This window comes from Oncorhynchus kisutch, linkage group LG13 (assembly GCF_002021735.2).
Source record: "Oncorhynchus kisutch isolate 150728-3 linkage group LG13, Okis_V2, whole genome shotgun sequence".
Lineage (NCBI taxonomy): Eukaryota > Metazoa > Chordata > Actinopteri > Salmoniformes > Salmonidae > Oncorhynchus > Oncorhynchus kisutch.
The window spans coordinates 54,227,547-54,299,635 of NC_034186.2; the positions used below are offsets into that span (position 1 = coordinate 54,227,547).

Here is a 72,089-nt window from a genome sequence, read left to right on the forward strand (position 1 = left end):
AACTGCCAGTATCAATTGTCTGCCAGTGTTGATTGTTATGGTTAAAGTTTGACGCAAGACTGAATTTGGATTTGAGGACACAATGATAATGTATCTGTGACACTGTGTGATTATGTAGCAGCTGATGTGACTTCCTACAAGTCACTGGCTGGTGTTTACAGAACATTCAGTGCCGTGTCATTAATATATAAGGACCGTTAGACATGGTATATGCTTCTGTTCTGTGGGTGTTTCCTGTAGTACTGTATTAAACCGGATTGATTTTGATTGGACTTCATCAACGACTGCTCTCCTTTTTGTTCACCTGGACATTCCTGTTACATAATGTTCATTGATAACTCTTCATAAATAGCTACTCCAGTTAAATGGATCATATTTTTCCAGTAATAAATGAATAAAAAGACATGGTCTTGATCAAGTTCACATGAAAAAGTATTCTATCCTATTTTTGACTTTTAATTTGAAATCCATAATTTATTTATTTACCGGAAGTTAGACCCAGCGTCCAATTTCGTTCCACGGCACATCCGCTGAGCAACAGCACAGCAGAAGTACATTTATGTGTTTTTTGTATTTCTGAGCACAGCAGTAAACATTTTAATCAACTGTGAGTATGCCTTCAAAAATATGATTTATGTAACTATTTTGTTTGTAGCTATTCGTTTTCATATGCAATGATAGAATAGTGGCTAAACGTAGCAATAATTGACATGAAGGAATGGTGATGTGGCTGTTGTTAAGGCTTCTTCGGCAGGAATCGTTATTTACTATTTAAAAAATGTAAAAAAGGGAGATATTCAAGGTTTCGAGTAATGACAGTGAACAACGTGTGTGTTAGCTAGTTTCTGTGATTCAGTTATTTATATTCTAACGTTAGCTAACTAAACGATGTGGCAATTGAACTGTCTGTGGGCAAGCCCATCAACGATGACAAACATTTTCCATTCCGTAACCCCAGACTCCCTACAGTCTCTAGGTTTTTCACTGTGCATTATTCATTGGTTACAACAATTGAAAGTGTAGTTTTGCGTTGTGTGAGAGGATTTGTTATCACTTGTGAAGCAGTGCCATTAACCCTTTCTGTCTATTTTCTGTCACTGCCGTATTATATTTTAGCCTACATCTTTCCTACATCGGCATCAGTTACTCTAATGACATCTGGTGTCCCAAAGGGTGAGAACTGCCTTGTAGACATGGACTCCAAGGCAGGGGATCTCTTCAGTGCTGAGCCAGCCGACGCTGCTGGATCCGGAGGTGTCGTGGGAAAGTGTGTGCCGCTGTTTTTCTAGCTCTATCTGTTAGTTCATCTGTCTAGTACATGGCTTGCCAATCCTGTTCCTGGAGAGCTAGATGAGTTGTAGCACTATGTATCCCTCTGGGATCATGGTTGGTGACGAGTTCCGGTCCGAATTCATTTTATTTACTGTCATTCTTCTGTGGCTATTATTGTGTCTGTAGGACAATTGTGATCTGAATTTGTCTCATATTCTTTCTTAATCTAGCCTACCACTAAAGGAACTAGATGGGTCAGTTTGTCCTTTCCTTGTATTATGCCTGGCTATGATGTGTTGTTGTTCATTCTGTCCACCATCAATCAGTCTCTTGAATTGATGCTATAAAATTATTCCATCTCCCCATACCTCCTGTTTAGTTTACCACCCTGGCTTTCTGCCTTGCCTCACAGGCTGTGGCTGCCCAAAGGCCTCTCGGCCAGTGTGGCCAAGGAGTGGTTTGATCGTCGCCGTGCGTCTATCCGTCCCTGGGGTGGTTTCGTGGATCATAGGAAGTTCACCAAGCCCCGCAACTTTGGTGAACTGTGCCAGAGGGTGGTGCGCAATTTTGACACCTACAACAGCAACTACACCTTCATCTTCCTCGGCCTCATCCTCTACTGCATGTAAGAGCTGCGGGACAGGAGTTTAAAGACACTGTTGTATTCAGTGAATATAAAAACACAGTACTTACATATTGCATCTAGACAAAATAGGCTGCTGACAGCAGTCTATTTTCAAATTCAAAATCTCAGTGGTTCGAATAGGCTGAGATCTATGCTGGATTGAGTTTATTTAGAATCTGGGATTATCAAACGATCACTCTTTCCCTCTTCCAATCTCCCCCTCTTTTCCTCTTCCAATCTCCCCCTCTTTTCCTCAGTATCAGCTCTCCCATGCTGTTGATTGCTTTGGCAGTGTTTGTTGGTGCCTTCTACATCATCCACCTCAAGTCCCTGGAGTCTAAACTGGTCGTCTTTGGTGAGTAAAGCAGTCATGATCTGTGAATTTGTATTAGGATATTGAGTTTGAATGTAATATTTTTGAATATGTAATGCACAAATGTAATAATTGTATTCTTGTATTTCATGATTTGATACTGAATTGAATGAATATTGCGTTGTTTTATTTTATTTAACCTTCAAATTCAATATTTATATATTCAGTTTCAATATGGCAGATATTGCATTCATTGTCTATGCATCTAGTTCAAACTATCAAGTTGATCAAAGTTTCATATATTCAACTTCTCAGATGCATTCAGATTCAGTTCAGTAAATTCAGATTCAAAACCAGAGACCAACATCCTGGTACTTTGCCAGCCAGGAAAGGTAGAGGAAAGAATCAAATGCTCTCTGTGGTAAACAGAAACTTCTGCCGGTTTCTGAAGCCAATGTGGCATGTTGAATTTATTTTCTTCCTATGAATTTGGCTCTAGCATCTGAGCTGTAACCTATTATGACCCCATTCCTGATAGGTTAGGCTCTCTGAAACATGGACGTGCCTTCTGTTCCCATCTATGATGTTCCGCGCAGGACACGTTAGAAGGGAGTCTCACAAAAATTTGACCCCCAATAAGAATATAGTTGAATAGCCCTGTTGAATAGCCTGGTTAAAGCCCTTCCAAGGAAAGCTTTTCCACTCCCTATTTAATCTTGCTGTTGTGACTGACTGGGTTCGAACCAGGCCTCCTGCATGTAACAAGACTGTTAGCCCGCTTAGATAAAGCCCATAGGGGTGAGTTTAGGAAGCTATCATGTTTTCAAGTCTCCAGCAAGGTTACTCAAAAGAGCCTGGTTCATCGAACCTCCCAGGTTACATTTAACACCACTTTGACCTCATACTGAGATCACAGCACCAATAAACAGTGCATTCGGAAAGTATTCAGACCCCTTGACCTTTTCCACATTTTGTTACGTTACAGCTTTACAGGTGCATCCTGTTTCCATTTATAATCTTTCATGTTTTTAAAATTGATTGGAGTCCACCTGTGGTGAATTCAATTGATTGGACATGATTTGGAAATGTCTAATCTAAGGTCCCACAGTTGACAGTGCATGTCAGAGGAGAAAAACAAGCCATGAGGTCGAAGGCACAGATCTGGGGAAGGGTACCATATAACTTCTGCAGCATTGACGGTCCCCAAAAACACAGTGGCCTCTATCATTCTTAAATGGAAGAAGTTTGGAACCACCAATACTCTTCCTAGAGCTAGCTGCCCAGCCAAACTGAGCTATCGGGAGAGATGGGCCTTGACCAGGGAGGTGACCAAGAACCCGATTGTCACTCTGACAGAGCTCCAGAGTTCAATGACCCTAAGCACAGCCAAGACAACGCAGGAATGGCTTCGGGACAAGTCCCTGAATGTCCTTGAGTGACCCAGCCAGTGCCCGGACTTGAACCCGATCAGACATCTGTAAATAAGAATGGGAGAAACTCCAAGCTTGTAGCAAGAAGACTCGAGACTGTAATCACTGCCAAAGGTGCTTCAACAAAGTACTGAGTAAAGGGTCTGAATACTTATTTCAGTTTTTATTTTTCATGGAAATTGTTTTTGCTTTGTCATTTCGGGGGTATTGTGTGTATATTGATCAGGAACATATAGCCTTATTCTGAAATAATTGTTTAACATAACAAAATGTGGATAAAGTCAAGGGGTCTGAATATTTTCTGAATGCATTGTAACTGGGTTTGAAATCAGGCCTACTGCACAACAACAACACTTTCAGTGGCAAACAGAAGCAGATAGATCTGTGCAGCCTGTTTAATGAGAGTGCAACAGAGTTGGTTTGGGGATCCATGCATGTGATGCGCAACCTTGTCTGAGACCTGAAGACGTGCTTGTTTGACTGATGGGGTTCTAACCCAGGTCTCCTGTGTGCCAGACCATGCAACTCTCAGACAACTCTCGACTCGTTTTCGTTCATTTGAGTCACACAGGACCCGCACATTAGTTTGTTGAGCTGTGTATGTTTTGGTTATACAAAGCCATGTCCATCATAACATTACATTTGCGCATGTTAGAGTTCCACTATTGGGTAAAATATATGATCAGGACCGTTAATGAACAGAAACACGTTGAGCATCTCCAGGCCTCCATGCATACAAGCCGCTGAGGTGCGCCTTTGGAACATCTACATTTTTAAAGTGAAATAAATACATTTTAATATACACCATCACAATAAATCCATTCTTTATTTCAGTCAGGTCCTAAGAAACATTACAACACGTTTCTTCTGAAGAAGAACAGAATGTGAGTTGGCCTACTCTATGTCATCTGGCCATGCTCCATGCCATAGTCAGAAGAATATAGTTGAACTCAGCTGAATAAAATGGACAGGGTATTTTTCCATTCCAGAACGAGTGCGCGTGAGAAGTGGCTATGTTGAGCATAAAAGTGAACCTTTGAAAAAGGGTTTAGGTCTATGTTTAGAGTTATTTGGCAACTTTAGTTGTGACCGATACAAACCTTGGAATGTCTTAGAAATCAAAACACATATGCGACTATAGGCTATTGATGTTTCGAGAAAGTCGCAAAGAAAGCTTGTGCTCTGTTCCTTGCCTCAGGCTGCCACAGCTGTTCTCTCATCAAGTAATCATATTTTCACCCATCAGACTATTCGCAATTTAATCTTGTCTTTACTAATATTTAACATTTAGATTTAGAGTGGCACATTATCAAATGGGCAGGGGCAGGGGGAAAAAAACATGTCATCTGTATGCACTCGAATAGCGAATGGATGCTGCGCGCTCTCCCGCCGGTCCGTTTTTCAATGATGCCTGGTAGGCTACTTCGGTTTTATAGCGGAGCTGTGCTTAATATGAACTGCTGAGAAATGCATAGAGGAACACCTTTTACGCATCAACCACTGTTTGAGAAGCATGCTCTCGTTGCGCGACAGATGCTATTCCTCCCGAACTCTGTGTCATGGGCTCTCCAACCTTGTTACTGCAACTACCCAGTGCTTAATTTGGGAAACCAAGTGGAATCTGTTTGGGAACATCGATAATAACATGTTTTCGCAATGGAACATATATTTCACAAAACTGTTGACAGCCCCTCTGCACCCTCGAGAAATAAAGGAGAGAGGAGATGGAAACGCATGGTGGTGAGATATTCTGTAGTTTAAGATAATGTGCCGACCCAATTATTTATGAAAATATAAAATAAATCCCTATTACTAGGCTATTCAAAATCCAATACAAATTCACTATAATTGCAGTCTACCTGTATGCCCCCTGTACAGTCAATGAACCAACATAATCTCCTAGGGCTATACAATCTCTCCCAGACTCATGGATAGACATTTTGGAGCGTAGCACTCAAAGGCTTGAACAATTACAGTTGAAGTCGGAAGTTTACATACACCTTAGCCAAATACATTTAAACTCAGTATCTCACCATTCCTGACATTTAATCCTAGTAAAAGTTCCCTGTCTTAAGTCAGTTAGTATCACCACTTTATTTTAAGAATGTGAAATGTCAGAATAATAGTAGAGATATACATTTCAGCTTTTATTTCTTTCATCACATTCCCAGTGGGTCAGACGTTTACATGCACTCAATTAGTATTAGGTAGCATTGCCTTTAAATGGTTTTTAACTTGGGTCAAACATTTCAGGTTGCCTTCCACAAACTTCCCACAATAAGTTGGCTGAATTTTGGCCTCCTGACAGAGCTGGTGTAACTGAGTCAGGTTTGTTGGCCTCCTTGCCCACACATGCTTTTTCAGTTCTACCCACAAACTTTCTATAGGGTCGAGGTTAGGATTTTATGATGGCCACTCCAATACCTTGACTTTGTTGTCCTTTAGCCATTTTGCCACAACTTTGGAAGTATTCTTGGGGTCATTGTCTATTTGGAAGACCCATTTGCGACCAAGCTTTAACTTCCTGACTGATGTCTTGAGATGTTGCTTCATTATGTCCACATAATTTTCCATCCTCATGATGCCATCTATTTTGTGAAGTGCACCAGTCCCTCCTGCAGCAAAGCACCCCCACAACATGCCACCCCTGTGCTTCACGGTTGGGATGGTGTTCTTTGGCTTGCAAGCCTCCCCCTTTTTCCTCCAAACATAACGATGGTCATTATGGCCAAACAGTTCTATTTTTGTTTAATCAGACCAGAGGACATTTCTCAAAAAAGTATGATCTTTGTCCCCATGTGCAGTTGTAAACCGTAGTCTGGCTTTTTTATGGTGGTTTTGGAGCAGTGGCTTCTTCCTTGCTGAGCGGCCTTTCAGGTTATGTCGGTATAGGACTTGTTTTAGTGTGGATATAGATACTTTTGTACCTGTTTCCTCCAGCATCTTCACAAGGTCCTTTGCTGTTCTGGGATTGATTTGTACTTTTCGCACCAAAGTACGTTCATCTCTAGGAGACAGAACGCGTCTCCTTCCTGAGCGGTATGATGGCTGCGTGGTCCCATGGTGTTTATACTTGCCTACTATTGTTTGTACAGATGAGCGTGGTACCTTTAGGCATTTGGAAATTGCTCCCAAGGATGAACCGGACTTGTGGAAGTGTTTTCCTAAGGTCTTGGCTGATTTCTTTTGATTTTCCCATGATGTCAAGCAAAGAGGCACTGAGTTTGAAGGTAAGCCTTGAAATACATCCACATGTACACCTCCAATTGACTCAAATGATGTCTATTAGCCTATCAGAAGTTTCTAAAGCCATGACATCGTTTTCTGGAATTTTCCAAGCTGTTTAAAGGCCCAGTCAACTTACTGTAAGTAAAATACAGTGAGCTACAAGTGAAATAATCTGTTTGTAAACAATTGTTGGTAAAATGACTTGTGTCATGCACAAAGTAGATGTGCTCACTGACTTGCCAAAACTATAGTTTGTTAAAAATACATTTGTGTAGTGGCTGTAAAACGAGTTTTAATGACTCGTATGTAAACTTCCGACATCAACTGTATGTACCAAAGACATCTTAAATCAGTTTTGTTGGATGTTTTTCAGCCATGTGTAATATGCGGTAGGCTATGTATTGTATAAGGCACAATCATAATTTGAATTCATTTTTTTTCTCTTTTTTTTTTTACGGGTTTGGGCTCATAAGCCTATGCATAGGCTCTAATATGCATATGGGTATTTTGAATGAATCATCGCTTTAGAAAGCGCTGTCCATTTTGTTGTGTTAGTCTTTGAAACATCATCCACAATGACCATCTTCTACACTCAGTTTCAACCTGCTGTTAAAGTTTTTATAATAGCTTATAGCCAAAATGGTTCAAACGCTAGTGCCAAATTCATAGGAAGGAAATAAATTCAACATGCCACAATGGCTTCTGTTTACCACAGAGATATACAGACAATGAATGCAATATATACCATATTGAAACTTAATATTTAAATATTGAATTTCAATATTCAATTAAATTGAAATATAATTTTTAAACCGAATGCAATGTTTATTCATTTCAGTTTATTTTAAACAAATTACAAATTGAAAAATTCAAATTCAGTAATCTAATACAAATTCATCATTTATGGAATTTAAATGTAATTTCTGTTGGCACTGAAATCAATCCATCATTTGGGTGTAGGGTGACCAGTATTTGAACTCTGAGTGATTTTATTTTGCCCACAGGAAAAGAGGTGACCGGACCTCACCAATTGGGTCTGGCTGGGGCGGTCTCTTTACCTGTGTTCTGGTTGGCTGGTGCAGGAGCTGCAGTGTTTTGGGTCCTGGGTAAGTTACAACCCCCATCTCACTCTTTACTTTACACATCAGACCTGGGATAAATCTTGGCATAGTTCTAGATATGCATTATGGAATGTATTTCAAATGAATCTTTCTTTGAAGGAGACAAATTATTAGGGATGTAACATTCACGGATTTGCATGGCAGCCCAAACCGATCCAAATGTAGCTTACATCAGTCAAAAAGAGTCACTAACATGTTTTGCTCATATTACATACTTTCTACCTTCCGAAGGTACCTCATATTTTGTGACAAATGACACATCCTCTCCTTCATTGTCGGACTAAGCATGTAACTGTTTTGACAGCAGTGGAGGCTGCTGAGGGGAGGACGGCTCATATAATGGCTGGAACGGAGCAAATGGAATGGCATCAAACGGAATGGCATCAAACTCATTGAAACCATGTGTTTGGTGTATTTGATACCATTCCGCTCCAGCCGTTACCATGAACCCGTCCTCCCCAATTAAGGTGCCACCAACCTCCTGTGGTTGACAGTCATTGATTTTACAAGTAATTTTGTTTGCAAACAACACCAAGAATTCTCAGTTGCCTTGTCAAACTGCGCACTGTGCCCAGCTTTGTTTGCTGACGGCCTGTACCTGATCTTGCTCATCTGCGGGCATCTTCAGTATTCAAATACTAAAACGGCTTGCGTGATATTAGGCTTTATATCAGTTGAGTGACAACCTCTGTAATTTGCTAGAATTATTTATTTTTTACCAGAATAAAAGTAAGCTACCGGAGACGCAACTCCCGTCTGTCTTTACCTGCTGAACGGAGCTTACCATAGATTTGACTTTGATTGTTCACCATCAGCAATAGTTTTGGTAGTTTTGCTTTAAACAGTCCGTGTATATGGTCTTTTTTTCTTTTTTTTTACATGTATAGGGTAAAGTTGATCATTTCATAACGAGGAATCACTTTTGCGAGGCACACTGCGGAGAAAAGAAGAATGAATGCCTTCCAAACGGCAAAACCATTCGACTTTGAGATGGGGGTGATATCCAAAGTTGTGCGTATACACTGAGTATACAAAACATTAAGAACAGCTGCACTTTCCACGAATTAGACTGATCAGGGGAATCCAGGTGAAGGCTATGATCCCTTATTGATGTCATTTGTTAAATCCACTTCAATCAGTGTAGATAGGTTAAAGAAGGATTTTTGAGCCTTGCGACAATTGAGGCATGGATATTACTTTTTACGACACCACTAGAATTTGCGCCCTTAAATTCCCGCCATGGAAAATGGTAAAATGATAGCGATATAGTGCTAAGATTAAGCATTGTGTTTGGTTTCTCATAATGGAGCCCTAAATGTGTGACCTAGGCTTTTACTCTCATTTTCCCTCAGCCTCTCCTATCTCTTCCATTTGATTGACTGTCTCTCATCTCACTCAGGAGCGACGATGTTTGTGATTGGCTCTCACGCTGCCTTCCGAGAGCTGGAGGGAGGATCGGAAATGGAGGAGCTCTTCATGGAGCCTGTGTGAAGGCATAGCGATAGAGGAATCTTTATATCTGTGCCATTATTGCATCTGTGAGCATTGGCAGTGCCATTGAGGCTACAACCCATAGGAATCCCCACACGGGTCATTACTTTAAAATGGTGGAAGCCCTCAATGGTACTGCCCATGCTAAAGCAGCCTTTTGGCCACTAGAGGCCTCTATCTTTCTCTGTGTGAACCCTCAACACTCACCTTTTACCTTTTCATAATATAACACAGAATGCACCTTCTCTTGCCTCTGAAGTGATTTGCTGTTACTGACCCTCTACAACTCTTTTAAAACTACAATAATACTCAATTTAGACATATGGATTGCCTGTCATACACACAGAGTGACTGAGATGTTCATATACCACATACTTCATACTGTATGTCTTTTCCAAATGTAACTGATACCTCTCGATTTGTGTTTAATACACATTTCTTCCCGTGAAGTATCAGTCAGCCCTTTGTTTAATGCCTCTGTACCTTCTGCTTAATGTTACCTTGTGGATATCTAATAATACAAAATGTCAACTCAAGACCTGAAATGTTAAAAAGAGCTTTAACATCGCCACAGTAATAATTCAGATTTAAATTTTAAAAATCCTATATAGCTGATGTTGAATTAGTCCACAGTGAGCACATGAGCAACTGGATGAGGCAAGTGGCATCAAATCGCCAACACTTCTCTGACTAGGGAAGAAGTGCCATTTGCAGCTTTACAATGTATTTATCCAACTAGAAGAAATGGTTCTTTTAGACAAATTGCATTTACTTTAAAGCAATGCTTGGTGGATATCCCAGATACCTAATGGTGATAAAGCATCATGTTTAAATCCTACTGTTAGTTGTATGCAGGCATGTGGTGCAGTGTTGTTGGGTCATTTTTCATAATTTATTAGCTCTGCTTTAAATGTCAATATTATTTTTTTTAAATATATTTCATACTTGTCATGCTATTTTTTTAATTTTTTTTTATGACAATTGGGAAGTGCAATAAACTATCCTACCTGTAAGATATTGTGTTGTGTCCGATTGTGAGTGTGTTTGTGTGAGGACTCAAGTCCAAGCATGAATTCTAAAATATTTGGGTCCCTTTTGCACATATTTATTTGTGGTGATTTAAAACATTACATTAAAGGGTATTAAAGGTTGTGTGTATATTCTCTATATACAGTATACAGTGGGGCATAACAAGTATTTAGTCAGCCACCAATTGTGCAAGTTCTCCCACTTAAAAAGATGAGAGGCCTGTAATTTTCATCATAGGTACACTTCAACTATGACAGACAAAATGAGAAAAAAAAAATCCAGAAATCGTACTATTAGAAGACACCTGTCCACAACCTCAGTCACACTCCAAACTCCACTATGGCCAAGACCAAAGAGCTGTCAAAGGACACCAGAAACAAAATTGTAGACCTGCACTAGGCTGGGAAGACTGAATATGCAATAGGTAAGCAGCTTGATTTGAAGAAATCAACTGTGGGAGCAATTATTAGGAAATGGAAGACATACAAGACCACTGATAATCTCCCTCGATCTGGGGCCCCATGCAAGATCTCACCCCGTGGGGTCAAAATGATCACAAGAACAGTGAGCAAAAATCCCAGAACCACACGGGGGGACCTAGTGAATGACCTGCAGAGAGCTGGGACCAAAGTAACAAAGCCTACCATCAGCAAGGGTATTGAAGGAGTGGCTTCGTAAGAAGCATTTCATGGTCCTGGAGTTGCCTAGCCAGTCTCCAGATCTCAACCCCACAGAAAATCTTTGGAGGGAGTTGAAAGTCCATGTTGCCCAGCAACAGCCCCAAAACACCATTGCTCTAGAGGAGATCTGCATGGAGGAATGGGCCAAAATACCAGCAACAGTGTGTGAAAACCGTGTGAAGACTTACAGAAAACTGTCATTGCCAACAAAGGGTATATAACAAAGTATTGAGATAAAGTTTTGTTATTGACCAAATACTTATTTTCCACCATAATTTGCAAATAAATTCATAAAAATTCTACAATGTGATTTTCAGGATTTTTTTTCTCATTTTGTCTGTCATAGTTGAAGTGTACCTATGATGAAAATTACAGGCCTCTCATCTTTTTAAGTGGGAGAACTTGCACAATTGGTGGCTGACTAAATACTTTTTTGCCCCACTGTATGTGCCAAAATTGCAATACTTTGTAGGCCCTTTTGTGTCCTGGATGTGCCGCCCCACAATAGGGTGTAGTTTTCCCTACTTTTCCCTTTCTCTCCATGTCCTCCCTGTCCTTCCCTCCCTTTGTGTGACACTTCAGATACCGCAGTGCTCACCACCTCCCCTTTTCCCCCCTTTATACATGACCCCTGTCCACTGCTCATCAAGACAACACCATGCACAGGTTGCCATGGAGATTACCTTGGAGGTTCACCCATCCACACACACACTTCCCTCACTGGCATACTGCACACTGCGGCAAAGCCAGGCGATCGATATTCTATTATGCGGAGGGGGAGATGGAGGAGCCACACTGCAGTGAGCTCACTGCATGGACATGTGGGAATTTAGGAGGAGGGCTGTGTGAGAGAGAGCGAGTGTCAGTGATGTAGAGTGTCAACGCAGTTTATACACCTTTTGTAAATAGCATTTACCCACCCATTACGCTTACCTCGTCATCTCGATCAATGCCAAGCGTTTACTCACATTTCTCCCACCCTACTACAATCCCTGTTGTGGAAAGCTGCATCACAAATGGCAACTACTGTATTCCCTGTAGTGCACTATATAGGGAATAGGGTGCCATTACGGACAAACCCTAAATGTGTGAGGAACAGAGGGAGTGTGTTTAAAACCATAGGTGCAGGTACAGGCTCTGTCATACCCCCATGACAGGTTTATTTGACCTGCAGTAATAACTATAGCAGATTTTAGCCACTGAACACATCTATTTAGCCCAGATTAATCTTACTCCAGGATTAAACATGTTTTGGGGAGAACGAAAGTGCTTTTTTAGTCCAGGATTAGGTTTAATCTCAGTCTGGGAAACTGGCCCATACTGTATCTGTACTCCTGTTACCAGTAGGTACTGAACACAAGGCAAGACTAACAAAGCTTCAGAAATGTAAAATGAAGATGACTTGATATTCTTTACTCGCAGAAAATTGTATAAATCTGTTTTACTAATGCGGAATATCAGTTGTCTGGGAAGGACTACTGCCTTTCTTCTGTTTGTAGTTTTCTTTTAGGGTTTAACATCAACGCCAAAATGTATACCTGATTTGGTCGTTTGGTGCATTACCCTGGGCTCTTGCTAACTCACAGTCTTTTATCAGCTGTATATGTTGCAGTGTAACCTGATGTGATTCTCATCATTAGATGGCATCCTAGCGCTCTGCCAATATGTACCTCAACACTATAGATAGATACAACACGGGAACACAGTAAAACACTAGATACAGCAGCAATCACTTATTCTCTTACAGATATTTCATTGTGTATACACAACCCCAGGTGTTGTCCAGGTGAAGACAAAAAGATCATTTACTGATCGTCCTACAACATTTCATCGATTCAGGCCTACATTTAGCATTTAAGCCATGTAGTATCAGACTGACAATGAGAAAAGAGGGGGAAAGGAAGCTGAAAGTCAGTGTAGCGAGTCGAAGGCAGGGAGAGACAAAGACACACAGACAGTGCTAGGTTGTATTAAATGTTCTAGATGTTTTATTGGTGTTGGTTTCATATTCTTTCACACACAGACTGTTTTTTACTTCCTCTGTAGTCTCAACCCCCTACAGCCCTCTGAGTAAGACCCAGCCTGAAATGGCTGTTTCTCTGCTGGTCTCCAATGCAGACATTCACACGGAACTCAATCCCTGGACTGTGTCACCTAGACTGGACCGGACTCCAGGAACATGGACTCATCATCTCACACCAAATAATCACACCACATTGCACCGGCACGTCAGAAGTGGTAGCAGGAATATGGACGTCATAGTTTCTGTCTCGCATGTTTTAATAATAAAACACAACCTTGTCGCTGTTGTTTTTTGTGGGTTTTTTTTTTGTTACATTTTTGCATCGGCTTTCTGAAAACCCGGCGAAAAAATGATTGGAAACCATACAAAACAAGGAAACAGAGTGATCTTTCCTCTTTTCCCATAACACGCTCAACAATGTCGCCGATGTTCTTTTTCATTGAATGTATATCTTGAGATGTTTTATTTTCAACATATCATTTTTATTTCTTTAAATCGGTATAGAATTATATAGTTTTCCTAGAACACACAGAAAGATTGAGTTGTATTTTCCAACTGGGTTGTGTACTGTAGTATTTAACAAGGACAATGGTTCACACAGTGCACACAAACGTAGACAAACAGGGAGTAGAGGGGAGAGGAGGTTGTGAGAGACAGAAAGGGGGACCGGGGACGCCATGACGGGGTGTGCTTTGTTATGCCTAAATGAGGGAAAGCAGCTCTCACACACTCCCCTCCCTTTATATAAATAAATAAAAAACAAGTAAAACCATTGAACCCCCACCCCATATTATAAAAAAAAACAACAACACTGTTGAGGAAAATGGTCGGAGTGAGAAAGACATCCGCTCTTCCTCCTGGAGAAAGGAGAGGGCGAGAGGGGACGGCTCGATTGGTGTCAGCTGTGGGATCTCGCTCGTGATCTGTATGTCTGTGTATGACCGGAGGGCGAGCAAAGGGTCGCAGGAGGAGGAAGAGAGAGAGGAACAGAGGTATAGAGGGGGGGGGAGGGGGAGAAAGGGAAGGGAGGAAGGAGTGGTATGGCCCTTTTTTTGCCGAGCGTCGACACTCCCTTTAAGATCATAGCTCATTCAAATCTACATACACAATATGCAGCTGCCGTTTGGTAGATATATTGGTTTATGTACACAGCAGTGAGAGAACACATGCAAAGAGTATCATAGGAGATGGAGAGGGGGGGTTGATGTCGAAAGTCGTAAAGGTGCTTTGCTGTTTTTAATCTTTGGGGCAGTTGTGATGAAAATTGCTTTGAAGCGGTCGTTGTCTTTTACGGGGTGGGGCATCTGAAGATGTGTCTTGCCAGGGATGGAATGAAGGGGGGGAGAAACAAATGGAAAATGTAGGGGTATGAGTAAAGACGGTTTCCATCGCTCAATAGTATGTCTCCCTTTCCACCCAACCTGTAGGAGGAGAGGGGAGGGGAAGCGAAAGAGAGGCGTCAGAGAGTTTTCCTGTTTTTGTGTCAATTAAAGATTGGCGTGAAGTTACAAATGCAAATCTCATGTTAGGATTTGGGCCTAAATGTTATACGTAGAGAAAGAGACAGCCATTTACCTCCTGGGTTCCTACGGATGAGCAGTTTTCGGATCTCATCATACACAAAAATGAGGACACTGTAGGGGACCGCACAGAACCACCAGCTGGGCCTGGAGGAAGGAAGGAAGGAGAGAGAGAGAGAGAGAGCAGAGGATAAGAAACACACAACATGGCAGACAGGAGATCAATAAAAGGACCCCACAAGTTGTCAGTGGAGGTGTGTGTACAGTATGTGTGTATGTGTATCTGTTTGGTTTGTGTAGGTATACGTCTATGTCTATCTGTTTGTGTAGATGTATGTCTATCTGTTTGTGTAGATGTATGTCTATCTGTTTGTGTAGATGTATGTCTATCGGTTTGTGTAGATGTATGTCTATCTGTTTGTGTAGATGTATGTCTATCTGTTTGTGTAGATGTATGTCTACAGTATGTCTATCTGTTTGTGTAGATGTATGTCTATCTGTTTGTGTAGATGTATGTCTATCTGTTTGTGTAGATGTATGTCTATCGGTTTGTGTAGATGTATGTCTATCTGTTTGTGTAGATGTATGTCTATCTGTTTGTGTAGATGTATGTCTATCTGTTTGTGTAGATGTATGTCTATCGGTTTGTGTAGATGTATGTCTATCTGTTTGTGTAGATGTATGTCTATCTGTTTGTGTAGATGTATGTCTATCTGTTTGTGTAGATGTATGTCTATCTGTTTGTGTAGATGTATGTCTATCTGTTTGTGTAGATGTATGTCTATCTGTTTGTGTAGATGTATGTCTATCGGTTTGTGTAGATGTATGTCTATCTGTTTGTGTAGATGTATGTCTATCTGTTTGTGTAGATGTATGTCTATCTGTTTGTGTAGATGTATGTCTATCTGTTTGTGTAGATGTATGTCTATCGGTTTGTGTAGATGTATGTCTATCTGTTTGTGTAGATGTATGTCTATCTGTTTGTGTAGATGTATGTCTATCTGTTTGTGTAGATGTATGTCTATCTGTTTGTGTAGATGTATGTCTATCGGTTTGTGTAGATGTATGTCTATCTGTTTGTGTAGATGTATGTCTATCTGTTTGTGTAGATGTATGTCTATCTGTTTGTGTAGATGTATGTCTATCTGTTTGTGTAGATGTATGTCTATCTGTTTGTGTAGATGTATGTCTATCTGTTTGTGTAGATGTATGTCTATCTGTTTGTGTAGATGTATGTCTATCTGTTTGTGTAGATGTATGTCTATCTGTTTGTGTAGATGTATGTCTATCTGTTTGTGTAGATGTATGTCTACAGTATGTCTATCTGTTTGTGTAGATGTATGTCTATCGGTTTGTGTAGATGTATGTCTATCTGTTTGTGTAGATGTATGTCTATCTGTTTGTGTAGATGTATGTCTATCTGTTTGTGTAGATGTATGTCTATCTGTTTGTGTAGATGTATGTCTATCGGTTTGTGTAGATGTATGTCTATCTGTTTGTGTAGATGTATGTCTACAGTATGTCTATTTACATGTGTAGATGTATTTCTGTATATTTCTAGGGTTTACTCTACTCACTTTAGGGGGAACATCCTGAGTGCCACGTCCATGCCTGGGGTGTAGGATAGGAAGGCAGCCAGAGCTGTCTCCTCAAACAGGCCAAAGATCAGGATCTTGTTCCTAAGAGGAGAGTAGTGCAGAGAGACATGAGAATGAGAATACATATAACAAACGGACGGACAGACAGACAGAAACAAGACAGACAGGGAAAGAGAGACAGAAACAGACAGGCAGACAGGCAGACAGACTTACTTCATGCCCTGCTGGAAGACAGAGTTACGCCTGGTCTTGCAGACAATGACATCAGCCCACTGTACCACCACGATACTGACGAAGAAGGCTGTGTGACACGTGAACTCCACGATCTTCCTCTGTTCATATGTCTACACACACAGAGAGGAGAAAGGGAGAGACACACAGTATTTGAATCACAGAATGAAATAGAACAATAGAATGGACATTGGCATCCCGGCGATGTGACTAAAAGGACAGCCATCTTGGTCAGGGAATATTTATTTATAGAATCTGATCAAATATGGTGAAATAGTGTAAACAATGAATTTGCAGATATACTTGTAATATACTGTATTGCTATGTTTTGAATACTTATTTTGCCCTGGAATTGTAGCGTGTACCTACCCATTGCTGGCCATAGCTGTCTTCCAGGTCATTGCAAGCGCGGTCGTCCCAGTTGAGCCTGATACCCACAAGAATTGAGGGTAGGAAGCCATTCTCAGCCAAGATCACAAAGTAGGAGAAGAAACCTCCCAGAGCCTGGATCATACCTTCACACACAGACATAGACACAAAGCGTTAACACATGTTCACTCTGGAAATGATGTTACCGGATCCCACAAGGAGAAGCCATTGACTTGTCATATAGACTCGTGAACTATAATCCACTAGCCATAGATTTAGGATCTATAAGCATCGAAGCACTCATCAGTCTGTCAGATTCTACCACAGGGTGGTCGAAGACTAATCAATCATACTGTCCACAGAGTATTACTCAAGGACTTCATGGGGAAGTATTGAGTATCTGGCTGTGGGTTATGATAACATGTCCAGCTACATATGCACTGTCGTTATGGCCCCAACCAGGTAGAGGAGCTAATGGGGACCCACCGATTTGTCCGTATGCGATGCTGATGAGCCTCTCGTTCACCAGCTTGTCTCTGGTGGGGTTCCTGGGCTGACGCTTCATGATGTCACTCTCGGCTGCCTCATAGGCCAGGGAGATGGCGGGCACCTGGGGGAGGGGGGGTCACAGGTCACAGATGTGAGTTTGTATGAGAAACAAATATTTTGAATGATTGCTCCACTGTGAGATAGGGCATATCAAGTTTACGTGTGCCATTTTTGTCAACGATGCACATTTTTGAATTTTCAGAGCTTTCTGCCGTGTGTCTGTGTGCCATGTGTGTGTGTGTGTGTGTGTGGGTGCCGCATGTGTGTGTTATGTGTGTGTGTGTGTGTGCCTTACCATGTCAGTTCCCAGGTCGATACAGAGGATGGTGATGGTTCCCAGTGGTAGGGGGATGTTGACGATGATGAAGAGGAGGAAGGGTGTGATCTCAGGGATGTTACTGGTCAGGGTGTAGGCAATGGACTTCTTCAGGTTATCAAAGATCAGACGACCTGCAGGGAGATAGGAGGACACACACAGAGGTCACACACTGAACTCTGACCTCTAACCTATGTAGAATTGAGCGAAGGTCACTCAAGGTTGGATCAGGGTCTGCCCTTATTCATAAAGTGTCTCAGAGTAGGAGGGCTGATTGAGGATCAGGCCCCTCTTGTCCATGTGATCTTATTCACTCTGATCTAAAAAGTCCAAACTGATTTGCGATCAGCACCTACTCTGAGATGCTTGAAAAATACAGGCTCATATTACCCGTCCCTCCTCTCTTCTCCTTTTCTGGCCTCTTTTACCTTTTGTCCACTTCTCCCTCTCACATGCCCTTCTACTCTTTCCATCATTTCTCCTCTCTCTCCCTATTTCTCACCCTCTTCCACTCCGGTGACGATGGAGGCAAAGTTGTCGTCCAGCAGGATCATGTCAGCGGCCTGCTTGGATACGTCAGAGCCGGAGATTCCCATGGCAACGCCGATGTCAGCCTTCTTCAGGGCAGGAGAGTCATTTACACCGTCACCTGTCACAGCCACGATGGCACCCTGGGAGCGACAGAAGAGTTAGCTTGTGTCCCAAGTAGCACCCAATTCCCTTTATAGTGCACTTTAGTAGTGCTTTTGACCATGGCCCATAGAAAGTCACTATTGTACCAAAACTTGGGGGAAGTGATGGGGTCAATTCCCTGTTCAATTCAATCAATTCATTTTCAAATGCATGAATAGAATGTCAACAATCTCCCTGAACTGAAAATGGAATGAACCCCAACTCTGTTTCCAGACTTATATTAGTGTAGTATTAGTGTAGTTGTGGAAAGCACGTTCACTTTTATTGATCGGGTGATGGATTCAGGTGGTGTGTGTCTTTCTGTTTGTGTGTGTGTGTGTGTGTGTGCGTGTGTGTGTGTGTGTGTGTGTGTGTGTGTGTGTGTGTGTGTGTGTGTGTGTGTGTGTGTGTGTGTGTGTGTGTGTGTGTGTGTGTGTGTGTGTGTGTGCGTGCGTGCGTGTGTGTGTGTCTCACCAGTCGCTGGCAGCCCTCTACGATGATGAGTTTCTGCTGGGGGGAGGTCCTGGCAAACACAATCTCAGTGTGGTTTCTAAGGATGTCGTCCATCTGATCCTGAGACAATTCCTTCAGGTCTGTACCATGGATCACACAAGCCTTGGCGTCCCTGGAGACACACACACATTAGAATAGCTAGCTTGGATCCACAGAGGCAGGGCGAAAGTGACATGAGAGTGAAAATGAACGAGAGCAATGAATTAGCAGAACAGGATCCTGTGTGGCCTCACCGTCATTGTGAAATGATGTACTGTGTGTGTGTGTGTGTGTGTGTGTGTATGTGTGTATGTGTGTATGTGTGTGTGTGTGCGTGTATGGGTGCGTGTGTGGGTGCGTGCGCGTGTGTGTGTCTCATGTTTCTCACCTTGGGTTGACCTGGCTGACAGGGATATTGAGGCGAGAGGCGATGTCCTCCACTGTCTCGTTGCCCTCGGAGATGATGCCCACGCCCTTAGCGATGGCCTTGGCAGTGATTGGATGATCACCTGTCACCATGATGACTTTGATGCCAGCCGAACGGCATTTTCCCACAGCGTCGGGCACGGCGGCACGGGGAGGGTCAATCATGGACATGAGGCCCACGAAGCACAGGCTCTCTGTGGTGAAGTTAACGTCATCACAGTCGAAGGCAAAGCCCTTGGGGTACTGGTCCTCTGGCATTAGCAGGTGGCAGAAACCTGGGGAATGACAAGAGGTGCTAGCTTTATTTACCTGTTCTACTCATTCTCTACTAAATCAGTCAATCCTTCAGCTCTCACTTCTGTTCATCATTAGATACGGTACATTTGACCCATTCTCCATGAACCAACATCCTGACCTTCCCCCCTTCCCTCTTCCTCCTGCCTCTTCCTCTCTCTCTCCCCCTCCCTCTAATAACCCTCCCCACTCCTCTTATGCATTTTGGAAGGCCCATTTCTTTCTCTTCCTTCTTCACATCCTTTCCCTCCACATACACTCTATCTCTCTCACCCCCCCCCCCCCCCCCCACCACCACCACCACCACCTCTTCCTCACTCTCCCTGTCTCACCGAGTACTCTCTCTCCCAGTCCTCCCAGCTCCATGTAGGCGTTCTGGAAGGATTCCTTCATCTCCTCGTCCATGGGCTGCTCCTTGCCCTGGATGATGATGGTGGTGCAGCGGTCCAGGATCCTCTCTGGGGCTCCCTTCATCACCAGCAGGTAGCGGTTGTCATTGGGATCCTCTGTCTCGTGAACTGAGAGCTGTGGGGTTGGTTGAGCATGGTAGGGGAGAGAGAGAGAAATAGGTGGGAAGAAGGGGGAGAGGTGAGATCGGACACGGTCACGGTGTTAGAAACCAATCCATTTGAGTGTTGTTGTGTTTGTGCGTGTGCACACGTGTGTGTTACGTACCTGGTACTTGTTGGTGGAGTTGAATGGGATCTCGGCCACCTTCTTGTTCTTCTCCCTTATTTGTTTGACAGAGCCACAGGACAGCTCGATACACTTGAGCAGGGCAGACTCGGAGGCATCACCAGCGGTGTCCCTCTTCAGGATGGGCAGTTGGTCCTGGCCGGCTTTGAACACGGCGCGGTTGCAGAGAGCTGCGACGCGAGCCAAGGCAGCCCATGAGGCTGAGGTCTTGTCGAAGGAGGCACCTGGAGAGAGAGGTGGCCGATTAGAGATGATAAAACAATATCAATTCCTAGCCTGTAATTAAACTGTACTTGTCTGTGTAACTACCATGTGAATACATAGGTTAATGAACTACTTAAAATCAAGAGGGATTCCTATACTTAAAATTGTCTCTAAATGTGACTGTGACCCAAACTTGAACCCTAACACCAACATCCAGCCCAAACTCCAGCTCTAACACTAACTCCAACCAAAACAATAACTCTAATACTAACTCTAACACTAACTCTAACATTAACTCTAACACTAACTCTAACATTAACTTCAAAACTAACTCCAACCAAAACGCAAACTCTAACACTAACTATAATATTAACTCTAACACAAACTCTAACATTAACTCTAAAACTAACTCTAACATTAACTCTAACATTAACACCAACATTAACTCTAACACTAACTCTAACACTAACTAACATTAACTCTAAAACTAACTCTAACACTAACTCTAACACTAACTCTAACATTAACTCTAACACTAACTCTAACTCTAAATCTAGCATTAACTCTAACACTAACTCTAACTCTAAATCTAGCATAAACTCTAACACTAACTCTAACATTAACTCTAACACTAACTAACATTAACTCTAAAACTAACTCTAACACTAACTCTAACACTAACTCTAACACTAACTCTAACACTAACTCTAACACTAACTCTAACACTAACTCTAACTCTAAATCTAGCATTAACTCTAACACTAACTCTAACTCTAAATCTAGCATTAACTCTAACACTAACTCTAGCATTAACTCTAACACTAACTAACATTAACTCTAAAACTAACTCTAACACTAACTCTAACACTAACTCTTACATTAACTCTTACATTAACTCTTACATGAACTCTATCTCTAAATGCTAGCGCACATCACACTGAATGTGGATCTAACATTCGCCAGCCAATCTTTCAGTGCGCCAACATTTTTCACCCTCGGTTCTACTTGTAAAATTATTTCTCAAATTATGTTCAGAGGTGCTAAGTACTCTTGGCCAGAAAACGCTATTGGTGTGTCTGGGCCCTAACATTATATCTAACACTAACTCCAACCCTAACCCTCCTGATCTCCTCTTACCAGACTGGTCCTCTGTGGTGTCAGCCTCGTGGATCTGGTTGTCGAACCACATGTGGGCCACAGTCATCCTGTTCTGGGTCAGTGTGCCAGTCTTGTCGGAGCAGATGGTGGAGGTGGAGCCTAGGGTCTCCACAGCTTCCAGATTCTTGACCAGGCAGTTCTTCTTAGCCATACGCTTGGCAGTCAGAGTCAGACACACCTAGAGCACAGAGACAGATGAAAGACAGGGGTTATCCAGGAGCCAGAATGAAGGAGCGTACTGGTACGAACAAACTAGAAAGGGTCCTTATTCTGGAGAAAATGAGTGTGCTTCTTCAGCTGTCTAGTTGGTCTGGAGATCTATAATGTATTTCTGTAGAGCTATCATTGGTCTGGATCTAGTCTCAATCAATGTCTTATTATATTAATTGTGTAGTTCGCTGTCTAGTTGGTCTAAATCTACAGTCTAGTTGATCTAGAATGAATCTCATTTACAGTATGCAAATGTGACATTTCAGTCCTTTATTTTGTATATATTTGCAAAAAATTCTAAAAACCTGCTTTTGCTTTGTCATTGTGAGGTATTGTGTGTAGATTGATGAGGGGAAAAAGGTAAAGGTTTCTGAATACTTTCTGAATGCACCGTGTATAATACATGATATTTAGCAGATGCTTTTATCCAAAGCGACTTACAGCCATGAGTGCATAGATGTTACGTATGGCTGTCCCCGGGAGTCAAACCCACTATCTTTGCATTGCAAGCGCCGTGCTCTACCAACTAAACTGAGGAGGACCACTAGAATCTGAAGTCTAGAGGTCAGGTATGAGGTTCAGTCGAGTTTCAGAGAGAAACAGCCATAGAGGGGAAGGGTCAGATGGAGAGGGGACCATGGTCACTCACAGTGACAGTAGCCAGTAAGCCCTCAGGGACATTGGCCACAATGATGCCGATGAGGAAGATGACGGCCTCCAGCCAGGTGTATCCCAGGCAGACGGCCAGGATGAAGAAGGTGATGCCCAGGAACACAGCCACGCCTGTGATCAGGTGGATGAAGTGCTCGATCTCCTTGGCGATGGGGGTCTTGCCCGACTCCAGACCGGAGGTGAGAGTGGCAATACGGCCCATGACGGTACGGTCGCCGGTACACACCACAATGCCACGCGCCGTACCTGAGAGGGAGAGAGAGAGAGAGAGAGAGAGAGAGAGAGAGAGAGAGAGAGAGAGAGAGAGAGAGAGAGAGAGAGAGAGAGAGAGAGGGAGAGAGAAAGAGAGAGAGGGAGAGAGAGAGAGAGAGAGAGAGAGAGAGAGAGAGAGAGAGAGAGAGAGAGAGAGAGAGAGAGAGAGAGAGAGAGAGAGAGAGAGAGAGAGAGAGAGCGAGAGCGAGAGAGAGAGAAAGAGAGAGAGAGAGGGAATATTAATTCAGGAAAATAGAGGTTGAAATGAGAGAAGAGAACTAAGGCGGGAACTCTTGTACGCTTATGTGGGTAACTTCTGTGTCAACAGCAGCTCTATGGTATAATATTACGTTTGAATCAGCTTAGCTGAACCAGTCAAAAGCTTAGCAAGCCTTAGTGCTGCTGGGGTGCAGCATCCAATACTGCAGTAGGACCCTGTTGACTGAATTTGATATGCCGAGTCTGACACGCAGGAATAGAGAAAAGAGGATAGGAGACTTGTCGGGGACAGAACAGCTGATGTGTCTGTCTGTTTGTCTGTGAGTTAGCCGTTTCTACGGTTACCTTCAACGCAATTGGTAGAGAAGAAAGCGACATTGCGGGTCTCCAGGGGGTTGTCATGGGTACAGTCAGGTGACCTGCTCTGGGGTTCTGATTCACCAGTCAGGGAGGAGTTATCCACCTATAGGAGAAGGACAAAACCAAGAAGGACAAAAAATGTTATGTAAAATGTGTAGCTGTGTGAGTGTGTAATATATGAACTATGTATGTGTGTGTGTGTGAGTGTATGGTACCTTGCAGCCGTGAGCAGAGACGACTCTGAGGTCGGCGGGGATCCTGTCTCCTCCCTTCACCTCCACCAGGTCTCCTGCCACCACCTCCTCAGCGTTGATCGTCATCTTCTCGCCCTCACGGATCACCAGCGCTTGCTACAGGGAGAACACAGAAGGAGGGTTAGATAGTCCATACACGCATTCATTTATTCACACACACACATCACTGGGGGAATTAGACTGCCATTGTGTGACTTCGTAGCATAGGGTCTACATTTCACACACACACACACCCACCCACCCACCCACCCACCCACCCACCCACCCACCCACCCACCCACCCACACACACACACACACACACACACACACACACACACACACACACACACACACACACACACACACACACACACACACACACACACACACACACACACACACGTGTTTACCTGGGGCACCATGTTCTTGAAGGACTCCATGATTTTGGAGCTCTTGGCCTCCTGGAAGTAGGAGAAGCATCCGGTGACCACGACGACAACAGAGAGCACGATACCCAGGTACAACTGAGGAGAGAGAGAGAGAGACAGGAAATCCCATTGTCACACTGTGTACACTGCAGGTCAACGCATAACAGGAGTATTTAGCTTCAAACTGAACACAGACCACCGCGGTAATAGTCACTAGACTAGATGATCATGCAAAAATAGAAAAAGGTGCAAGTACATTAGCCATTTGGGTGTATGTTAGAATTAAGGCTTGGGACTGGCGCTGCTGGCAGTGTGTGTGAGGTTTGGTCAACTTAGGTATGTGTGATTCAGCTGTGTGTGGCTCAAACTGTCCCTTATTCTGTGGCTGTGTTTACGTTTAGTGTTTGGGTGCATGCGTGTGTGCGTGGGTGTGCTTGTGTGTGACTCACGTTGTCTCCTGCCGGCTCGTCCTCGGTGGCGGCCTGGATGGCGTAGGCCAGGAAACAAAGGATGGCGCCGGTCCACAGCAGGATGGAGAAGCCACCGAATAGCTGGCGACAGAACTTGATCCACTCGGGGGTGGTCGGGGGAGGGGTGAGGCAATTGGGACCGTCCCTGATCAGAAACTCAGCCGCCTTGGCGTTGGTCAGACCCTGGGTGGGGAGAGAGTGGGGTGGGTTAAACCTAGAACTGAATGTGTTGAAATTAGGGGTGACGACATAAAAATCCATTAAATTTAATATGTAATTATAAGCCTGCAGGTTGAATGCTTTGTGACTACGTATAAGCACGTCTTTACAATATTATAATGAGGATTAAAACGTGTTGTGTATTTTACGTAGAACGTTTTCAACTGACTCAAAAAAGGCTGTAACTTAGTAAGGATCATTATAAGATTAGAATTGAGACTTTATAAGGGGGCTTGAGATGTCTCAGAATGCATTAAAACGTTGCTCAAACTGATCCCCTCAAATACACCGACCGTGTGGCATGAGTGAATGTAAAATACCACCATCTAGTGGCCTAGTAGCAGCTCTGTTAGTGACGCAGCAGGACTCAGTGATGACTCTAGTATCTCTGTGGTATTACATAGATAGACCTCTATGGTACAGTGCAGGAGGAGGACTCACCTGAACAATGTCGGTGTTGAACTTCCTGCAACACTCCTCTATGGACATCTTGTGTTCCGTCTGAAAGGTAGAGAGGGAGGGGGGAGAGAGAGAGAGAGAGAGAGAGCATAGGGAGGAAGAGAGAGAGAGAGAGCATAGGGAGGAAGAGAGAGAGAGAGAGATAAAGAGGGAGAGAGAGAGAGAGAGAGAGAGAGAGAGAGAGAGAGAGAGAAGAGAGAGAGAGAGAGCGAGAGAGAGAGTGTGTGTAGGTGTATTTGTGTGGGAGAGAGACACAGAGAAAAATTGAGAATATGCCACAAATATCACAACAATGAATTTAAAACAAACTAGGAGAATTTGGTTTAAAGTTTTTCTCCAAACTATTTAGAGTTTGTGCGTTCCAGTTACACATTGACTCTTGGGGGGGTACCCTGAAATGGTTAGATATTCATACTCTAACTTATGGAGAGGCATATGTTAGTATTTCAATAATAGTTATGGGGGTGCCCAGCACACCCCTTGAGCAGGGCAGAGTGTGCGCCACTGTGTGCCAGTCACTTACAATCGGTACTTCTTTCTTGAGTTCATCCATGTCCTTCCCCTTCTTGTTCTTCTTGCTGGGAGAAGATTTGCCATCTTTATCCTGCGTGGTAGCAACGCGGTAACTGTCCGACCGCCCATACTGGGCGGGGGGGGGACAGTAAGAGAGGGGGGAAGGGATTAGGGGGGGGGATACTTTCATTATTATTTAAATAGAAACATGGTTAAAGCACCAGACACAACAGACGGGGAGAGGGACTTCATTATTTTTTCTCTGATACCCATTTGATCTTCACAGAGATCACAGACAGAAGGATCAAACAGCCGTCTGGCTTTACTGCAGTGTCTGTCTCCTCTCGGAACCCGCTCTCACAGTTTGTATCCACTGGCCACCTGCTTCATTTGTCATTTATGTGAACTGTCACCAGACTACTGTATGTTCTCCACACACGCGCACGCACACGCGCGCACACACTAGCTGGTGGGGCACAGAGGCCCGGAAAGAGAAACAGAGTGCAGACACAGTGAAATATCTCATTCCTCAAAACCCCTCTAATTATTTATTTGATTTAACTAGGCAAATCAGTTAAGAACAAATTATTATTTACAATGACGGTCTACACCGGCCAAACCCGGGTGATGCTGGGCCAATTGTACGCCTCTCTATGGGACTCCCAATCACAGCCGGTTGTGATACAGCCTGGAATCGAACCAGAGTGTCTGTGGTGACGCCTCTAGCACTGAAATGCAGTGCCTTAGACCGCTGCGCCACTCGGGAGCCCCTAGATTAGATTCATATCAATTCAGTTAGATTGGATACATCAATGTGACTGTGATGTGTTGAATATGAAACAGTTTTGCAGACACACAAGCGCACACACACACACGTCTCTCTTCTAGGGAGCTCAAAGTGTTGCATTAGCTCAATTTCCGATTTACACTAACTGATGCTCAAATCAAATCAATACAGAAGCCCCTGACCAGAGTCCCTCGGTTGACAGAATGAGAGAGAGAGATAGACAAAATGGCTTCCAGGAGGGTTCTATGGGTCCTAGTGGAAAAGCCGCTCATTGACACAGCCAACTCATCAAGGAAACTGACCTTGCTGCAGGATCAATACAATCAGTGATGTAATAAAGGACCAGAAGGGTTAAAGGACCACAGAGTCCAAACGGTTACCGGTCTGTATCTTACCACACCAAGAACATGTAACTCACACTTTATCATCAATTCTGACAATATGGTGACTTTTGTTGGTTGTAGCATCATCATCAAGTGACTGTACAAAGAAACACAGAGGAAGACCCCTGGTGGCTAATGTCAAGATAACATGCTCAGTCTACAGCTCATTTTTTCTTTAACTAGGAAACTAGGAAACTCAGAACAAGTTCTTATTTACAATGACAGCCTATGGACGACACTGGGCCAATTGTGCACTACCCTATGGGACTCCCAATCCCGTCCGGATGTGACGCAGCCTGGATTCGAACCAGGGACCGCAGTGTCACCTATTGCACTGAGGTCAAGTGCCTTAGACCCCTGCGACACTTGCCACTCGCCACACACTGCTTTGGTTTGACTGGGTTTCAACTGTGTTACTGCTTGGTTGGAACAAAAGCCTGCACCTACACTGGCCCCCTTTGGATATGATGGCCCCCACCCTGTTAGTTTATTCTGAATAATAATGGGTGAATACACATTCAAGTCTAGTTTTTATTATTGCCCTGGTCCATCACAAACCAAATAAATGGCCTATTTTCCAAGCTAAACACACATTACCTAGGCTCCCACACCCTGATAAACACACTTGACTGACTAAGTACAACGCCATGAATGGGTGAGGAAACTTGCCACTGAAAGTCCCAGTGCTTAATGCCAGTTGAGTTGAGAAATTTCGGTCTTGAATCTTCCACTTGCAAAAGAGACCAGTCTTAAGCGGTTCATTGTGGTCCGAAAGGTTTGAGGAGGATTTATAGTGAGCACTGCAGCTCTCCACTCTGCCCCTGATTTACAGAAGTAATACTGGAAGACACTAGAGTCTCCCTTGAACACAAACTAACCCTGAAAAGATTGGTTCAAACATTCGACCAAACACAACAACACACAATATGACTACAAAATGTACAAAATCAGCCTTCCCACATGCGCATGTGGATGTCATTATCCGAGAATGTGAGTGAACTCTTGCTGCAACAAGACCAGACAGGCCTAGCGAGCCGAATGCAGAACAAAGGAGAGACCGATAGAATACTGCTACTCAAACCCTTTGAGATTGGCCTGCCCGTGTGTGTGTGTGTGTGTGTGTGAGTGTGTGTGCGTGTGTGTGTGTGTACTTCAATACAACATGCAAATGAAATACTCTGGTTGGCATCGATATAAGCATCGTCTGAGAAACAGTGTAGGGGTAGATGTTATAGATAAGCTAACAGGTCTGCGTTAGGCACACACAGGTGTGGAGTTTCTAGCTAGGCAGGCTTTTTCGATGGCTAACACTGAGTGGGCCATAGAAACGCATTTACAGTACACTGTTAGGTCCGACAGCACACCTGCTCATCACACACACACACTTACACAATTTAGTGCTAATACAAACACTGGAAGAGCGCAGACGGGTGAAACAGGCATTACAGGAGAGGGATGGACAGAGAGAGATTAATGAAAAAAGAGAAAGGCCGTGATGGGGGCAGATGGAAAGAGAGACAGCAATGGGAGGTGAGAGAGAGAAGAGCTCTTCTCTCACACCACTAATTAGATATTGACCACTATTCTTTGTCTGTTGACTCAGGCTGTGTATATCAGTGAGTGACAGCGTGACTGGGATCCCACTCTAACAGATTGTTCTATAACACTGTAAAACAAACAACCCCACCGGCAGGGTCGCGACCTTATAACCTGCAGACCCAGAGAGCGGGTGTTGGCCCCTTACCGTGCGTGTGTATGTGTGGTAGGGGTGTTAACGTGCATGCAGGCACGTGTGTGTGGGCTAATGCCACTCAATCTTTCCTGACACGCATGGGACAACACAAGCTGCTCCTTTTACCCACAAGATTTCTTCATTGTGGTGACGAGGTCACGACTATCGCCGAGGTTACAAGGCAAAACATTTAGAGAGCGTGGTTTTGTTCCTCATTGTTCAATGCAACATGGTATATGTCATCTATCTGTCCCTCTATCTATCGGTCTGTCTGCTTGCCTGTCTGTTTCTAAGCATTTGTTGTGGAGGTGAAATGTAAAGCAGAGACCGCAGGCTGAAATTACAACCACTAGCTCTCACACAGTCAGACAAAGGAAAGAGAGACGGACCTACTGACAGACACAGACTGGAGGAACTGGTGTCGGTGACTTACAAACAGATAGACACCACAGTATAGAGTACCGCATCTCCTCCGCACATTGTCATCTTTTCAAGTAGAAGACAGACTGTCTGGAACAAGGAAGACAGACACATTAACTTTGAAGCCGAAAGCTAAGGCTACTAGCGTGCTAATCTAGCAGAGGAAAGTCGAACATCCTTGGGTGTGTGTACACCGTGTTTGGAAAAAAAAAAAAAAGAGCCAGAGTTCATCGGGTTCTACTGATGTCATGCTGCTGTGGTTTGTCTGGTTCTAATGTTCTGTTCTGGTCACATTACCAGGGAGGTTGGCATGGTGACCAAGGCTTAGTGGTGGGCGGTGGCCTTGTTCTGTAGGATCCCCTGATCTGATCGCTCAGTAATAATTGATGTCTAGGTAACTGGACATTGTCGGAAATAGCCAACACATACTGTATGTGTGTGTGTATCTTTATAAGAAAGAAAGAGATACTTCCTTATATGCGCAAGCTATAAGCCTGCCAACAGCTAGGCAGAGGTGAGTCATTGTCGAGGTGGCTACAGACTGTCTGCGCAGCGAGAACACGCACTGCGGCAGACAGAGAGGGCGAGTGAGAGGGGGCGGCGGGGGGGGAGCAGAAAATAATAGGAACAGAGAAGGGAAAGGGTATGAGAAGAGGGTGAGAAGGGAAGAATAGGAGACTAGGAGAGATATTAGAACAGACAATGGCCTATATGTAATGGTTTCTCTGTTATTAATCAGACTCATTCGTTCTGAAGTGAACACGGGGCATGTTTCATATGTTGAACACTTCCACCCTTTCAGTGAACCACAGTAGCCAATACCATCCCTCAGGAGCATGCCAGTCTGTCTGTCTAGGGCACACAGGCTTGGGCATGCCTCCTAATGGTGATGGACCTGCGTGGGCATAAGGTGTGGCATCCCAGCCTCTCCTACTGGTACGCACGAGAGGTGAGGGGTTTCACAAGAGGCAGGACGAAGTTGCAGCGTTTGGGTTTCCATTTTAGGGAATCAACAAAGAGGAAATAGTAACTATTGCAGAAAAACAGTTTGACTGTGTGAAAAGCTTGCATTGACTAAGATGTTAGATAGATGGCTCCATACTACACACATCCTAAAAGAAGTGACATAAACATCATTACCTTGACTGGTTCCCAAATGACACCCTATTCCCTATATAGTTTGATTATCTCTTGTAAGCCTATCAGGCCAGCCTGTGACACTACTTGTTGATAGGCTGCTGTGAAGGGATCCTAGCCATTGGGGAAGGTTTGGGGGCGGAGGATAGTGATGATGACAGTTAAATGTCGATTCCGTCCTGCTGTGCCCTGTGGCAAGCTTGCATGTGGGGGTGGGGGTGCGTCAGAGGAGGCTGGTGGGGGGAGCTTCAGGAGGACGGGCTCATTGTAATGGCTGGATTGGAATTAATGGAACGGAGTCAAAGGTGTTTTTCATACGTTTTGATTTGTTTGACACTGTTCCATTCAATCCATTACAATAAGTCTGTCCTCCTATAGCTCCTACCACCAGTGTGTCTGTGTGTGTGTTGTTCGGCATGTGCTTACGTGTGTGCTTGCCTGTTTGTGTGCGTGCCTGTGCTTATTTGCATCTTTGTCTATGCCAGTTTTCTTCAATGTTGGGGTCGTGACCCTTAGTGCTGTCCCGGGGAAACTGTAGTGGGATCGCCAAAATTATTATTATTATTATTTTTTTTTACAATTGGAACAAACAATTAAGAGTACAGTTTATTATATGGGACTATATACAAATGTTCTTGAGAAAGATCATTTGAAAAAGAAGATTGAATTGAGTGTATCTATTTATTGGTTTTGATAAGAGATGAAAATGCACTGTATTAAATGGGATTTGTTGATGTAAAAATCGAAATTGACAGATTTTAAGGTTGTGTTATTAGAGTTGGGATGGGGTGGGGTCATAACAAATTCTTGGCGGAAAAAAATGTGATCCCTGCTGAAACAGTTTGAATATGACTGCTCTAGGCCTTAGTGTGAACTGTATACTATTATGTGTGCACAAAATTGGTGGGGATAAACTGCATTGTTGGTTAAGGGCTTGTAAGTAAACATTTCACTGTAAGGTCTACACCTGTTGTATTCGGCGCATGTGACAAATACAATTGGATTTGATTTGATTGGATAGGGACATTTGGTTCCAACAGCCCTTGGGTATAGGGCTAGGTAGCCACAGGGGGAATGGCCTAGGGGTAGGGGGGATGATCTGGGTAGGTGGCTGGGCCTGGAGGCTCATGCTAATAGGATTAGCTAGACTGATTGCTCTTGTCTTGATTAGCCTACTATATTGTACACCAAATACAGTAACTCTACCTAGCTAACTCCCAGTAGAGAGTTTCTTCTCCATATTAAAGAGTGATAATGAAATGGGGAATCACTGCAAAAGACCTTCAGGAAAATCAAATCAAATGTTATTAGTCACATACACGTATTCAGCAGATGTTATTGCGGGTGTAGAGAAATGGTTTAGTTCCTAGCTCCAACAGCAGTATCTAACAATTCACAACAATACACACACATCTAAAAGTGAAAGAATGGAATTAAGAAATATATAAATATTAGATGGAGCAATGTTGGAGTGACATTGACTAGAATACAGTAGAATAGAATACAGTATATACATATGAGATGAGTAAAACAGTATGTAAACATTATTTAAACATGATTAGTGCCTAAGTGCCTAGTGTTCCATTATTAAAGTGGCCAGTGATTCCAAGTCTATGCATATAGGGCAGCAGCCTCTAAGGTGCATATCTAAAAATGGTTTCATATCAAGACACGTCTTGGTTGTAAAATATTTGGTGTTGCTTTTTGTCACAATGACAGTTACTTTAATTTCTGGATTCTCAACTTCTTCTCAAATGGTGATTTTCTTAATTTAATAAATATATAAACAGTGGTGGAATACAACCCAATTGGAATGTAGTGAAGTAAATGTAAAGTTGTCAAAAATATAAATATACTGAAAAAAAATATAAACGCAACATGTAAAGTGTTGGTCCCATGTTTCATGAGCTGAAATAAAAGATCCCAGAAATTTTCCATTCGCACAAAAAGCTTATTTCTGTCAACTTTTGTGCACAAATTTGTTTACATCCCTGTTAGTGAGCATTTCTCCTTTGCCAAGATATTCCATCCACCTGACAGCTGTGACATATCAAGAAGCTGATTAAACGGCATGATCATTACACAGGTGCACCTTGTGACCACTCTAAAATGTGCAGTTTTGTCACACAACACAATGCCACAGATGTCTCAAGTTTTGAGGGAGTGTGCAATTGGCATGCTGACTGCAGGAATGTCCACCTGTTGCCAGAGAATGTAATGTTTATTTCTCTAGCATAAACCGTCTCAAATGTTGTTTTAGAAAATTTGGCAGTACCTCCAACCGGCCTCACAACTGCAGACAATGTGTAACCACGCCAGCCTAGGACCTTTACATCCGGCTTCTTCACCTGCGGGATCATCTGAGACCTGCCACCCGGACAGCTGATATAATAAAGCCCTTTTGTAAGTAAAAACTCCTTCTGATTGGCTGGGCCTGGCCCACCCAATAATTTATTTATTTAACTTGACTGATTTCCTTATATGAACTGTAACTCATTAAAATCGTTGAAATCGTTGAAATTGTTGCAAGTTGCGTTTATATTTTTGTTTGTTATAGTAAAGTACAGATACCCCAAAAAAACGACTTAAGTAGTACTTTAAAGTATTTTTTCTTAAGTACTTTACACCACTGTAAATAAATAAAGTTATATTAAATTCTATTAAATTGTTTTGATGTTCAGAGGTATGGAATTCCAGCCAGACCCTGAGGTCATGACCTCTTATAGCAGAAATGATACACTGTGTATCTATTTGCATGTGAACACACACACACACACACACACCAAACATTCTGTATCCTAATTTAGCTCTCGTGGACAAATCATTTGTGTTCCCTTCCAAAAAAACTAACAAAACCAAAACAAAATCCCATCTTATGGCATTACCCCTCCTGTCCTACCCTCATCCCTTCATCCTTCCCCCATGGCCATCTGTCCAGCCCCTGATCTGTTCATCCTGACAGGCAGCTGTGCTCCAGTTTAGAGTCTGCATGTGTCCTTGTCTCTTGTCTCGCCCATTGTGAGTGTATGTCAGAGTTTTCTTTAGGAAAATGTGACGCAGGACATAGACTGTTGCCTATATGCACTTGAATGACGAATGGGAAGAGCGCTTCAATTACCAGTTTAGAAGTAAAAATAGTAGTTATTTTTAATCGTGGCCATCAAAACTGTTTTTAACATGCAATTGCATTTAGAATTGTTATGCAATGATTGGGCTCATAAAAGCACGTTTCACTCCAGCAGCAACGAATGAGCTGTTTGAGAATCTGTAGTAGCAGCTCTCGCACTGTCTGACAGATAAACGACTAACGAAAATACACCAATTTAATTCCACTAAATTATGCAAATGAACCTATAGACCAATAAGCATGACGGGTATTGATGAATAGGCTAAAAAGCATTATCGGCCAAAAGTCGGCTATTACCGGCTAACGGGAACCCTGGTATATACGTGTGTGGATGTGAGTATGTGTGTGTGTGTGTGTGTGTGTGTGTGCTCCTCAGTGAGAATGGTGTTGTCTAGATTGGTATGGTAAATTCTCTCTGTCTTTCTCCTATGAGGGGTTTCCTGAGGACATTCTGTGTGAATGCAGATGATCTCGGTGACAGAGGATACATAGCAACTCCTGCTCCGTGTACTGTCTGGTCTTATAAAGTCTTCTGGCCTCTGACGTACCGTGCTACCTGTGACACAGGTCTGGGAAAGGAAACATCATTCGGGCAGAATGGAGATCAATAAATACATTTAAGCTTTTCTGTATATTTTCAACTGAGACCTATTCAATGTACGTAGTTGATAATGAAAGGGGGAAGAAAACACACGCACACACACACACACACACACACACACACACACACAGACACACACACACACAGACACACACACACACACACACACACTCGCAAGTGCACACAACACACACACAAACACACACACACACTCGCAAGCGCACACAACACACACACAACACACACACAGACAAGCTGGGAGTACATTCTGAATTAGTAATGTCTGTGTTGGCAGGGAACCCAACTCTCCTCTGTTTCTCACTCTCTGCAAACCCCCACTTAACATTTCCCGAGCATTGCAGCAACGTTAACCAACCAGGCTGCCCTATCTTACATTACAATCGATTAAATGTTTAATGTTATTTGACTAACTCATGACCTTAGTACGGAATCCAATATGCTTTGAAGGGTAAGGGAGTCAACAAAATTCAAATAAAACCATAATGCAACATTTCCCAAAAAGTCCCCATATACTTACATAATACCCTACCGTATTACCCTACCCTTAAAGTAGGTCCTTCTAGCTAAGCTAGAAGACTGACATTCAAAACCATGTCCTTCCAAATGACTCTTTAAGGACAGAACCCTCATGAATATCCCACTAGTATATTGATTATGGACTATCAGTAGGATGCCCAGGACGGCTCGGTGGATATACAGTGCACTGCACAAACCCTCCAGACTCAGCAGCGGGACACGAATGACTGCAGATGCAGTGAGGAGGGGAGTGAACTAGCACTCTGCACCAAACTCTGGGCTGGACCACAGCTATATCTACACTATTAGAAAAAAAAGGGTCTGTCTAGAACCTAAAGGGGTTCCTTGGCTGTCCCCATAGGAGAATCTTTTAAAGAACCCTTTTTGGTTCCAGGTAGAACCCATTTGGGTTCCATGTAGTACATGGAACTCAAAATGGTTCTACCTGAAACCAAAAAGGGTTCTACATGGAAACAAAAAGGGAACTCCTATAGGGACTGTCGAAGAACCCTTTTGGAACCTTTTTTTTCTAAGAGTGTACCTTGTCCCATCATGACCAAGCAGGCCTTACCTAAATACCTACACCCTTACCCTTTCCTATACCCGTCCTGTACACACCTGGCCAGTCTAAGGAGATCGCCAAGCGTACAGCTCTCTACCTCTGTGTCACTGCAATGATTTATCCCCACACCACCTACACCAATATGCCCTTCCTTTATACTATATATCCCTTCCATTTCTTCCCTTCAATGAGAGAGGTGATGGGGGATATCAGGGGGAGCAACCCTATGCTCCTCAGTCCCTGTCCAGTGAACTCTCCCTGATATCCCCCATCACCTCTCTCTGTATCCCATGCGGATGAATACCTATACCTCCCCCTGTCCTGTCATCCCATCTGCCTCCTGTCTCTGTGGTAACCAATCCCCAAGCAGGGGAAACAGGAGCCATGGCCATGTGAGCTCAGGTCATTCTCCCGCAACAGGGTACAGCCCTCCCCCTCTCTCTCTGCACCTACAGATCAGTCACAACTCATCTTATCCCCCTCCCTTCTTCACCCTGCACCCGCCCACCCTCCATCTCCTTTTCTCTCTTGCTCACATGTCTGAAGGTGAAATGTCTGCAACCATCTTCACTTGCTCTCCTCTCCCATTTCTCTAACTCACTCACTCCCTCCCCCCCCCCCCCTCTCTCAGCATCATTAGGTTACCCCATCCCTGACTGCACCAGAGCAACTATACACACATCAGCAACCTCAATTGCTCACAACTGGTGTGTCAAATTAAATAGGCTGTCTGTCTTCAGTGTCCCTGACACTACGCCTCAGTGTTTGCTTGCTAAAGCATCCCTTTCTGCGTAACTCGCCGAGTCTGCCAATCACAGCTTTTTAAAGGGAATTTCCACTCAACAGGCACCGCCCCCATTTTGACGCCGCAGCCCGGCGGCCTTGAGGATGGACAGTTGGCAGTGTCATGGCATGGCATAGCGCGTCAAGCGCCAGATCGACTTGGCAGAATGTCTTGTATGTTGTCAAAGAATCATAGGTGTGAGATGGGTTAAGGTAAAGGACATATTCCTTCCAATTATATGAAAATGCAATTATTATCAGAGGTCACACACATATTTTATTTGCGCCCCCGGATGAGGACCCCCCCCCCCCCTGTCTCATTCACACATAGATCAGACAGTGTAGCCTAACTTTGCCACGGAAGTGGTTCGTGGTTCACTTTTTCCACCTCATCCCATTTGACGCAGTGCTTGGTGCTACAGATGATTCTCGCATCCTCATGAATAGCCTATCACCAACGACTGCTTCATTTCTCGCCGCTCCACACCAGACTTCGACCGAGAGAAATGCCCCCAAGGCCCACTCAGGTCATAGATGGAGATAGCTGATATCATTCTGTCGGTGTCTCTTCAATAACGTTCGGTAACCGTGGGCGATCCAGCTTCATCAGCCACTTGGATTTTGTGGCATCGTGTCATCAAATTATTTCAACCCCTAGAACCGAGTCGGGGATTACATTTTAAACTGTCATACAATCAAGATAAATTATGAGACAGAAATTGCGCAACAGTCCATAGCGATAGTCGCAGCATCACCTCGAAATGTTCCTACAGAACTATTCATAGTCAAATTATTATTGGCTTTACAAAACAGTGAAAATATTGGTGTTATTATGAACAATCAATATTTTTATTGAGACGTGATGTTTTTCAAAAATATCAGCCAGGACCGGGCCGCATCCACCATTTGACGCAGTGAGGGATTCAGAACTTCGTGTTCACTTACAAATCCAGACCCAAATGTATCATCACCCAGCATTCACAGGACATATTTTTCAATCTATCGTGTGTTTTCACTGTCAACGATTATCGAGTCCCTATTGTCACAAATTAAAGGGGAAATAAGCTGGTGAATCGCTTATTCCTGGTAACCGCATTATGACGCATGGGTAACGGAAGCTGCAGTGCGCTCAGGCATTGCATACCATACCGACATACGCAATCTCCTCAGTAGCCTGGTAGACTAGGGTAGGTTTTTCAGGTAACTACTTCTTCGTCAAATGCTGCGAAGAAGAAGTTACATGCGCCATCGAAGATTTAAAGCAGTAGACAATTGGGTCGCGATGATGCGAGGATAATTTACATGGGCAATAGGGTGAATAATCATGCACCCATTCGAATACACAGCCACGTATTCTAAAGTCATCAAATACAGGCCAATAATAACGGATGTGAATAACAGAACATTGTGTCCCATTGAAATCCCTCAGTGACATGCCAAGTGAAGCCTATACGCAGTGGTCTCTCTCGCTAACTCAATCTCTCTCTCTCCCCCTCTCTCTATCGCTCCCTCTCTCACCATAGCCGGCTGTCAGAATAAACCGATTACCATGGCAAGGTTATAGACAACGTGTCACGATATGCCTAATATAGCCTATAGTCTATATTAATGCATATGACAAACCCCTGAATTAGACAATTCAATCATATTGTTATCACTAATTTGTTCGTTCCATATCGTATGAGAAGCAAAAGAAACAGCAGCAAATGACAGTAAATTACATTAAATCATTCCATCAGCAGATTGTAACCATTTCATTGTCAAATTGAAACCATACAATTGCAGTAGAAATGACAGAGAGCTGTTTTGTGCCTGCTCTAGCCTACTCGTCACATCAATTTGTCGCAGTCTATGAGACCGTAGACTATATAGCCTAAAAAAAAATCCGCATTGGAGTCAATGTCACTCAAATATTTCCAGAGGAGAAAAAACATGACACTGCAGTATGGTGCCCTTCCCCGTCAGCATCTGGGGTTTTAAACAGTTTTCAAGGCATTTTATAACTTTCATGCATCATAAGGCAGTTATAAAGTTGGTAGACGCCGGGCTTACCCCCATGTTGGCGCAGTCAGGCTTCTCTCCTCAGGTGATGCAAAGCTTGAGAGGTGTCAGCCCCTCAGGTGGAATTATATCAAAATGGTATTGCCTTTTAAAAACGTAAGAAAGATTTGTATTCAGTTATTCAGGTAAAAACGAAAGGAAGCGACAAAGACGTTAGTCAAGCAAATTTCTATAAAACAAATGGGTTAAATGATTAAATAAACGGATTGTCTCTAACCTCCAAAAAAGGTTACTGTCTTTTCCCCCTCCACCTAAACGTCTTTCAAATGAAATGTTGCGGTCTCAAGCAGAGCATCACGCGAGGATGCAGGTCCTTCTCTTGCTCTCTGATAGTTGCGGTAAAAGACCGGTGAAACTCAGAAGCCACACTGCTCCGGTTTTTTAGGATTTGATCTCCCTCCGCGGCTCTGTTGGCTGCCGCAGTACTCTCTTCTCTACACACTACCACTCCGCCTATGGAAGAAGCGCCGGTGGGTGTGAGCGATCGCAGCGCCCCATTGTAGCAAAGCTGATAAACCATGGACCTGGTAAACCCGCCCAAGGACCACTGAATTGACCAATAGGAATTACGAGCAACTATTTGATGACAGAAAATCTAGCCAATCATCACAAGCACGTAACACTGGCCAATAGAAGACCTAATCAGCCCCTCCTTCTTTACTGCAGAATTCCAAGGCCGTTAGCCATCAGCATCCTGAGCCCCTAGGCCCAAATTTTGTGTAAATGGACAGACAAGGTGAGATACTATTGTCGTGGTTGTCTTGTATTCATGTAACTTATTTATGTTTTATAGATTGATGGTATTGTGTGCTGTATTGCATGTGATAATCACCCCTGTCTTTCTGGCCGTGTTGGTCACTGTGCACTTCAATGCCTCCCCTAGGTCTGCAATTACATAGCAGACAATTGAGAGAATAGGCTACACTGGTAGAATATAATAGATCTAGGTCCAACAATTATGGTTCTTATTGGACAGTAGACTAGAATATCAATCAATCAATCAAATGTATTTATAAAGCCCTTTTTACATCAGCAGATCTCACAAAGGGCTTATACAGAAACCCAGCCTAAAACCCCAAAGAGCAAGCAATGCAGATGTAGATGCACGGTGGCTAGGAAAAACACCCTAGAAGGGCAGGAAACAAGGAAGAAACCTATAGACGAACCAGGCCAGTTCTCTTCTCGCTGTGCCGGGTAGCATAGAATAGATAGAATAGAATAGAATAGAATAATTACAGAATAATATTCCGATATCAGACAGTAAGCATGGACAGGCTATGACTGGTCTCACACCCATTGCTCAGACAAGCAGATTCTCTCCATATGAGAGTGTATGTCTCACACTTTAAGGAACATGGACATAGCCTATTCACCGTATGGCGCGTGTGTGCGAGACGACAGAGGTGGACGAGAAGAGTTCGAAAAACAAACAACAGAGTTAACAACCGTCAAAATTAGAGTGAGAGATTATCAGGGGTGTCCAACTGCAACTGGGTTAAGCAAGCCATTATCTGTATGTCTGTTGCAGATGTTGTATGTCTGCTTATCAGGCAGATTACACCCATGTATCTACCTCTTTTTTTGTTGGTGTAAAAAAAGCATTCTCTCTCGCTCTCTTTCAGAGAAAGTGAGATAAACAGACAGCAGAGGTGTGGCACTATGTAGTATGCAGTATGAAGTTGATAGAACTGGAGAGAGAGTGAAAGAGAGAGGCCGTGGAAAAGGAGAGAGAGAGAGAGAGAGACAGAGAGGAACTGACACACAGAAAGAGACAGCTGGCCTACATGTAGAAGTAAGTGAGTTGCCATTTGCAGGTCACTCATTTCCCTGTGTGTTGTTTTAACCCTGAATGTATTAAGTGGAGAATGAATGCTGCAGTACACTGGCTGCACGCAGCCTCACGGCTGATTTGCAAGGGGAGAGCACAGAGTCATGGTTCACCTTCCAAGGGAGATGCATAGCACTGCTGCCTCCACTGCACCTCACAAGATGGCCGAAAGGATGACTCGAGAGAAAAAAATAACCATACATAAGAAATAACGGTTGGACAAGGGTTAAATTAAGGTTATACGTCTTAACAAGGTGTTTTTCCAATTCATTCTCACTGAACTTTAGATAAGGGACACACTTGACATGACACAGGAACCTATGTCAGATGAACTAGTAGTGAAATAACCTTTGTAGTTATGCCGTTTCAGAATGCAATGTCCTGTATGTCCTTGCGGTGATATTGCCTTCAGTGCCTTGACTAGCTCTGCTATTGAGGCAATAAAATATCCCCTGATTTCCACAGATCAGGCTAAAATGAGGGAAAGGGGATACCTAGTCAGTTGCGCAACTGAATGCGTTCAACCACAATGTGTCTTCCGATTTTAACCCAACCCCTCTGAATTAGGGGGAACGGTGGTGCACATAGATTACATGAAATAGGGCTTATAGCAATGTAGAGCAATGTAGTCTCACATTGTTTATTATTACCTTATTACCTCTATTACTGTCTCTGTTTCAAATTATTCAAATAAATAATAATGATTATTATCAAAGTAATTGTATATCTCTCTCTGTCAAGCACATTTCCTCCCAGGCAATGTAATGTAGGGATGGCAAGAGATGTACAGTGCATTACAATTCCATACAGCAATATAGCATTTTGTCATCGTATGTATGCTACTAATAAAGTTATTCAAGACCCTTTTAAACAAAATGGCTGACAGCAGTATCCTTCTTTAACCTCTGCTATCCTGCTTCCATGCCCCCCCACTACTCTCCCCCCCCCCCCCCCCCCCCCTTCTCTCGCTGCCCTGCAGTAGAGGGAAGAGGCGGAGGGGGAAAATCCCCAAATTCTCAGTCTCCATAGCAACAGCAGTCAGGTGACCTTGTCTCCGACTCATACTGCTGAGTCAGATAAATTGAAGGATTGAACAAGATGGAGAACAGAATATAGTGGGACAGAGAGAGAGGGAGGGAGTGAGAGTGAGAGCGAGAGAGAGAGAGAGAGAGAGAGAGAGAGAGAGAGAGAGAGAGAGAGAGAGAGAGAGAGAGAGAGAGAGAGAGAGAGAGATGAAATGGAACCCACCATAATTTCATTCTCTGATGCTCTGATGCTGGATGTTGTGCAAGCCTTGATGTGTAAATAATGTCGTGTAATCCTATTTCTCCTCTCCTCTTATAATGTCAGGCATAAGTGACATAATCAGGGTTTTCCCCTCCTTTTTTTATTTTAGGAACTCAGTCCGGATCTCACCTTACCGTTGAGAGTTAAAATGGTAGAAAACACAAGTAAAATTTGAAATTTGTTTGTGCATCAGCAGTTTCCTCTTGTTTTGTCAGTCACTGACAGTCACTCAATTAGCCATGTCAGCTAACCATTTTTTGATTGGAAAATTGGTTTAGCCAGTTATCTAAACTTGTAGTAATCATGTCCGAATACCAACTGGGCTGACAGGGCACGTGCCCCGGGGCCCTGACCTCCATGGGGGCCCGTATTGATTTTATCAGTCACTCTCACACAGATATCATAAAACATGACATACGTCATGGCAAAATGTGTAGAATTGCAGGAAATTAGCTTTAAAACCACAAAGAAATGTCACTCCATCCCATGGCAAAATGTGGAAATTATACTTAAAACTACTAAATCTCACTTAGGGCCCCTAAAAGGCTAGAATGTCAGTGTCTGATTGTTAAACTGTTACACTCTCAGGAGAGGTCGTGACGTGTGGCCGTGATGATGTGCATGCGTTTGTGTCTTACGGAAAGGTGATGCAAATGTCATCCTACTGTATCTCTACATACCACCCTAATGTTAGTCTTGCATTGTTTAATGTAGTAGCGGTGTCATTGCATGTGGGAGAAAGGCTGAAGTATGTGTGGGAATATAGTTACAGAAATGTGTTCATTTGTTCAATGGTTTAAGTCAGGCTGCATGAGAGAAAGAGAGAGAGAGAGAGAGAGAGAGTTTCAGTATGCGACTGTCAGGATGGGTGGAAATGTGTGATGCAGATGCTGCCATGGTGCATGTGTGCGAGGGTCAATATGGGATTCAGTGTGTGTGAAGGTCAGGGACAGGGTGTGTGTTTATATTCTATGTGTGAAGTCGGCAAGGAGGATGTGTGAGTGTCGTGGAGCATGTGGGAGGTAGAGTGTGAGGATGAGAGAAAGAGAGTGTGTGTGTGTGTGTGTTTGTGTGTTTGTTTCTGTGTGTGAAGGTGATCCTTGTTAATCCGGTTTTGTAAATGTCTGACATAATCTATGTTCCACTCACAGCGTCCTGGACAGGGGGAGGGGAGGAACAGAGGAAGAGAGAGACAGAGAGAGAAGGACAAAAAGAGGAAGGGAGTGAGATCATACGGTACAAAGGACCGCGTCAAATGATGGAATGAACGAGAGAAGGAGATGACAGAGATAAAGAGAGGGACCAATAGAAAAAAAAATCTTCTGCTTTTTTTTAGTGGGGGGGGGGGGGGTGTAAAGAGCTTGTATGAATGTTGGTATGAAAGGATCTATACATACTTCCTAATTTTTGTATCATTATTTTTGTATCATCATTCATATAAAGAGATGGAGAGGAGGATCGCCAAAGACCCCACAGCAGGGGTAGACAGACAAGCATGGAAATGGAGGAGTGAACTAAGAATTATACATGGGACGAAGTAACATGGAAAGTGTGACATGGGACAGTTGATTAGGGATAATGTTGCCATGGAACGAAAGTATCACAAGAGAGGGCAAAAGGCCCAAAAAGGGGATGAGGAAAGAGGAGGACTTAAGGGTAGAGATCAAAAGTGCCGATCGGATTAATAACGAGCTAAAGACTCACAGGGAGAGCATGGCCCCAAAACACATGCAACAGTAGCCTACTAGTCTATATTCGAAAGAAACATTTCGGCAAAATCAGCTCCAAACATGAACCCCCCCCCCCTGCTACTAAACTGTACATCTGGTCCCAGACATTTTCCCCACCTCCCTCTCTTCTCCCCCGTCTCTCTCCCCCCCCCCCCCCTCCTCTCTCCTGTAGCTGTCCTTTTAGAACCACCACTGCAGCAAAAGGAGCACAACTCGGCTGCACTCACTCATCCCGGCTAGCCTCCACTCCCTGCCTCTCTACTCCAATCTCTGCAATACTTACACATAATTGACTTTAGTGTGAATTTACTAGCACAGTGAATTTGGAAAATATTCAGACCCCTTGACTTTTTCACATCTTGTTACGTTACAGTCTTATTCTAAAATGGATTAAATTGTTATTTTCCCTCATAAATCTACACACAATATCTCATAATGACAATGCAAAAACAGTTTATTATTTTGAAAATATATAAAAAATACAAAACTGAAATATTACATTTACATTAGTATTCAGACCCTTTACTCAGTACTTTGTTGAAGCACGTTTGGCAGCTAATACAGCCTTGAGTCTTCTTGGGTATGACACCACAAGCTTGGCACACCTGTATTTGGGGAGTTTCGGGGGTGTCACTGTACAGCTATTTTCAGGTCTCTCCAGAGATGTTCAATCGGGTTCAAGTCCGGGCTCTGGCTGAACCACTCAAGGACTTTCAGAGACTTGTCCCGAAGCCACTCCTGCGCTGTCTTGGCTGTGTGCTTAGGTTCATTGTCCTGTTGGAAAGTGAACCTTCGCCCCGCTCTGGAGCAGGTTTTCATTTAGGATCTTTCTGTACTTTGCTCCGTTCATCTTTCCCTTGATCCTGAATAGTCTCCCAGTCCCTGCCACTGAAAAACATCCCCACAGCATGATGCTGCCACCACCATGCTTCACCGCAGTGATGGTGCCAGTTTTCCTCCATACGTGATGCTTGACATTCAGGCCAAAGAGTTCAATCTTGGTTCCATCAGACTAGTGAATATTTTTTGTCATGGTCTAAGAGTCCTTTAGGTGCCTTTTGGCAAATGCCAAGCGGACTATAATGTGCCTTTTACTGAGGAGTGGCGTCCGTCTGGCCACTCTCCCATAAAGGCCTGATTGGTGGAGTGCTGCAGGGATGGTTGTCCTTCTGGAAGGTTCTCCCATCTCCACAGAGGAACTCTACAGCTGTCACAGTGACCATCAGGTTCTTGGTCACCTCTCTGATCAAGGCCCTTCTCCCCCGATTGCTCAGTTTGGCTGGGCAGCCAGCTCTAGGAAGAGTCTTGGTGGTTCCAAACTTCTTCCATTTATGAATGATGGAGGCCACTGTGTTCTTGGGTACCTTCAATGCTGTAGAAATGTTTTGGTACCCTTCCCCAGATCTGTGCCTTGACACAATCCTGTCTCAGAGCTCTACAGACAATTCCTTCAACCTCATGACTTGGTTTTTGCTCTGACAAACTGTCAACTGTGAGACCTTATATAGACAGGTGTGTGCATTTCCAAATCATGTCCAATCAATTTAATTTACCACAGGTGGACTCCACTCATGTTGTAAAAACATCTCATGGATGATCAATGGAATCAGGATGCACCTGAGCTCAATTTAGAGTCTCATAGCAAAGGGTCTGAATACTTATGTAAATAAGGTATATATTTTTTATTTTGAATACATTTATAAATATTTGTTAAAACCTGTATTCGCTTTGTCATTATGGGGTATTGTGTGTAGATTGATGAGGATTATAAATAAAACATTTTTTTAGTATAAGCCTGTAAAGTAACAAAATGTGGAAAAAGGGAAGGGATCGGAATATTTTCTGAATGCACAGTATAGTATATTCACTGTTAAACAGTGTTTAATAATGTTAGTTTGCTTCTGGTGCAGTTTGCTTTTTGTGTCATTCGTGTTTCAAAAATGAGCTTCGAGACACTACTGAGAAACTGAAGACAAATACATAAATTTCATAAAATTCATAAATTTGAATCTTTTTTGAATTGACAATATTCTATAGTATCTCTGTGTATTTAAAAAAGTATACTTCTACTGCATTGTCCATGGCCATCCAGAATCACAACATGCCGACTTCTGCCCCATAGAAGAGCTCTCATCGCTTTTGTGACGTTGTCAGCTAATCCATCTTTAAGCGGGCACAGCCAGAAGAGGACTGGCTACCACTCAGAGCCTGGTTCCTCTCTAGGTTTCTTCCTAGGTTCCTGCCTTTCTAGGGAGTTTTTCCTAGCTACCATTATTTTACATCTGCATTCCTTGCTCATTGAGGTTTTAGGCTGGGTTTTCTATGTAAGCACTCTGTGACATCAGCTGATGTAAAAAGGGATTTATAAATACATTTGATTTGATTTAATGTCAATTGGATCCAAATACAGTATGTGGTGTTAGCTAATATCTGTACCATGAATAAGGGAAAAATGGCTTTTAAGTAAGATTACTCAGCAAAGTGAACTTTTGACCTCTACTCAAGAGAAATGAGCTGGCTAAACCCCTGATCCATTTCAGCCAACTCAACATTCTGGATTCCATTTGGATTTGCCATTTCTCTATCTACAGTGTTTCACTCCCATGTTTTCGGCTAATGACTCTGCAAACGACAACAGAATTTGGGTCTGGCTATTTAGGAGCCATTTTTGCGGGTGATCTGCCATAGTTTGTGTGGAGAGGTTTGCTTTCTGATGCTGGTGATGTGTTACTGCTAGTTATTGCAAAGACAGTGTTTGGTGTCCGTTTTGAGTGTTTGTAGTGTGTCCTTAACACTATCATGCATTGAGTGTGTGTTGTATATGTGTTTTGCTGACAATTGTCCTAGGTGTGCGATGGTGTGATCAGGAGCCTTAGACTTGCTTTGAATGACAGGGCTGTGTGTGTCTGTTCAGTGTGTGTGTGTGTGTGTGTGTGTGTGTGTGTGTGTGTGTGTGTGTGTGTGTGTGTGTGTGTGTGTGTGCATTCGTGGGCTGAGCTGTGGACAATAAGCAGCCTTGGGAGTGCCGTGCCTGACCGTTAGGCGAGCTCAAGACAGGCCATGTGCTCAGCGGGGAGCTGGCCCTTTAAGTTCCAGCAGCCAACCAGAGAGGAGATGCTGGGAGCAGGCTGTCCTTGGAAATGACCTTGCAGAGGGGCTGAAAAATGGAGGGAGAGAAACAAAGTGAGGGAGAGAGAAAGCGGAAGAGGGAAAGAGTAAGAAATATGGGGGAATAGAGAAAGGATGAAGGGGGAAAGAGAGAATATGAACAAGAGAGAGGGTATATAGGGAGCTGGGGGGAATGAGAGAGAAAGAGGGGGGTGAAAGAAAGGGGGAGGAGAGAGCGAGAGCTGAGAGAAAGGGCATAGTGAGATTTATAAAGAAGGAGAGGGGAAGAGAGAAAGAGAGAGAATCCTTAGGCTACAGTGTCCATTGCTACTGCATAGGTCACTCTAATACAATAGCATATCCAGTGAGGTAATAGATGGAGGGTAATCCTTCAGTCGTGATCATATGCAAATACACACCTTGTTCAGAGAGAGAGAGAGAGAGAGAGAGAGAGAGAGAGAGAGAGAGAGAGAGAGAGAGAGAGAGAGAGAGGAATGGTAGAGACAGTTCGAGACACTAAGAGGATTGAGAGTTCAACTAGTTCTCACTCTTGCTCTCTCCCTCCTTCCCTCCTTCCTTTCTATCCTCTCCCTCTATCTCGCTCCCTCACGGTGACAAGCATGAACGTCATCTAGTACGGCTTACATTTACAACACACCACTCTCCCATTGCATAAGACATTCTCTGAAAGGGATGCAAGAGAGGGGGATAAGAATAGAGAGGGATTTGAGACAGGAAGCGAGGGTGACAATCAAGGTAGAGATAGGAAATGAAGGGAGGATGAAGGGCAGGTAATAAAGATAAAATAAGTATTATTCTTATAATGGCTTTGAGTTTTGACAGTGAACAAAAAGGATGAGAGCGAAAATGATAAGTCAGCGCTCAAATCAAAATGGAGTATTAGACTTTCTGAATTGCAGCGTTCCCTAAATGATCTTAGTATCTATATTAGAGGTTGCACTTGCGACATACCTCTCCTTCATTGCACCTGTACCTGTGTCACTAGTAGGGATGTTGTACCCTAGCCGGTTAGCTGGTTAGCCAGTTAGCCGTTCGCATACACTCAACTGGCTAAGGCTAATGCTCATAGCACATCATCACTTCACCAAGTAGGACACGTTCCTGTGTAGTCTTTATTATGTTGTCCCTGGATCAACAAGTCCATCAAGCAATCAGACCATCGTCTACCTTGTGAGATCGCCAACATGCGCAACATGTGCAATGCCCCCCTTGTACCCGCCAAAAGTAAACATTCCCAGTGCAACTGACTGACCTGCTGTGCGCCGCTGCAAAATCTGAACTAGCTCTTCAACATAAGAGGTAAGCTGACGATGATAAAGATAAATACATTTCTGAAGGGGTCAAAGGGCAAGTTTAACCTGCATAATTTAAAAACATGCAATTCTGCATGTCCCAAGGACAAAGCTGGGAGATACTATTTGTTCCTTTACATGTGGTCTGGTCAGACTTTCAAATGCAGTCAAAGTGTTACACGCTGAGGGTGTGAGACGGAGTTGGGCAATGTTCTTGAGGTGATAGAATGACGCTTTACACAGTTGTTTGACGTGGCTGTCAAAGGTCAGGGAGGAATCAAGCTTTACACCCAGATTGAAAACTGAGGGGGAGAGAGGGATGTTCTGTCCTTCAATGGTGAGGCGTGTTATTGGTGAATGCCGGACCTGGTGGGGGGAGTCAACAAGTAGGGCCTCGGTTTTGCTGCTGTTTAGTTTAAGTAAGTTTTGCTTCATCAATGCCCTTATTTCCTTAAGGCAGGCGTTCAGACGGGCACATGCATCAGAGGGACCTGGGGCAGTTTCTACATACAGCTGGGAGTCATTAGCATAGCAGTGGAATGAGATTCCACACCGGCTAATGACACGACCGAGGGGGAGCATGTACAGGACGAACAGGATGGGTCCAAGAACAGATCTTTGTGGGACACCGCAGGGGACGTGGTGGGTTCGGGACCTGGACCCACCTAGCGACACATACTCAGTCCTGTCTGAGAGGTAGGAGTGAAACCAGCTCAGGGCTGCTCCAGACAGCCCAATGGTGTCCCAGAGGCGTTCCAGGAGGATCAGGAGACATCCTACATCAGCCGCCATCAGCAGGTCGTTGGTGACCCTGAATAGGGCCATTTCAGTGCTGTGGGCCTGCCGGAAACCTGACTGTAACTTCTCAAATAAGTTGTTCTGTTTAAGATAGTCCTGGAGCTGTACAGCAACCCCTTTTTCCAACACCTTAGAGAGGAAGGGCGGGATGGATATTGACCTGTAATTGGCCAGAATTTCTGGGTCCAGGGTGGGCTTCTTTAGAAGGGGGCTGATGACAGAGGTCTTAAATGCAGGTGGGACACTGCCAGATTGGAGAGAGTGGGTTATTAGAAGGCTGAGTGCAGAGGTGCATGCTTTGAGCAGGGCGGTTGGAATAGGATCCAAGGTACAGGAGGAGGTTTTCATTATGAAGATAGTTTTCTCAATACCTCCCTGGGTGAGGAAGCAGGAAAGAGGCTGAAGTGATGTTGGTGGGAGAAAAACAGTAAATTATGCTGTTACACTGCTCTTCCGTTGTCTCGATGGCGGACTGGGTCTGTGGTTTGAAATGATGGTTTATGGTAGAAAACAGGTGCTTTGAGTTTGCAGGATTTTTATGAATGATGTTGGAGTAGATCGTCAACCGTGTCTTTTTCAGTGCTTTGGAATAGGCCCTTTGATGCTCTGGAAAGGCCAGTTTGTGGACAGTGAGGCCCGAGTGTCTGAGACGCCGCTCCAGGATGCGTTCAGTCTATTTCATGTTTCTCAGTTCTGAGTAAACCATGGAGCGTGTTTTTGTGGGGGCATGCAGGCCAAGCACACTGCTCAGGGATTGGTTGTAAAACTCCACAGTTTAATCTCATCCACCGACAAATTAGCTGGAAGAGACAGGCTCAAGATGTCCTCTGACATGCTGGCAGGATCGATGTTTTTCCAGTTCCAGTTGACTTGGTTGGACTTGGTTAGAGGGTTAAGGAATGTCAAGTCCAGTACGACAACCTTGTGGTCAGACACACCAAGGTCATAGACCTACATGTTGTTGATGAGGGCGGAGTCAGTGATGACCAGGTTAATTATGTGCCCACAGGTGTGTGTGTGGGGGCGTCAACGAGTTGCTTCAGGTCAATCAAACTCAGAAACTCAGCAGAAGAGTGACATGAGGAAGAGTCACCTATTGCTAGAACCTGCTTCATGTTCATTTCATTATTTATTTCAGGTTAAATATTAATACTATTTCACCCTTTTATTCATATGAACAAATAGTAGTATTTATAGTTTAATAGTGTCTTTATTAATCAGGGCCAGCTCCAGGTATAAGCAACATACTGTACGCGGTCGTTTAAGGTCCCCGGTCACTAGGGGGCCCCCAGCCCAAAAACGCAGTCGGGGTTTCAACTTACTGTTGAGAGTTACAATAGTAGAATACACAAGATGCAGGTTTGAAATTTGGTTGTGCATCCGCAGTTTCTCTTGTTTTGCCTGTCAATGACAGTCACTCAATTAGCCGTGTCAGCAAAACTATTTTTTTTACTTGTAGTATTCATGGCCGAATACCGACCCGGGCCCAGGGGCCCTGACCTCCAGGGGACCAACGTTGATTTTGTTAGTCACTCAGATATCATTAACATGGTAGAAGTCATGGCAAAATGTGTAGAATTGCATGAAATTAAGTTTAAAACTATAAAAATGCCCCATTTCAAAATGAGTAGCATGACATTTGTTATAAATTTGCAAAAATCGATCTCCCTCACGGTAAAATGTGTAGAACCGGAGAAAACTTGCTTTAAAACTGCAACCAAATCTTGCTTAGTGCTCCAAAAGGCTAGCGCCGGCCCTGTTGCAGCTAATTTATAAAAATGCTTCATGCTTTTTAAATGCATTACTAAATGGTTCATACATGTGAACTACTGCATTAATACATGCTAGTTAATGTATCTTTATTGTAAAGTTCTAACTATTAATTTGCAAACATGCCCATAAATATTTGATTGTATAACAAAGTCGTAACTTCACACAGAAGGCACACATGAGAACTGCCTTTTAATAGGCACTTCTGATGATAATGCCCATAACAGCCATGACACTTGATCTAACATAGGAGATAACAGATGTAAAATGTGGAATATAACACAAGTGTATATTATTGAGTAGCTGACACCTCTGCAACAATTCCTGAGAGCTATAATGTAAAGGTAAGTGAATGTTGAAGAAGTTGTTGTAAACTGCCGGTAAATTAGTACAACAGCTTACATTTTAAAATCACAGCCCACCCTGTTAAAAACATATACATTAGCATTTCAAATGGCTCTTTTTGGTGAACGTCTGGAACCGAATCGCATCTGTGAAAGAGCCGTTCATTTGGCACCCTGATCTGCATACTGTTACTACTGCTTTCGGAGCTCCAGACGTCAATTATCTGCAGATGAATTATAAAACACTATCTGAAGATGAGTGAGTTGCTTTCCCTCACATTCTGCGGTAAAGGTCATCTTTTGCATCTTTTGCCATTTTTTTCAGGAGGTGCAGCCCTAGGCGAACTGAAATAATAGCACGAGTCAAGACAAAAGGTTGCAGAAGGTTGCTGCTGATATGCCTCAAAGATATCACCATAAGTATTGCAAAGTCAACTTGAATCAAAGCTAAAAGTTCATCAATACTTAACAATGTTGAGATAGTATTGTCATTTTTTTTACTAACAAAGTGTATGTAGCCTCCAGAGTGTCCAGCTTTTTGTAGGGGGTGTGAGATCATATTACATTTCCAGTCCCCGGGCATCCCCTTTGAAGTGGCAAATGCTCTAAAACACAGCACATTGATATGTCAGAAGAGCAGAAGCCCTTCTCCTACAGGTTACTTGAACCATAATCCTCATCTGAAAGAGTGAGAAGCGCACAATGTGAAAAACAGACCACATTGTGCGCTGCAACATTTCGACTTGATTCAATCGTGCCGTCTAAAAATGCATATAGTATTTCATGGGAAATGGTGTCATGCTTCATCAGGAAGTGCTTTCAGAATCAAACGTTTTTAACTGTGCTGGAGAATAAGCTGTGGTACAGAACCAAGCTTTATTTTCCATCCAGGGATGAACATTTGACATAAAACAACAGTCACATAAAAACATGAAATCATCATCACCATAATTCATCATACACAGAAAACTGCACATTTACCAGGAAGTTTGAGAAGACAGGCTGAGTGGGTGGGTAGCTTACATTTTACAGGCAGCTCTTTGAAACGCCTATGTCAAGAAACTTGGATGCATCTAGCAGTGTTGCAGGAACATCATCTCAAGAAAATGTGTTGGTACACAAACCAACACGAACAACATATAAATTGCATAAATGATGCCTTTGTTTGATACATCTCCCGTTTGGCATGTCTCTTGTGATGCGGTTCACGGCAGCACTGACGGATATGTTGACATTAACGACCTTTACCCCCCCCCCCCCTTTTGTTCCATCATGGCCGAAGACTGGCTAGCCAGTACCTAGCTCACAACAGACATAGATGAAAGGGGAGACATATAAGTATTTTTTTGCCATAGATGAATAGTGTAAACTTTTAATTATATTTGCTGACACCTTACAGTCATATTTTGGCACCAGTAGGGTAGCTATCTAGCTATATAAACCATGCCCCTCCGCAAACACACCTTCGCCGATGTTGGCGGTACTTATTCAAATTAGGTAAGAGAATCTCATGTTACCACTGGTGTATTAAAATGAGAGTTAGGGTGATGTAACCCTATACCTTTAATAATCCCACCTCCCCAATCCAAGTGTTTGACATGGGAGAGGGGACCAGCAACTTTATGATCAAACTATATCAGTTTAGAAGCAATTGTCATTTCTCATACGTTGGTCATCATTCTTTGATCTGGTTTAACCCAAATATCATGAAATGTAATAAAAAACACAATTTTGACTGTTCATGACCTTTAAACAGATTCCAGCAACTCCAGCTCCATTGTACCTCCCTCTATCACGAGGCTGTTGAGGGGAGGACGGCACATAAAAATGGCTGGAACAGCGCCAATGGAATGACATCAAACACAATGGGTTTGATACCATTCCACTTCTTCCGTTCCAGCCTTAAACACGAGCCCGTCCTCCCCAATTAAGGTGCCTCCAACCTCCTGTGCTCCCTATGTCTCTTATTTCTCTCTCTATGATTAACTAGGTCCTACAGTATTACATACAAACTCTGAATTAAGGAATTTTAATCCCAGGTTCTCTCTAATTCGGTCTCGTTTACACCAGACTGTGTTCCTAGGGCACAAAAACCCACGTGCGTCAGCAGTAGCATCGGTAGGTAGCATCGGGGCCGTAGCCCCAGGAGATGCAACTATGATACGGCTGTGCATCTCCCTTACTCACTCTGTCACACTGAACAGAATGGAGCACGTGCTCCTGCTGTGAGAGGGGCTCATATGGGAGAGTCAGAGCCTGTATTTCTGCTGTTGCTGCTGTGCCCAATGAGTCAGTGTGACAGACTGCAAGCCTAGCGCAACGCTAACGTCTCTCTTCCCTTTCCTTTCCCCTCTGCTATATCATCATTATCGCTGCACCTGGTCACCCCATCGGCCTAGCGTACTCAAGAGTCTCACAGTCAGTCTGCTGCTGCACCTCATTCTACTGCACCAATCCACGGCCAGACTCGACTGTCAGACACCCTCCTCTGCAATATGTAACTGCCTATGCACCGCTGGGTGTCTGCCTGTCTGCTAAGTCCCATGAGGGTGTGTGTATGTGCTCTTTTCCAAGGCAGCTGTGACAGAAAGAGGATGGTGTGCACACACACACACACACACACACACACACACATGTGCACACACAAACACACACGCAAGCACACATACACACGCAAGCACACAAACCCACGCACATGCACATATACACACATGTGCACACAATCACATATTCAAACACGCGCACACACACACACACGCAAGCACACGCACACACACAAGCAAGCACACAAACCCACGCACATGCACACACACACACACACACACACACACACACACACACACACACACACACACACACACACACACACACACACACACACACACACACACTGTTCCCTCTCTGAGAATGAGTGGGTAATAATTGGCGCTGCAATGCTCCAGCTTCTGCATCTGATTTACCAGATGCACAAATATAGACTGGAAGCCTGTCACCTCTGTATTACAAGTATCTTTTGATTAGTTCTTGGAATTCATCAGATAATACAATATGTACCATACCTTGCTTCAGTATGAATATGCATAGAAACACCTGGAGTGGGGGAGAAGTGTTGATGAGAAACAAACAGCACTATTTGTGCTGGACTGAAAAAATACCTGTGTCAACTTTGCGGCACTTTTGATGCCCCCTCCCCTCTCCTCCACTGACTCCTCTCCACTCCCTCCTGTTCCCTTCCTCTGTCTTCTCACCCTCCACCCTCACTCTCTTCTTGTGAGTAAACTCATGGAGTCTATTTTTAGAAGAAGCGCGTCAATTGCGCTCGTCTTTTATCTGCTCAGCTATTTGTGTCTCTCACACACACACACACACACACACACACACACACACACACACACACACACACACACACACACACACACACACACACACACACACACACACACACACACACATTTTCTCTCTCTCATATTGACTGTGTGTGTGAATGAAGATGTAATGTGATAAGGAGAGGGATGAAAGAGGGTTGGCAGTTTCCAGAGTGACCGACGGCTGATTGGCTTATTCCCCATCCCTTAATGCTTAGAGGAAGGATACTCACTCAAGGTTACACATGCCAAAAGACAGGATATCACAAACACATACGCTCGCGCCCACGCACACACACACACACACACACACACACACACACACAGACACAGACACACACACACACACACACACACACAGTATCAGCCTTACCCTTGAGTTAAGGCTTGCACCTGGGTAAAGTCAAGGTCTTTTCAAATTCCTCTGTTCCTCTCTACACATGTATTCATGTATTACTAATGTGCAATATGAGTGTGTTTGTATGTGACATGATGGATCCACTGAGATAAATGGACACTGTAGCACGAAACAGTTCCACCTGCTAGGACAAACCTACTCCAACAGTTCTTCCTACAGACTGCAATCCGACTGTACCACAGCAGCAAAATCACAGCAGATACTGTATCAACAATTTGGATGTTAACACTGAACTTGATCAATTGAAATAGTTTTTAAATTGGATATATATTTTTGCTGTTTAAAAAAAGTTTTCCAATTCCTGTCTTAAATGTTCTTGTAATGGGGAAACAAAATTCATGTTTTTGTAGAACGTGACTAATACAAACCCTAGCACCAATAAACCGCTGATAATGGCCTACAAATCAAGCTTAGATGTTTGCCTTTTTTAAATGTATTTATTCTGGTATTTTCTGTACTATGTTTCTCTTGTGTAAAAGCCTACATGTAATTCTTAAGTAATGTAATTCAGATGTCTGCACATTTTCTACAAATAAACTGAAAGTGAAAATCTGAAACAATACAGTATGTACAAAACATTAAGAACACCTGCTCTTTCCATGACATAGACTGATCAGGTGAATCTAGCTGAAAGCTATGATCCCTTATTGATGTCACCTGTTAAATCCATTTCAAATCAATGTAGATGAAAAGGAGGAAACAGGTTAAAGAAGGATTTTTAAGCCTCGAGACATCCGAGTGCCTTTGAACGGGGTACGACAGTAGATGCCAGTCGCACCGGTTTGAGTGTGTCAAGAACGGCAACTCTGCTGGGTTTTTCACGTTCAACAGTTTCCTGTGTGTATCAAGAATGGTCCACCACCCAAAGGACATCCAGCCAACTTGACACAACTTCGGGAAGCATTGGAGTCAACATGGGCCAGCATCCCTGTGGAACGCTTTCGACACCTTGTAGAGTCCCTGCCCCGAGGAATTGAGGCTGCTCTGAGGGCAAAATGGGGTGCAACTCAATATTAGGAAGGTGTTCCTAATGTTTTGTACACTCAGTGTATTGTGTGTAAGAATGTGTCAGAGGGAATTTGTCTTTCTAAAACAACTGAAACAAGGTGATAGATGGAGGACATGCTGTGAGTGTACTGAGGTGATGCTAAGTGCTAAACTAAGCTAGTAGCCACACTGATACGTCCAACATAAACCCAAGGTAAATTCGGATAAAAAATATGTCACATTGGTGGTCAAAGTAGAATCAAACTACAGTGGGTTTTCTACTTTCTCTGGTAAATGTAAAGTTCAGCCCAAAGCTCAAATGTTCAATTAAATCAGGTTGAAAATGAAACAGCACAGTCCTAATTACTAATGACTACACATATACATTTGTTGATGACATTTACTGATACATGCGAACAGTAGCAGGGACCATATGTGACGATCATATATACACACATTGGATGATGCATTTCACACTGTGATCTACAAGCATGGTCAATGGATTAGAGGTCTTGGGGAGGATTGTATCTCACACACAGTCCTGGCCTGATTTGAGTGAACATCTGGACGCAATACAGACACACTCACACAGCCGGTTCTCCCTGGTTCTGCTTTATGACGTAACCAAACACTGATGCATCCAGGAAGCGGCTCTTTTTCATCCTCCAATCAGAGCAGAGAGTCCAGACTAAGGTCCAATCAAACTGCTTTGGCATAGAATGGTGAATTTACAGCGGATGACATTCTTAAATGTTCTGCTCAGATTTTTGGTTTAGCAGGAGTTAAAGTATAAAACATTATGAAAATGGACATCAAAATGACACATTGTATTTGAACCTTCATCAGATGAAGGACATGTAGGCCACACTTTATAGTTCAAATGAGTGTAGTGTTTTTTCTAAACCCTCTCATCTTCTGTCTGCTGCTTAGAGGTTTACAAAGTAATGTATTGGAATGGCCTTCTTTGTAGACGCAGCAAACTGATCACACACACACACACACACACACACACACACACACACACACACACACACACACACACACACACACACACACACACACACACACACACACACACACACACACACACACACACACACACACACACACCTCTCCTCATTAGAGAGGGTAGCTGGAACCCATAGAAAATGTGATTAATTAACCAATGCTACAACACACTAACAAATCATGCCTATAAATCACTGTTAATTTGCCTTGAGAGGCTATACTGAGAGGTGGTTTATCACTCGGGGCTGCAAGGAAAACATCTCAGCACTTATTGGAATAGTAAAAAAAAAAAAAAAATGCTTTGGTTGCCAGAGGCTGTTTCTACTTTAGTCAAATCCTCAGTCATAGGAACAAACAGCCAAACAAGGGGTGGTTGGGTTGGTTTGGCCAGATGTGGATTCGGTAATGACTTCTCCCCGTTGGGGGAGAGCTTGTGTTGCCAGATCTGTTTCTACTTAAATCAACTACTCTGTTGTTGTCATACATTCATGCAATGTTTCCCAATATCGGTCCTGGGTCCAAAGGGGTGCACATTGTCCTTTTTTTCCTTAGCAGTAACACACCTGACTCAACTAAAAACCTTTATGACTCTATCAAACAAAAGGTGCGCACCCCTTTGGACCTGGGGACAAATACTGGGAAACATTATTGTAAAGGATATTCTCCTTTGTATAGGAAAGAAGAACTAAACAGCTCAAGCAGAATCTGAATGACTGGCCCCCAGGCTAGGGTGGATGTGGGTGGATCCTAGGTTTGACCATATTTGATCAGTTACTAGAATGAAACATTTTCTTGACTGATATGACAGATTTTTTTCATGTTGCTAAGCTGCCAAATTCCACTATAGTGATTTATTAGGTTTCTATGGTGGGCCCCGTACATTTTTCTTTATATACTGTACTTCCTATTGAATGGTGACGTGCTTAGACCTTGTTACCCCAGGCTTGGTTTTGAAATAGAATTCAGTTCTGGGTTTGTTGTTTGATTGAGTGAGCTATTTAAATACCCTTTAGTGTATTTATATACTAAGGCCGGGACATTTAAAGGTAATTTCCAATTGAGCCTTCATCTGTAGCGTTTACCTTGAATGCCATCTCTGCGAACGCGGTAACATTGCCTTTAAAAAGCTGCATTGAGGACTAGAGAGCTCAGATTGAATCCCTGCCCAAACGTCTGTATAATAATGGCATCATCACCATTTGACAAACAAAACCACATTACCTGCCTGCCCTCCCCATCATCATGGCTGACTGATATTAATAACGCATGAGATATATGATTAGAATAGAACTCTGTTCAATAAGGAATGATAACTAAGATCATGAACATTTGACAAATAAACCCAGATGTCATCTTCTCCGATAGGTGTTGCCATTCCTACCCGTTGCTAGCTCCGCCTCGGGCCAACGTATGATCATGTGTAAGATCCCATCACCCTTTATCTCCCTCTATAACCATACTGTAGTAGGAGGAAAGATGTCTGACCAGACAGAACATTCTTTACCTGCCTAACAAGGTGATGAACAGAATATTGTCACCGTGTCCACACTCTGCATCTGCAGTGCAGGCCTCAGTTTGGGATTGGAAAAGAGATGGGATTCGGGCACATTTTGATTGGAGGAGAGCTGGGACTTGGCAAGACATGATTGGAGGGTGAGACCCTGCATGTTGCTGGGCTGTTGGTGTAGAAATACACACATTCTTTCTTGCCACCCAAAAACAGGGCGGAAGGTGGAGAAAGGAAATTGGAAAAGAGAGAAGAAGGAGGTGGAGAGGAAGGGAAGGACATGGAATTGATGAGAGCTGAGAGAATTCAGGGTAGAGGAATATGAAAAAAGGCCAGGCACAGTAGGGAAGTGACAGAAAAATGCACTATGTAGCTCTAGGTGTGCTGAAGTATACGCCTGATTATGTGTCCCTGCTTGAATCAAACTGTCTGAGGTGCAATTTAGCTCAGGAGAGTTTTCCTTATTCAATCTTGTTCCAAGGGCAGCTCTGCCTTGATGGCGGAACCAATGTTCCCTCTCGGTGTATTGGGCGCGTGTCGGTGGCAGGGAAGTCAGGCGCATAAAAACGAATTTGGTATAAACGGAGTCGTTTAATAGGTGCTCATAAATCTCCAAAAACCAAAATATACAAAAAATAATAATAGTGGGTACAAAACCCACCGCACACCGACACATGACTTGCACATACATGCGATAAAACAATCTCTGACAAAACATCAGGGGAAACAGAGGGTTAAATACACAACATGTACTTGATGGGATTGAAACCAGGTGTGATGTAAGACAAGACAAAACCAATGGAAAATGAAAAATGGATCAGCGATGGCTAGAAAGTCGGTGATGTCGACCGCCCAACACCGCCCGAACAAGGAGAGAGACCAACTTCGGTGGAAGTCATGACACTCGGGGGGATGGGAAACTACGTAAGCTGCGAAGGCAGAGTTTGCCGATAGTAATCAAGTAGAGGCGACAAATGTCGTCCCTAACTAAAATACCACAGACGAATCTAAGAATGAAGAATAGTGACACTCCCATTTGTTTCTGATGTCAATGGTGCTGTAATGCCTGTTCATCGAATAAGTTCTACCCTTCACAATGTGTTTTCCACCATGTGCTTTTCACTGTTGTTTTGTTTTTTGGCGTTTACTGCCAGGCCTCTAAAATAGAAATCGAGCAGTACCTACGCCTACCCAGACAAGAAACGTAATAGACAAAAGGCTTGCTAAATAGTAGGTTGGTGGTAGATGAGGGGCGTTACACGTGGGTTGCCATAGACACGTGGGTTGACATAGACAAGTTTACTGGTTGGATTTTCTGCGTAAACTCTGCAGTGATTGGTCAAATTTGCAATCCCCCGCATTTTTTATTATGTGTTTAATTTGGTCACATAGTCACAACTTCCCTGAGGGACTAACTGAGTGAATGTCAGCAGTAGGTACAGTAACCAGAACCCCTATCATTAAATATTAACAGTAATTGTTAAATCAGCTGGCATCTCCACAACCCAGGGGAAGCTTTAAAATGTCACACAGGGATCCTGTCCTCACTCAGTAGCTCAGTTACATTTACACTCTGGCTAGAAGTTGTTCACAGATCTAGGATCAGCTTAGTCAGCCTTTTCTGTTACTAGCTGTTAGAGAGTTGGGCCAATAAGCGAAAGGTTACTAGTTCGAATACCCGAGCCAACAAGGTAAATAATCTGTCGATTTGCCCTTGAGCAAGGCACTTAACCTTAATTTACTGCAGGGGCATTGTACTACTATGGCTGACCCTGTAAAACAACACATTTCACTGCACTTATCTGGTGTATCTGACAATAAAAAATGTTGTTTTAAATAATCCTAACCTCAACCATCAGGGTGAAAATGAAGAACTGACCTTAGATTAGTGATAGATCAGGTGGAGCGGTTTCATCATATTCCTATTTCTACAACTGGTAGCCCAGCTCCATGGAATTATACACATTGAACCACTATAGACACCAATCAGTGAATTAGTCATTTTAGTCTGTCTGATGGTATGGGAATGTCTGTCCTATCTGCCCTAGATTGTGCTGTGTGTTTGCAGGTGAAGTGCGACTTTATGAAAGAGAAGAGCCTCCAATATGTTCCCTTATTAAATGAAAAGCTGACCAGTTTGCCCATTTATCCAGATTGTTTTTGATGCACCAGTTTTTTTCCAGTCAATATTGTGCATATTTAGATACTTTATATAAATGGTGTAGCTAGCTTGATATCTGAAGCCTTTACTGCATAAATGACACAAACTTTACAACGTCTTCCTCACAGAAGATATATTTTTTCCTCTTCATGGTGGTATTGCATTCTATGAGCTCTGAGCTGCATTTTGTGAGCTCTGAGCTGCATTCTATGAGCTCTGAGCTGCATTTTGTGAGCTCTGAGCTGCATTCTATGAGCTCTGAGCTGCATTTTGTGAGCTCTGAGCTGCATTCTATGAGCTCTGAGCTGCATTTTGTGAGCTCTGAGCTGCATTCTGTGAGCTCTGAGCTGCATTCTGTGAGCTCTGAGCTGCATTCTGTGAGCTCTGAGCTGCATTCTGTAACCTCTTAGCTGCATTCTGTAACCTCTTAGCTGCATTCTGTAACCTCTTAGCTGCATTCTGTGAGCTCTGAGCTGCATTCTGTAACCTCTTAGCTGCATTCTGTGAGCTCTGAGCTGCATTCTGTAACCTCTTAGCTGCATTCTGTGAGCTCTGAGCTGCATTCTGTAACCTCTTAGCTGCATTCTGTAACCTCTTAGCTGCATTCTGTAACCTCTTAGCTGCATTCTGTGAGCTCTGAGCTGCATTCTGTAACCTCTTAGCTGCATTCTGTGAGCTCTGAGCTGCATTCTGTGAGCTGTTTGAATGTCAAGTGACCACTTCAAGAGACTGGTGACACTCAGCCAGGCCACACTGTGAGTCAGAGATTCCACCATGCACTCAGATCAGTGGAGGCTCCTGCGGGGAGGTCGGCTCATAGTAATGGCTGGAATGGAGTGAATGGAATGGTATCAACTACATGGAAACCACGTCTTTAATATCCAGGCTGTATCACATTCGGAAGTGATCGGGAGTCCCATAGGGCGGCGCACAATTGGCCCAGCGTCGCCAGGGTAGGCCGTCATTGTAAATAAGAATTTGTTCTTAACTGACTTGCCTAGTTAAATTAAGGTAATATGAGTCAATGGAATGGTTTCAAACACATATATATATATATATATATACACTGCTCAAAACAATAAAGGGAACACCAAAATAATCCTAGATCTGAATGAATGAAATATTTTTATGAAATACTTTTTTCTTTACATAGTTGAATGTGCTAACAACAAAATCACACAAAAATGATCAATGGAAATTGGAATCAATGGAAAACTCATGGAGGTCTGGATTTGGAGTCACACTCAAAATTAAAGTGGAAAACCACACTACAGGCTGATCCAACTTCGATGTAATGTCCTTAAAACAAGTCAAAATGAGGCTCAGTAGTGTGTATGGCCTCCACGTGCCTGTATGACCTCCCTACAATGCCTGGGCATGCTCCTGTTGAGGTGGCGGATGGTCCCCTGAGTGATCTCCTCCCAGACCTGGACTAAAGCATGGATGGAGCGATACATGATGTCCCAGATGTGCTCAATTGGATTCAGGTCTGGGGAACGGGCGGGCCAGTCCATAGCATCAATGCCTTCCTCTTGCAGGAACTGCTGACACACTCCAGCCACATGAGGTCTAGCATTGTCTTGCATTAGGAGGAACCCAGGGCCAACCGCACTAGCATATGGTCTCACAAGGTGTCTGAGGATCTCATCTCGGTACCTAATGGCAGTCAGGCTACCTCTGGCGAGCACATGGAGGGCTGTGCGGCCCCCCAAAGAAATGCCACGCCACACCATGACTGACCCACCGCCAAACCGGTCATGCTGGAGGATGTTGCAGGCAGCAGAACGTTCTCCACGGCGTCACCAGACTGTCACGTCTGTCACATGTGCTCAGTGTGAACCTGCTTTCATCTGTGAAGAGCACAGGGCGCCAGTGGCGAATTTGCCAATCTTGGTGTTCTCTGGCAAATGCCAAACGTCCTGCACGGTGTTGGGCTGTAAGCACAACCCCCACCTATGGACGTCGGGCCCTCATACCACCCTCATGGAGTCTGTTTCTGACCATTTGAGCAGACACATGCACATTTGTGGCCTGATGGATGTCATTTTGCAGGGCTCTGGCAGTGCTCCTCCTGCTCCTCCTTGCACAAAGGCGGAAGTAGCGGTCCTGCTGCTGGGTTGTTGCCCTCCTTTGGCCTCCTCCACATCTTCTGATGTACTGGCCTGTCTCCTGGTAGCGCCTCCATGCTCTGGACACTACGCTGACAGACACAGGAAACCTTCTTGCCACAGCTCGCATTGATGTGCCATCCGGGATGAGCTGCACTACCTGAGCCACTTGTGTGGGTTGTAGACTCCGTCTCATGCTACCACTAGAGTGAAAGCACCGCCAGCATTCAAAAGTGACCAAAACATCAGCCAGGAAGCATAGGAACTGAGAAGTGGTCTGTAGTCACCACCTGCAGAACCACTCCTTTATTGGGGGTGTCTTGCTAATTGCCTATAATTTCCACCTGTTGTCTATTCCATTTGCACAACAGCATGTGAAATTTATTGTCAATCAGTGTTGCTTCCTAAGTGGACAGTTTGATTTCACAGAAGTGTGATTGACATGGAGTTACATTGTGTTGTTTAAGTGTTCCCTTTATTTTTTTGAGCAGTATATATATATATATGTTTGAAACCATTCCATTGACTCCGTTTCAGACATTATTATGATCTGTCCTCCCATCAGCAACCTTCATTGACTCATTGACAAGAAATACAACTAATGTATTTAACATGAATGAATACATGTATTTCAGAATATTGAATAACATTTTATTTGTGCATTCGGAAAGTATTCAGACCCCTTGACTTTTTCCACATTTTGTTACGTTAAAGCCTTGTTCTAAAATGGATTAAATACAACGTTTTCCTCATGAATCTACAGACAGTACCCCATAATGACAAAGCTAAAACAGATTATTAGAAATGTTTGCAAATGTATTAAAAATAAATAACAGAAAGACCTTATTTACATAAGTATTCAGACCCTCTGCTATGAAACTCGAAATTGAGCTCAGGTGCATCTTGTTTCCATTGATCATCCTTGAGAGCAAAAACAAAGACATGAGGTGGAAGGAACCATCGTAGAGCTCCAAGACAGAATTGTGTCGAGGCACAGATCTGGGGAAGGGTTCCCAACATTGAAAGGTCCCCATGAACACAGTGGCCTCCATCATTCTTAAATGGAATAAGTTTGGAGCCACCACGACTCTTCCCAGAGTTGGCCGCCCGGCTAAACTGAGCAAGAGTAGACGGAAGCCACTCCTCAGTAAAAGACACATGACAGCCCAGTTTGCCAAAGGGCACGTAAAGACTGTCAGACCATGAGAAACAAGATTCTCTGGTCTGATGAAACCAAGGTTGAACTCTTTGGCCTGAATGCATGGTGGTGGCAGCATCATGCTGTGGGGATGTTTTTCAGTGGCAAGGACTAGGAAACTAGTCAGGATTGAGGGAAAGATGAACGGAGCGAAGTACAGAGAGATCCTTTATGAAAACCTACTGCAGAGCACTCAGGACCTCAGGCTGGGGCAAAGGCTCACCTTTCAACAGGACAACGACCCTAAACACACAGCCAAGACAACGCAGGTGTTGCTTCGTCTCTGAATGTTGTCTCTAAAAGTCTCTGAATGTCCTTGAGTGGCCCAGCCAGAGCCTGGACTTGAACCTGATCAAACATCTCTGGAGAGACCTGCAAATAGCTGCGCAGCAACGCTCCCCATCTAACCTGACAGAGCTTGAGAGGATCTGCAGAGAAGAATGGGAGAAACTCCCAAAATACAGGTGAGCCAAGCTTGTAGTGTCATACCCAAGAAGACTCGAAGCTGCAATCGCTACCAAAGGTGATTCAACAAAGTACTGAGTAAAGGGTCTGAATACTTATGTAAATGTGATATTTCAGTTGTTTAAAAAAATTAAAGAATTAGCAAACATTTATAAAAACCCGTTTTTGCTTTTTCCTTATGGGATATTGTGTGCCGATTGATGAGGAAAAAACAATTGAATACATTTTAGAATAAGGCTGTAACGTTACAAAATGTGGAAAAAGTCAAGAGGTCTGAAAACTTTCTGAATGCACTGTATATAAGGACTACATGACACCTGGCAAACATGAAAATATATCGAGCTGATAACTTCAATGGAGGGTTTCAAGACATTTTACTCATTTCTAGCTCAGTAGCAATATGGCTAAAGAGTCTGGTGCAGACTGTACTGTACTGTAGTCTGCCCCAGGATTTATCTAACAGCATCGTGACACTGATGAAGCCTGCTCTGATAGAAATCTAAACATGGAATAACTACATTTTTTTGAAAATGTCAATTTATATATATTTTTTAAAGCTCTCCCTTGCCCCCCCCCCCCCCCCCCCCCCCCCCCCCAATGATACAGCATACTACAATAGAAAATCACTGTTTCATCACCAACCAAACCAAACACTCTCCATACTGACTAACTCAGCTAAGCGCATTAACCAATCGAGCAGTGCCAAACTACAGCTACATTTCACTCCAGCTGTCGATGGCCCTCATTTCGACCACAACTCCAACCCATGCTTAATCCACAAAGCCAATTTCTTTCTCTCCATCTCCCTCTGCCCACTCCCTTATCCCTCCCTCTTTGCCAACAGCCTGTTTTCCTTAACCCCCCCCCCCCCCCCCCCCCCCTCTCCTTCTATTCCCGTGACCATCTTATCGCGAGTGTGTCTGGGCCTGTGTGTCACTCACCATGCTGCGTGTCCCTCCTTCATCTTCTTCTTGTCCTCTCCAATAGCATGTCTTTCTGGCCTGGGGTCACAGAGTGCAAGTCCAAAGAAATAGGAGGATGGATACAAAGAGAAAGAGAGCGAGGGATCAGAGGTCGTGAGGCCTCCAACGGTGTTGTCGGCTTCCTGTTTGTCTCCTGAAAGGCTGCTGTGGAGACTAGCCACTATAGTAGAACCATTATCATCGTCTTATACGATTTGCCTTCTCTCAAACTTTTTCTGTTACCATCCCAGAGACACACAACCGTACACAATAGCCACAGTGTGTCCCGTCATGTGGTCGTGTCATCTTCTTATAGACAGTATGACGGCGGGGGACCGTGGAACTTGTTTGTTCGCCCACTGTAAGATAGCTCTTTATAGTGGTACAAATGCTGCACTCGCGTCTCTGTGGTAATGAGTGATAACTGAAATGTGTAAATGTTTTTCCACCAACACTTGCGCTCTGACCTGTTCATGTTGTTTTCTTTCAATTGACGTCTGTTAGTGGATGTGTTTCTATTGACATTGACATTTTTTCGAAGAATCTATCTGTTGTCCAAAAAAAGAAAAACATGGCCACTTAGGGGTCTGAAAATATTGTGGTGTCTTCCTGTGAAATTACAATGTGTGCATACTCACCATCCAAGTCAACACCATACAGCCAAACATGCTCATCATAGTCAGACACATGATGAGGGAGGGTGGCAAACGTGTGTGTCCAGCTGCAAGTGGCTTGAAGAGCACTCGAGACGGGACTGTGCACACGGTGTGTTGTGTGTGTTTCTAAAACTGTACCCTCTCTTGATTGGCAGTCAAGGCTGCCTAGTAGACAACAACAAATCCCCATTCACATCCTTACCCGACAGTCAGTTCCACCATCCCCCTCTGTCCAACTGTCATCGCCCAACCTCTCAATCCCCTGTCTCTATCCCTTCCTTCTCCTCTATTTGCAGACAGCTTTGGCTCCGGTGAAAGGCTTACCGGGTTCATTCTTTACCAATTTGCTTTGGTCAGCTGGCTAATTCATGGCACAACAAGGTTCTCTCGTGAACAATGAGGCTATTGTGTTCCATTTAAAAAGGGCACATCAAACAAAAAAGCTATACATCTAACCTTAGAATCAGATATATTTCTAGTTATTAGATACAGGTTCCCAAAAGTATTCCAATTATCAGATGTAAGGTGTCTACTTATTATTCTTTTCTTTCCTAGCCTTGTTGTTTCAGCATAATAAGGACACTTATTTGGCTCCTCATTGATGCTTTATCACACTCCGTCTAGATTCCTAATAACAGTCAGTGCATTGGTGCCATTGTAAGACGACTCCAATCAATACAATCAGTGGCATAATGGGGTTTATAGAAGGAAAAGCAGCCAGAGAGGCTGACATGTGCTCAGTTTCGATGTTTATCTCCCCGTCTTGTGACTGAGCTCATTCAGCTTCGTGTTAATTGTGCTCCCCAATAACGGACGATGACGTGTTGGGCCATCTTCTTAGGATGACTCCTATAACAAAACACAAGGCAAAACACACAGTATTCTTGCTGGCATGACATTACACAGTAACGTGGACATACTGTTGACCATCTAATGTTATGGCCATGAATGACGCGACGTTTCTAATCTCCGATAAAAGCAAGCGGTGCGCACACAACACATCCTCCCACACTCTTACATTTGACTGGAATTCTGGCGGAAGACACACCCAGTTAGTGTGTTTATTGTGTTACAAAATGTCCCTCAGATGCTGACATCATGAAACGGACACAGATGTGAACAGAAGTGTAATAAGGTGCATCTGTTTTAGCTTGCCCAGGGCACCGGATGGGTGGAGTTTGTACATTTTAGACAGAGACTCAGAATTGAGCAGATGCGTCATGGGCTATGTTTATACAGCTGGCCTAAGAACCCGATTGTTTCTTTTTGTCTGACTACTTACCCTCGGTTTTAAATGACCCATATCAGATAGGCCTTTGCACATTTAGCTAAGGTGCGTGGTAGATAACTGTTATCTTGGTCATCTAAGGTCACTCACCTATGTAACAAAATCCGTAGAACTTCCAACTTGTTTAGAAAGAGAGCAAAGTATTTACTTGAAATGATACCCGAGCGAATAATCCAACCCTTTGTTGGCGAATGACTGTTCTGTGGCAGGGGGAAATGCAACAGCGGGTGATATTAGATTGAAGTAGAAAAAAACAATTACAAGGCAGCAAGAACAGTTTTAAAACGGAAGTTCGACTACAACGTTATGACTATGCATAATACAATGGAAGCCTGCCGCCAACTGATGGACATTTCTATAGGAAACTCAAAGATGGCCCCGCTCCTGAATTTGAGATAAACATAACCAATTACCTTGCTGCTGCTTCAGAACATAAGTGGATTTCTACGTATGAATTTGATTACCTCAACTGTAAATGTCAGTTAAATATGTAATACAGTACTTGTTTTATACGCTCTTTCCTTAAAGGCCTCTACAAGCCTACAGGCAGAATTATTCAATAATGACTTCATTGCAGCCCCTGTACAGTTGTGTTGATAACTTCACTGGGACATTTATTTAAACATTCCCTGCATTTGTTAAAGTTTTCAGAGAGGTGATCAATAAATCTCTATGACCTCCATGAAAATATCATAATTGCTACTTTTGACGTATAGTCTCTGTACTACTACTAACATGACAAAGGGCTACAAGCGCTTGAAATGATCTAAAATAACATAGTGAAGAAATGGCTCCACCTAGTGAATTTATTTGTGAACTGTACTCCAGCAATTAGTTATTCTATATTTAGTTATTAGTTAGTTATTCTATATTTTACACATTGTTCATGATTTATCTTTTCTTTATGTTATTTCTATATGGAATAAAACACAATTCCTTATATATGGCCCTCCTTTGTATTTGTCGCACAAGGTAACCAATAACTACAAAAAGATATATGTGGATTTTGATTATATTAACACATTTATTTTCTGAAAATATGTTTGCATTTTTTATTTCTAATCTAGAAAGTCCTTGCTACCTCTTTCTAATCATGTAAGAAGGTTTTTACAATAGCCTACTCTCCCTGGAGGGCATAGGCCAACCTAACAATGAGTTGGGTCTGTGGGGGCATTGAAACTGAACCAGTTTGATATAAAAGGACATAAGACTATTCAAATGAATTGGTTAATTACCAACAATTAACATTTGGTGAATAAATACACTTACCAACAAAACGGATTCCTTCGATATTCTAGTTATCTGAAATGGATAATTTACCAGTAAAATTGGATCATTTACCAGTAAAAAAGTGCCGTTGCTGCTTCTGCGGATTGTCTGGATGGAAGAAAATAATCAAGTTTGGACTTGAGGCTGACTAGGAACGGATGTAGGCATATGATACATCTCTCTTGCAAGGATGGCTAAGAACAAGACGTCTTATTTTCTATATTACAATATGTAGGCTGTCAATGCTTTTTTATTATCCTACTCAAGGATTTAACAAACACATTTAACACATCAGGAGACAGCCACCATTGTAGGAGTACAGGCTGGTAGGCTACTACAGGCCGGAAAACAAAACACACATAACAGTTCTATTATTTACATTAACGGTTATTGTGTATTCCTAAGTATTGCTCCTAATACATTGGGCACATAGGAACAAATGAATCTAATTAGCTGCCAAATTATCATACAACATCAAAGTGCATCGGATGGTGTCCGGATGGTGCTCATGTTTGGTCAGTATATGCCTATGGCTAAACATTTTGTGCAAGTTGCAACGTTGTCATGCATCTCTAGAAAAAGATGCCGTGTAACTGTATCTATTGTGGTGCAAATATAAACAGTTGTATGCTATTACAAATGTGTGTTTTTGAAATACTGCTAAGAGGCACACTAAATCTGGAGGTAGCCTACATTTAAAAAAAACTATGTTCATGGAGAATCCTTTCGGGGTTCTTCAAATTGCATCATTATAATTAACATATTGCAACAATCTCCATCAAAAATCCATCTGTTTTAACCTAGAGATATCTGTTTTGTATGGGCTGCATCTCAATCCACCGCATCCTCCTATGTGGTCCTTCTGCATCTGCAGTGGCAAGTGGCAGAGATACACCTCTGTTTGTCAGACCAGGAGACATCCCGAAAAAACGGTCTTCTCAAGAAAACATCTAGTGTCCGAATGTGATAAGGTAAGATGAGACTCTCACTGACACGATGTGAAGTCGTTACCTTCGATGTGCCAACTTCTGTCTGTAGTGTCCAAACCATTTAGGCTACAAACCTATACCCCACTATGGAAAGTGGAGACTCTCACAATCTCTAAGATCCCCACAAGCCCCACCAACCCCCACAGCACATGTCTGACGGTTACCCGGTGTCGGTTTTTAAAAAATGTATTGAAGTAGATTTGCGCCCCAAAAAAAGGGGTAAATATGTGTCCAAAAATACATATTTTTTCTGATCTTTCTTCTAAATGTAGGACAGACACTTCCAAACAAACCCTATTTCTTATGTAATATTTTTGACTTCCTGTTTTGCCATTTATGAATGTGTTATTCAATGTGTTTTTATGGGCTATAGTAGTAAAGGCCAAATTCAATATTTGATCATATATATATATACAGTACCAGTCAAAAGTTTGGACACACCTACTCATTCAATGGTTTTTCTTATTTTTTAAAACTATTTTCTACATTGTAGAATAATAGTGAAGACATCAAAACTGTGTAATAACACATATGGAATCACGTAGTAACATAAAAAAGTGTTAAACAAATATATAATCTACAGTATCATCTATAGTTAATTTAAATGAATGACTTCTCTAAAACCTTATAGGACTCATTCACAGCAGCCATCTTCCTCCTCCCTTACATCTTAAATGAAGAACCCAGAGGCCTCTACATTATGAAGGTATGTGTATGAAAACCGTTGTCAAAAGTGAACAGACATGGTTTTTCCTTCACATTTACCACAAGAACCAACAATTGATATTTTTTTATTATTTCAAAAAAATACTTTTTTTATTGCCGTTTAAATTTTTAGAATGTGGAAGGACAGTATATCTCCAGTGATGATTTCAGTTTGTGGAAGAACAGTTTATCTCCAGTGATGATTTCAGTTTGTGGAAGAACAGTTTATCTCCAGTGATGATTTCAGTTTGTGGAAGAACAGTATATATCCAGTGATGATTTCAGTTTGTGGAAGAACAGTATATCTCCAGTGATGATTTCAGTTTGTGGAAGAACAGGATATCTCCAGTGATGATTTCAGTTTGTGGAAGAACAGTATATCTCCAGTGATGATTTCAGTTTGTGGAAGAACAGGATATGTGACATTTTGCATGACTCTTGTAAGATGTCCTTTTTTAACACCTGATATGATGTTTTAAGTACTTTCAAGTACAGATGCCCTTCAACTAAATAACTTAAACGCAATATGTAGTTAATTCATTTGTATGGAGGTTCATTTAAAGGTGGTCTATCAACTTTAGCACTGATGACTTTTCTTAAAAGTTGAGTCATGAAATCTTAGTCTCGTTTCAAATGAAGCCCTCAATGTGAACATAACATAGAATAACTACAAAAATAGAATACAATTAAATGAATTCAATCAAAACCAGCACAACTTGTACATATCAAATATGGATCAATGTGATGTGCCAATATGCATGTCCATTATGCAGGTCTCTAAGGTCAATATTACAAAACGTTCAGAAAACCATTCTCTTTGTGTTTAACACTATGACCAGCAATTAAGATTTGAATTGCGTTAAACTCATGCTAAAGGCAAGAAATGTCCTTCTGTACTGAGGTGACAGCAGTAAATAAGTATTAACTGCTTAGAGTTCATGCTAAATGTGGTGACAGAGAGACACTGTATATTGTAATGAATAAAAAAGGGAATCAAGATCAAATGAATACTCACATACTGTATGTGATGACTTATTGGTTTTTTAATTCATTCAGATTAAAAAAGGTTCAAATGTTCACACACAAAATAATTATCAACAGAAAACGTCTAAGGGTTAAGGTTTTGGATAGGGTTAAAACATTCAAGGGAAATTCACAAAATCTTCATAATCTCCAGCACCACCCCACCATCAACATATGTGAAAATGGTGTGTTTCTATGTTTTGTAGTAAAAAATATATAAAGATAAGTGTTTCCAATGACATCATCAACCAATTAGTAGACACTTAGTAGGCAATGCCTACTCGCAATTGGTTTATATCACATGATGCACACCAATTATGTCATTATCTTCTATATATTTTTTACTGGAGATGATGAATATGAAGTTGAAAATCTGTGACGTTTCCCTTTAAATTTAGGCACTCATTCCAAATTATTAAGGTATGGGTTAACATTTGGCATAGGTTTAAAAAAAATCTATATATTCTTATTGAAAAAAGAAAGAATCTGCGATCATCCTGCCAGCATAATATCCTGCTGCTGGGAGAACGGTAGTGCAGCTGCTAACCTATTTGACTCATGCAGTTTCACTACACGTGAAAACACCAGCTATGCGGCTGTCAGCTACCGCTAGTTAACGCTTGATCTGATTGAATCTAAGCCCTCATTTTTATTAACTGCTATCATAACATGTTGGTATGAGACAGTTAGATATCAGCGTATTTTTGTGCCTGCTTGCTTCTTGAATCGTTGGTCCCTACCGGCATGTCAGCAAAGACTGGATAGCCATTGTTGCAATCACATTAAAATCCAGTTGCTTTTCTATAGAAAGAGATGGATACGGTATTAGTTTGTGAGGGATGCTTAATTCTCAATTATACTTTCCCCTAGAAATATTAATGATACGTGTAATAAGAGAGTGTTAAAGACTTGAAATAGTAGCCATTTGGTGATTCCATGCCGATAACTTCACAGTAGCAACTGATTTAGAGCAACGCCCAGCAATTCAAATGTTTTTAAAGGGGCAATCTTCGGTTCAAACAACAACAAAGTGGGTACCGCATCACTGTTTTTGATGGATGACGCTGAAGTAGTGTAACCACTCTCAAATTCATAGACTACGCCATGGTTGCAAGGACTGACCATCCATGATATCAAAATGATAGTTTTAACCATGTTTTGAGGCTATAAAGTGTCTTTTTACAAACAACGGAATAAAACCATTGTATGTTTTGGGTTCGGATGGGCTAAGCTCATGAGGCATTTGAAGTTATATTCTTCAAGAATCAATGGCTATATATGATGAATTTAAAAGCAAAATAACGTATGTACCAATCCCGGTTTGATCCTTTATTGGTCACCTGGCAGTGCTACTAATACACATAATTTCAGCCTACGCTGGGGCACTTCTTACTGAGGCACCCCCTGCACTCCAGGCAATTATGTTTGGACTCACATGGCGAGAAGGGTTAATTACCGCCACCCACTCGCCTGATTGGAGCTGCTTCACGCTTGTCAGGCCACATCGCATCAAAGGGCTCCCATCCAGAGGGAGTTACTCCTCACAGACCGGCACTACACACACACACACATACGCACGCACACACATACGCACGCACGCACACACACACACTCAATCAGGTCCTAGATGAGAGACTGCATGTTTGTTTTTTTAAATGGAGGCAAATTTTAAAAGGTTGATATTTCACAAGTGACAATAGTCAAATCAAATAATATTTGTCACATGCTCCGTTAACAGTAGGTGTAGACTAACAGTGAAATGTTTACTTACGGGCCTTTCCCAACAATGCAGAGAGAACAATTTAGAAATAATAGAAAAATTATAATAATAGGAATAAATACACAATGAGTAATGATAACTTGGCTATATACAGTGAGTGGACAAAACATTATGAACA

General features: G+C 42.9%; 2 protein-coding genes across 10 annotated transcripts; one reads left to right on the plus strand and one right to left on the minus strand.

Moving 5' to 3' along the window:
* Positions 1–487: 487 nt before the first annotated feature.
* LOC109902174 (prenylated Rab acceptor protein 1-like) lies at positions 488–10,497 on the plus strand. 8 transcript variants are annotated; one of them, XM_031786573.1, is made up of 7 exons: positions 495–607; positions 1,173–1,267; positions 1,503–1,526; positions 1,685–1,897; positions 2,155–2,252; positions 7,873–7,974; positions 9,389–10,493. In XM_031786573.1, the coding sequence occupies exons 2-7, from the start codon at positions 1,194–1,196 to the stop codon at positions 9,478–9,480; spliced, it is 603 nt and encodes a 200-aa protein (XP_031642433.1). In that variant the 5' UTR covers positions 495–607; positions 1,173–1,193; the 3' UTR covers positions 9,481–10,493. The 8 variants fall into 8 exon arrangements, with proteins under 8 accessions (XP_020353897.1, XP_031642433.1, XP_020353896.1 ...); XM_031786571.1 differs by having other exon boundaries at positions 504–607; positions 1,117–1,267; positions 1,652–1,897; positions 9,389–10,497; XM_031786572.1 differs by having other exon boundaries at positions 504–607; positions 1,652–1,897; positions 9,389–10,497.
* Positions 10,498–13,150: 2,653 nt separating this feature from the next.
* LOC109901771 (sodium/potassium-transporting ATPase subunit alpha-3-like) lies at positions 13,151–38,405 on the minus strand. 2 transcript variants are annotated; one of them, XM_031786576.1, is made up of 22 exons: positions 38,122–38,405; positions 37,896–37,989; positions 25,785–25,865; positions 25,244–25,303; positions 24,563–24,766; positions 24,096–24,209; positions 23,666–23,800; positions 23,436–23,553; positions 22,597–22,865; positions 21,717–21,915; positions 20,355–20,599; positions 20,012–20,204; positions 19,348–19,660; positions 18,942–19,092; positions 18,298–18,466; positions 17,775–17,929; positions 17,417–17,540; positions 16,931–17,076; positions 16,544–16,674; positions 16,310–16,411; positions 14,788–14,879; positions 13,151–14,633 (listed from the first exon to the last, which is right to left on the minus strand). In XM_031786576.1, the coding sequence occupies exons 2-22, from the start codon at positions 37,899–37,901 to the stop codon at positions 14,605–14,607; spliced, it is 3,036 nt and encodes a 1,011-aa protein (XP_031642436.1). In that variant the 5' UTR covers positions 37,902–37,989; positions 38,122–38,405; the 3' UTR covers positions 13,151–14,604. The 2 variants fall into 2 exon arrangements, with proteins under 2 accessions (XP_031642436.1, XP_031642435.1); XM_031786575.1 differs by having other exon boundaries at positions 25,785–25,904; positions 38,122–38,384.
* Positions 38,406–72,089: the final 33,684 nt, after the last annotated feature.

Excerpts from the sequence above, each read along its gene's own strand:
- LOC109901771 (XM_031786575.1), bottom strand. Across the intron at positions 23,554-23,665 it reads TCTCTGCTCACGGCTGCAAG|GTGGATAACTCCTCCCTGAC; the intron begins GTACCATACACT and ends CTTCTCCTATAG. Across the intron at positions 14,634-14,787 it reads CATCCGTAGGAACCCAGGAG|GTTGGGTGGAAAGGGAGACA; the intron begins GTAAATGGCTGT and ends CTCCTCCTACAG.
- LOC109902174 (XM_031786571.1), top strand. The coding sequence starts at position 1,152 with ATGACATCTGGTGTCCCAAAGGGTGAGAACTGCCTTGTAGACATGGAC. Across the intron at positions 1,268-1,502 it reads TCCGGAGGTGTCGTGGGAAA|CCTACCACTAAAGGAACTAG; the intron begins GTGTGTGCCGCT and ends TTCTTAATCTAG. Across the intron at positions 1,898-2,154 it reads GGCCTCATCCTCTACTGCAT|TATCAGCTCTCCCATGCTGT; the intron begins GTAAGAGCTGCG and ends TCTTTTCCTCAG.